Source organism: Aethalodelphis obliquidens, unplaced genomic scaffold (assembly GCF_003676395.1).
Source record: "Aethalodelphis obliquidens isolate GAN/ISIS:26980383/991018 unplaced genomic scaffold, ASM367639v1 scaffold57, whole genome shotgun sequence".
Taxonomy (NCBI): Eukaryota; Metazoa; Chordata; class Mammalia; order Artiodactyla; family Delphinidae; genus Aethalodelphis; species Aethalodelphis obliquidens.
Genome location: NW_020838001.1, coordinates 12809593 through 12881681, shown reverse-complemented (window position 1 = coordinate 12881681; position 72089 = coordinate 12809593). Strand labels below are relative to the sequence as shown.

The 72089-nt window shown below is 46.5% G+C and overlaps 1 long non-coding RNA gene across 1 annotated transcript; it reads left to right on the top strand.

Moving 5' to 3' along the window:
* The first annotated feature begins 21180 nt into the window (after positions 1–21180).
* Positions 21181–64687, top strand: LOC113609630 (uncharacterized). Its single transcript, XR_003428741.1, has 3 exons — positions 21181–21326; positions 52542–52655; positions 63201–64687. It is a non-coding gene; the product is annotated as an uncharacterized LOC113609630 (long non-coding RNA).
* The last annotated feature ends 7402 nt before the right edge of the window (positions 64688–72089 follow it).

Below are 72089 nucleotides of genomic sequence, written 5' to 3'. Positions count from 1 at the left end.
TTTCTTTAGCAGTTCATTTTCACTACTTAAAAAAAAATGATTTTGTGGGAGGCATCCTTTGTTCAAAAATCTAAATTTGAGGAACACCGACATCAAAGAGATGCTTACGAAAAGCATAGGGAGACGTATCAGTTTCCTATTACTGCTGTAACAAATTACCCCAAACTTAGTGTCTTAAAATACAAATTGATTCAGTTACAGTTGTGGAGGTCCGAAGTCTAAAATGGGTTGGATTGATGGGAGAATCTATTTTCTTGCCTTTTCTGGCTTCCAGAAGCCACCTGCCTTGCTTGGCTCATGGCCCATCCACCATCTTCACACCCAGCAGTGTAGCATCTTCCAATTTCTATCTCCACCTCTGTGGTCACGTCGCCTGTTTTCTGACTCTGACCCTCCTTCCTCCCACTTGCAAGGACCCTTGAAATTACTTTGGGCCCATCTGAATAATCCAGGTTAATCTTCCTGTCTCAAGACCCTTGACATAATCACATCTGCAAAGACCCTTTTCTCGCGTAAGGCAGCACATTCCTAGGTTCCGGGGATTGGGAAGTGAAGAGCTCTGGGGTCCTTATTCAGTTGACCACAGAGGAATTTGTGTCTGTCAGGACAGAGAAGATGCTGTTGCAGTAATGGACAAATCTGCTTGTCACCAGAGCACAAGAAGGGGCCACCCTCACTTGGGTCCCTGAGTGGGGATAATGTAGAGAGAGCCCTCCTGCTACCTGTGACGGATGTGCAGCATGAGAGAGTCAACCTTCACCACTTAAGCCCCTGGGATTTAGATGGACTTGGAGGATATTATGCTAAATGAAATAAGTCAGACAGAGAAAGACAAATGTTGTATGATACCAGTTATATGTGGAATCTAAAAAATAAAACCAGTTAAGTGGTTATAACAAAAAAGAAACAGACTCACAGATATAGAGAACAAACTAGTGGTTACAAGTGGGGTGAGGAAAGGGGGAGGGACAAGATAGGGGTAGGTACACATTACTATGTATAAAATAAATGAGTTACAAGGATATATTGTACAGCACAGAATGCAGCCAATATTTTATAATAACTATAGATGGGATATAACCTTTAAAAATTGTGAATCACTATGTTGTATGCCTGAAACTTATATAATATTGTACATCAACTATACCTCAATTAAAAAAAACCCCACAGCATAACAGCAGACAATATTCAGAGGAATAATGCCTAAGCCATAATCCTTTAAAATCTGTTTTAATTTTGCAATATTTTGAACATTTGAATTTTGAATATTTGAATGTGTTACAGCATTAAACAGACAAAAAGAGGCTGATGTAGAAATGCTGAAAGATTCAAACTCTTGACACTTCTTTTAAGCTCTGGGATCCTTTTAAGAAAAGCTTACTGGAAAGAGTTTCTATAATTTCATGAACTTTGGCAAGACAACTAATGTAAATGGTGTCTGCCTCTTTTAAAAGAAATAAGTGCTTTGTCCCCTGGTCCCACTCCCTTTCTCGTTAGCATTTGGGTTCTTGGAAAAAGCCCACATCTCAGGACCTGCAGAGAATTCCTTTTCCACCATGACACATGATCTGTGTCATGTGACATGGTCCCTGGCTCAGGCCGGGACAATGACCCCTTGCTGTGGCCACCCTTCAGCGATGGAGGCTGTGCTTTGGTTGAGCTGGGTCCTTAGTAGGTGTTTCCATCCCGCCTGGCTCTGGGTGGGCCTCTCAGGGGAACCAGGTCTTCGCAGCCCTGCCACGCCGCTGTGGCATCCACCCCCAGATTCAGGGCTCAGGGAACGGCCGCTGCTCACATCCCAGACCTCAGCCACAAATGGTACAATAAGAGAGAAAAGAGTAATTTTGCATAGAAGCAATCAGGCCGATGGGACATGGCTCGTGGTGGAGCTCACAGCTCTCGTCAATGCTGTTCTGCTTCTACAACATGGGGAGACGTCAGAGGCCACGAAGCTGGAGAGTGGGCAGCTGGACTTCAACTGAGTCCTCGACTGACTCCACAGCCGTTGCTTTTCCCAAACCCACGTCCTTCCCACTCCCTTCCATGCTGTTCCTTCGCTCTGAAATTAATAAGTAAATAACAGAGTCAGGCTGAGCTGGTTGGACGCCCTCTGCTCTATTTTCCGGCATCTGCTTCATGAACCGCTGGAGGTCCACGTTAGTTTTCCTTATTGCCGTTAACGTCACCTTCCAATTATGCAAAATGTTCCAGCAGAGCAGCCTTTATTACAGAGCCCGTCTTTGGCTGACATTTGGTGCTGTGGGTCTTGGCCTTGACTGACAAATGCAGTGACTTCTCACGTTGGCCTCGTTTTCTCCAAGGTGCAAATGACCCCACAACCAGACGGGCATCTGGGGGACCCAGGAGCTCCAGTGGCTGCTGGGGAGGCAAGAAAACATCTACTAAAAAAACCCCCAGGGCTTCCCTGGTGGCGCAGTGGTTGAGAGTCCGCCTGCCGATGCAGGGGACACGGGTTCGTGCCCCGGTCTGGGAAGATCCCACATGCCGCGGAGTGGCTGGGCCCGTGAGCCATGGCCGCTGAGCCTGTGCGTCCGGAGCCTGTGTTCCGCAATGCGAGAGGCCACAACAGTGAGAGGCCCGCGTACCGCAAATAACAAAACAAAACAAAACCCCAGACAAACAGTCAAGGCTGTTGAAAGTGTACTTGGTTTCTTCCAAAAAACGTAAAGACTGGGAGGTACTTAAAAAGAAAAAAAGGTTTCATAGAATTCTGTGGTTTTGGCTTTTCTTTTTATGGACACTTTAAAGTTCATGTGGCTCATTTCACTTGGCATTTGGGGATCCCATGACTGCTCTGTTTTGCCTGTGTTTCCCAACAAAACCCTGGATCCCTCATTTATTCATTCAAAAAGTTTTTGAGTGTCAGTTATGTGTCAGGCACTGTCCTGGGCTCCAGGTGTAAAGCAGGGAATCAGTGAAGCTCCTGACACTATGGGGCTCACCTCTGGTCAGGGACAATCAATAACAAGATAAAATGTATCTGGAGTGAACCAGGAGGTGGCAGGTGCTAAGAAGGAAAGTGAGGCAGGGGATGGTGAGGTTGGGATGCAAGTGGGCTCCTCAGAGGACATTGACATGGAGCAGAGACCTGAAAGCAGTGATGGAGGGACACAGGCTAATATGTGGGGAGAGAGTATATTCCAGGCAGAGGGAACAGCAAGTGCAAAGGTCCTGAGGCAGGAGCATGCCCGGCATGTTTGAGTAGCAAAGCGTGAACAGTGTGGCCACAGCAGAGTGAAGGAAGGAGACAGGTGGACAGAAAAGGCCAGAGAGGTGGGGAGACCAGACCACATGGGACCCTGTAGGCCATTGGGAAGATCTAGGTTATATCTGAGTGAGTTGGGAGTATTTTGGAGGCTTTTGAGGAGAGGGTTTTCATTTTCTATGACTCTGTAACAAATGACCACAAACTTACTGGCTTAAACCAACACAAATCCATTATCTCATGGTTTCTGGGGGCCAGGAGTCATGTATGTTTTAGCTGGGCCCTCTGCTCAGGGACTCACAGGCTGAAATCATGATATTAGCTGGATGAGTTCCCATCCAGAGGCTGCATTAGGAAAAGATCCACTTCCAAACCCCCTCAGATTGTTGACAGAATTAATTTCCTTGTGGCTGAAGGACTGAGGTCCCTGTTGTCTTGTGAGCTGCCAGCTAGACACTATTCTCAGCTCCTAGAGGTCCCTCTCAGGTGTGTGCCATGTGGCTGCCTCCATGGCTCCTTCAGGAAGATCTAGTTCCCTTCAAGGACTCACCTGATTAGGTCAGGCCCACCCATATACCCTGCATTCTGATTCGTTTAAAGTTGACTGATTAGTCACCTAATCAAGGGGGGGAGGTGGTGAAATTGCAGTTTCTGCCCATGCTCTAGGGGAAGGGATTATACACCAGGGAGCAGGAAGCTTGGGGCCATCCTAGAAGCCTGCCTGTGACAGAGTGAGTGATTTGACTTGTAGTTAAAGGATCACTGTGCTCAGTGTGTTAAGAGTAGCCTGGGGGAAGGGATGGGGCAGGGGGCAAGGACAGACCCTGGGAGATTCGGGAGGAGACAGTTTTTAATAGTGGCTTTGACCAAGGTAGGAGCAGAAGTGTGGGGTGGGAGGTGACAGAAGTGGTTGCAGTATGGTTAAAGTGGTTGTAAAACAGAAATGTTTTTGTAAAATGGATTGAATGAGAAAAATAAAACCCTGACACAGGTCTCCAGGATGGCTATGAACGTGTTGGTCTGAGCAACTTGAATTTTGAGCTGGGACAGCTTATCAAGTTTATCAAGAAGTATACAGATTTCCAAAGAAGTAATTTTGTGTTTGTGGAATTAAAAGTAGACATATCGTCCTGCTTCGTGGTTTCTTTATAAAAATAACAATTATCTATGCAGATGAAACTTGTCTCATCACGGGTCTCATGTTGCCATTTTCATATTTTATCTTTTTTTTTTAATTGAAGTATAGTTGATTTACAATGTTGTGTTAGTTCCTGGTGTACAGCAAAGTGATTCACTTGTATATTCTTTCTCAGATTCCTTTCCATTGTAATTTATTACATGATATTGAATATAGTTCCCTGCGCTATATAGTAGGACCCTGTTGTTTATCTATTTTGTACATAGTAGTGTGTATCTGCTAATCCCAAACTCCTAATTTATCCCTCCCCTACCTCCTTTCCCATTTGGTAACCATAAATTTGTTTTCTATGTCTGTGAATCTGTTTCTGTTTGGTAAATAAGTTCATTTGTATCATTTTGTTAGATCCCACGTTTTCGTTTTTTAATAAAACAATATAGAAAAGAAAATGAGATCTCCTTCAACTTTATCAGTTTTTTTTTTCAGCTATTGGTTCCTGAAAAACATTGTAGCACAGGGGAATCAGCGACAATAATTTGTGGAATTGTTACAAATAGGCCAGGAATTGGCTCTCTTTCCTGGTTTTGACTTGAATTAGATGGAAGACAGATGAGGGGAATCAGGCTGTTATGTAGCAGAAAGTATTACAGTGTCACATGGAGCAATAAAGGTGCAAAACTTGAGCAGAAACATATGTTCTTCAGAAATTAGCTGTTAGCTCTGTGCCTTTCTCTTGTTGATGTTATCAGTTTGAAATCCAATATTATCCCAGGGAAAGGAAACAAGGCCACTTAACTGTTGGCTGACAAGCTGTCTTACACTTCATCAGATCCACTCATTAACTTGACACATGGCTTGTACGGCTCAGGAAGAAGAGAAATCATATCTCTGCTTTCCCTCATGGCGTGTTACGGAAGAGATGCCAGTTTGGTGTGCTGACCACGGCACGTGTGGCCATTCAACGCAATGGTCTGTATTCTTCCAAATACAGAAGACAAAGGAATATTGCCAACACCACCCCACTGGACTCCAGTGCCCAGGGCCCTCCCCCTCCCAAGACTGGCAGGTGTTCCCGGGCAGAGAAATGGTGTTTTTCTCCTTTTTGCCAAACGATGCTTATGTTTTAATTTTGAAATGCAAATGGTTGAGAATGCACCCTGGTGATACACTGCACATCAAGAACAGGTCTTATCAAGAGTGGGTATTGCCCGAACCCCCTCCCCCTGACCTCTGCTCCATCCCCTCGACCCCCCCCCACCTCCCCCACCCTCGGGAGCCTTCAGTGGAAGGGGTGGAGAGGGAGGCTGAGCCTTCTCTTGGTTCCATCCCCGCCGTCTTCTTGACCCTAAGATGAGGGTTTCCATCTCTAAGCCTTCTGGGCTGAAATTCTCATCGTAGAGGGACAGAAAGCAGCTCAGATATTAAACCACAGATGGCCCTCCATTTTTATTTGAAGTGCTGGAATTTTTCAGGAAATGCCAGAGGAAGGGAGGAGGTCCAGTCAGCTGTGCTCAGCAATCCGTCATCGCCAGGTTTTACTGAACAAAAGCAAACACGGAAAACGTGATCACAATTCAAAGGGGCAGCTGAGCAGATAGGTTTCACCTGTGGTCCCTCCTGCAGCATCTGCTACTGCCATCGTGGTTTTAGGTGTTTATGTCTCTTACTAACACAGTGAGCGCCTCTAGGAAGGCACCTGTGCCTTCCTGTCTTTTTCATCCTGGAATCCTTCGTGCCGAGCTCGGGGCCCGGCACTCAGGATGCTCGGTACTGAGGGTGAGCATATGTCCTGGTCTGAGTGGGGAAGTCCCCATGCGGGCCTGTTTGCCTCCTTAATAATTAATAGCAGCCTCTTCCAATCTTACCTTTCACTAAGCCTCAGAACTGCCCTCTAGCTAACTTAAGCCGAGGAAATTCATTGCAAGAGATGGAGTGCCTTTATGAAGAGGTAACTTCTTGCCTCGTGTGACGAAAGAATATTAGTCATGAGTAGGGGGTGGTGGCGTCTAAGCCCAGTTTGTTCAGTTGGTCCTCGTTTATGCCTGCTGTTACGGCATAATAGTGAAGAGGGCTTTCACTCTCGCACGAGTCCTAGGTTGGACAGTAAATTGCGTGGTCAGCTTAGGTCCAAATCAGGCCCAGCAAAATTCAGGCATCAAATGCAGTGGTCATCAGGACGCATAGGTGCTGGCTTAACTCTTGGGGACCAGATAGGTGTAAAATGGCCCCATTTTACTGAGGTTTTCAAACAATGGGCTAAGGTCACCGGTCTTCCTGTGGCTTTCACAAAAGCCCCGAGATGAGCTCTGATTGGATCAGCTTAGGTCACGTGTCCACTGGTAATGAAGTCCCGTTGCCAGGGCAACGTGGCTGTTAGGTATAGCCTGGATTGTAGGTATCATCACCTCCTGAGACTGCGGTGCCTTTCCCTGTGTAACCAAGCAGGACGCTATGAAGGCTTCCCGGGACAGACCCCTCCCCCATATCTTCTGTTTTAGCTCCTCTATGAAGCACGGGGATAATAGTATCTGGTGCACATTTCCTGAGTTGTTTTACAGATGCTAAAACCCCCACCAAAATGGAATTAACTACTTAATGACCGGGAGCACGTAGCCCCCAGACCTACTGGTGCCTAAGGTTAACCCCTGTGACACCGCCCTGTTACCTCACCATCAATCAATCAGAGAATTGTGCACGAGCTGATCGCCTACCCTGGGACTCCCCTCCCTCACCTTGTCTTTAAAAATGCTTTTTGGGAGTTTGGGTGTCTTGAGCACTAGCTGTCCCCAGACTCCTTGCTGGGTGCCCTGCAATAAACGCTGCACTTCCCTTCACCACAGCCCGGTGTCAGTAGATTGGCTTTACAGCGCACGGGCGAGCAGACCCAAGTTTGGTGTGGTAACACCTTCACATCATATCAATTGTGGCCGAGAAGGTAGGGTCTTCTAAATGAGAGTCAAACTGTTGCCATAAACTCCGCCCCCTCCACAAGCATTCTCCAGTCCTTCCGAGACGGAGATTTCTGTGCATTTTATCCAATGCTGTATTTTGAGCATCACGAACAATACCTGCTCATGACAGAAGCTCCTTAGATATCTGTTGAATGAAAAAACACTGAGAAGACAAATAGCAATTTTTCTTGACACAGTCTCTTGTGTGAAATATGATACACTTCATTGCTGCAAATGCTTCATGAAGCAGCCTCAAAATAAAGGTAAGCACAGTGACCTCCCCCAAGATAATCATCCTTTGGTGTTGGAAAAACACATTTGAAGTCACTGACCCGTGGCCTATGTCTTTCCTACACTGATGACACTAACCCTTCCGATACCTCAAGTGCTGGACTCAGTCCAGCCGTGTTTATAGGCATTCTGATGCCTGCCTTACAAGAAGGGACGTTCCTTTTCCCAGTGAAGTAAGGGTCCTGGGCATGAGAAAACCTAGAGGAAGCCGGGTCTCCCACAAACCTCCACAGGATAGAGTTACTTTCCAAATGGATCCTCCCTTCCTGTGAGAAATGCACACGATTGGAGGATTTTCTCATTTGAGCTAATGTTGATGGACTCTGGTCCCCTCTGGGAGTTTAGCTGAATCATTTACTAGAAGCTCTTCTGGGGCGGGGATTACATCATTCTCTTCCTAGCATAGTTCCTGGTCCCCAGAAGGGGCTGAAAAATGTGGCTTTGTGTCTGATAAGGTGAATTCTCCTGGCTGCGATTTGTCCATCTCTCGAAAGAGCCATGCCATGGTTCCATCCCCAGGGTAAGGACTGTGAACACACTGGGAAGGAGAGTGCTGAGGGGGCTGCCAGGCTTGTATCTGCTGCAGACCCAGCTACATGTCATCCTTGGGTGGCACATTCCATGGGTGGCAATAACCATCAGCCAGGATCCTTTGGTTGCAAGCAACAGAAACTGGCTTTGGAACAGGAATCTATGGGAAGGTGTAGTGTGACTTTGAGAATAAAAGGAAAGGCTGGGGGACTAGGCTCTGGAAGGATAAGACTAGTGTCAGCTATGGGGTCCAGGGACCAGGAACTCCTGGGAAATCTCTTTAGGGCTTATGTTTTGGGGTGATAAGCCATCATTCTTGTTTCTTGTGTTACTATCTCAAGATAAAATTTCCCAGAAGTCTGAGCCTGAGCCTCATGTCTACCCTCTGGCCAGAGCACCTTGATCGTTTGTTCCATCAAGATGGTAACAAAGTGGGCATGGAATCCTCAAGGGAAAACTGAGGTTCCAGGGGCAGAAGAGTAGGAAACAGGGGTGCTGGCCAGCCTGTAGCACCAGAAACCCATGCCAGCCAATTTCCACTTGACCCATCTTGGGATTTTTGCAGCCTGGGATGTGCCTGGCACTTAGTAGGTCTTCAAGAAATGTTGAACTCGCCCAACTTACCTCTGCCCCCCAAACTTGAGACACAATTGCTCCCTCCCCGTCCACCCCACAGCACTTGTTACTTCTAGCAACCCAATTAACATACTTTGTTAGAGTCATGTTCTTGCTTCTTTTAGTTCAATTTGTGTCTCATTTGTTTCCTCAATGGTCAACTGAGTTCTTGACACAGCATGGAAGCCCAGTACATGTTCGTGGAATAGATGTATGTGTTCAAAGGGAGAAACCCTAGTCAAACCAATATCTTTGAGATATAGGAGAAAACTTCATAAGCGCTAAGAAAAAATATCCAAAACTTGGAAGTAAAGTATAAAGATGATTGTGAGACCTTTCAGTGTCAGGGTAGACGACAGTGTATCAAGGCCATGGAAGGGACGTCTGACTCTCTAAGGAAATGAGAGTCTGACTTCCTATTAATATCGGTTGGGGCCCAGACAGCCCTGGAAAGTTAGAGGTTAACCCATAGAAAAATTGTAAAGTAAAATGGTTTTCTTTTCCGATAGTACTAAAGATAACCCCAAAGTTATAGGTTTATTGTTAGTGAAACAGTGACGTAGTCATCTCTGACTTAGCAAATGTACTGTGGCATTCCTGCTTTTCCCTTGGCTGTGTAGGATCCTGTGCTCACATCCTATTTTGAATCAGCTTGGCCGTCCTGTTATTTCCATCATTAATTAGTTAAATAGATTTGACCAATGCTCGTCATCTAGTTCCTGAGAATTATGTTTTTATCGTCTTGAGAATTATGTTTTGATACACATAGACACACACACACACACCCGCCCCTGGGAAACTAGAATCTTTCTCTTCTAAAATGGAATGGTTTTCATTACATTAAAATAGCAAGTCCATGCCAAAAACACCTTTTCCTGGAAAAACATCTGGAATTTATATTGTGACTTTTCTCAAGTGTTGGCTTCCCCCTCTCAATTTCTGCATCAGGGAGTTGGGAATTTAACACTGCATTTTTCGTCCCTCCTTTGCCGGTCTTTAAAAGTGACGTAACTGTGGTCAAGAGGAAGGATAGGATACCTAGGCTGAGATAATAACTGGGGAGTGGAGATTTGTCATAATTTGTGGTCTTCCAGAACCTTCTGAAAACTCTCTATGTTCAGGGGCATGTCTCCACTTATGTGTCTGCCCATCTTCAAAGGAAAAGCCAGAAACCCACCTTCCCAGTCTCCCGGGAAGAGAGCAGACACTTGGCGTGGATTCCACTGACCGGATGGAGACAAAGAAGATTCAGTGCAGAAGAGAGAGAGGCATGAATCTGGCAGCCTGTGGTTCATTCTGAGCAGGGGACTGGAGATCCGTGGGGCTTTCAGAAGCTGCCGGGGAGGCAGAGGGCTGTCCCCTTGTGCCCTGCACTCAGTGTCAGCGGTGGGAGTCGCAGGGTCTGTGTCCAGGACCAGTGATGAGCCTGCCTTGTTCCTGGTTATAACCTCCAAGTCTGATTCTCTGGCCTACTGGTTCTGGGAGCCACTGAATAAATCCCTATTTGGCCTAAACAAGTAAAGGGGGTTCAGAACATGCCACCCTCAAAATATGCCGCTTTGGCTTCTGATTCTTTTGAGATGAAGACACGTAAGAAACTGCAGATGCAGGAAAGGCTGTCTGATGTCCCATTTCTACCTAAAAAGGGGTCATAAAATTTCTCATGAGAAAGGTGCCCTCCCTGTACCAGGAAGGGAAGAGCAATCTTATCACCAGAGACTGGGAGTTGACACCAAAATGGATCTGTACAAACAAACCTACTAAAATAACCAGTATCCTCCACTACTTTCTTCCATATATTTTCTTTCTTGAAGTATAGCTGATTTACAATGTTGTGTTAGTTTCTGGTGTACAGCAGAGTGATTCAGTTTTATATATTTCTGTTTCATATTCTTCTTTTCCATTATGGTTTATTACAGGATATTGAGTAGGGTTCGCCGTGCTATACAACAGGACCTTGTTGTTTATCCATTCTCTGTATAATAGTTTGCATCTGCTAATCCCAAACTCCCACTCCATCCCACCCACACTCCCCTCCCTCTTGGCAACCACAAGTCTGTTCTCTATGTCTGTGAGTCTGTTTCTGTTTTGCAGATAAGTTCATTTGTGTCATATTTTAGATTCCACCTGTAAGTGATATCATATGATATTTATTTTTTTCTGTCTGACTCACTTAGTATGATAATCTCTACGTCCATCCATGTAGCTGCAAATGGCATTATTTCATTCTTTTTTATGGCTGAGTAATATTCCATTGTATATATGTACCACATCTTCTTTATCCATTCATCTGTCAATGGACATTTAGGTTGCTTCCATGTCTTGGCTATTGTAAATAGTGCTGCTGTGAACATTGGGGTACATGTATCTTTTTGCATTATAGTTTTGTCTGGATATGTGTCCAGAAAAGGGATTGCAGGAACATCCCATATATTTTCTAGTCACTGTCCCACAACATATTGCCCCAGCCCAAGCCACTTTGTCTTCTCACATCCCCACAATACATCATTCTTTGTTTCAAAAGGTCTATGAGCTATTTGGCCTAACAGCTTCTTCAGGTCTTTATTTTCCTTTGGAAGACTCCCATGTGCACATAAAAATATTAAATAAAATTTGTATGCTTTTCTCTTGTTAATCTGTCTTATGTCAGTTTAATTCTCAGGCTCAGCCATCGGATGTAAGGGGGTAGAAGGAAGTGTGGCCTCCCCTACACTAGATAGAGTAGATTCTGTTGTTTGCAATTCAGACCCATGCCTGACCCAAACTGTGAATAATTGGGATATGGGGACCTCAGAGATGTTTGGATCAGAGATAGACGTGTAGAGGGACAGGAAACTCATTCTTCTGGATGTGCTCTAGAATACCTGTCATTTTTCACAGGACTGAGCAAAGCTTTGCAGTGCCCAGATTCCTTTGCTGACAACGTCTGTTTTGTCCTATTACATAAGCAATATCTCAACTCTAATTATTCTTGAACTTCCATCCAGCTCTTTGATTTCCTGATTCTGTGATACTTCTTAACAAAGGCATACCACTGAAGGTTATCTGGAGTCTGACTTGTATCCATCTTAGAAAAATGGCAGCAAAATCCCCAAGGGTTAGCATACTTACCAGCTGGCAGGCCAGCAGGGGTAGCAAATTAAAAATATATATATTCAAAAATTGGATGATCAGGAAATTACTCCTGAGATGAGCTTTCTTGTTATTGACTTCAAAGGAGGTTTTGTTAGGATGGGGAAATGAAAATGATACATTATAATTTGACATTTTCTATGCAAATGGAAAAGTAGCAGAAATATCTGTGTTTTCAGTTCAAGGAAGGGCCTACCTGCAAAGAGAAATATATACACTGTCACATCAGGGAGTGTTTTATTATGGTAGTTGAAAAATAGGCATAACGTTTCTTTTTTTTTCTTTTCTTTTCTTTTTTTTTTTGCGGTACGCGGGCCTCTCACTGTTGTGGCCTCTCCGGTTGCGGAGCACAGGCTCCGGACGTGCAGGCTCAGCGGCCATGGCTCACGGACCCAGCCGCTCTGCGGCATGTGGGATCTTCCCGGACCGGGGCACGAACCCGCATCCCCTGCATTGGCAGGCGGACTCTCAACCACTGCGCCACCAGGGAAGCCCAGGATAATGTTTCTTGAGGCTTCCTTTGGCTACAAGTTACAGAGACCACCCCCCCCTCCCGCCTGAAACCCCTCCTCGGATAACTTAGAGGCTTATTTCCGCTCATGTTAAATAAGTCTAGCAGAAGTCTGGGACTAGAATATTGGCTCCATGGCAACACCAGGGACCCAAGCATTTTCTGGCTTCCCACTCCTTTATCTGTATATTGGCTCCATTCTTCTGCTTTCAAGATGGCTGCCAGAGCTCCAGCTAACATGACAGGCAATGGGAAAGGGCACCACCTGCCTGCTGAATCAGCTCTTTTAAAGGAGTTTCCTGGAAGCTTATGTTGAGTAACCATTGGCTAGATCTATGTCACATGAACATTGGATGCGAAAGAGCCTGGGAAATTTTTTTTTTATCTGGGAATACAACTTCTTCAAATAACATCAGAGTTCAGTTAATAAGGAAGAAAGATATCTCTTTACATAGAGTTTTCTTGAAGAACCGGCAGAGTTTTTGATTCTTCCCTTTCCTCCTTGCCAGTGCCCCCTTTATCATCTTCATTTAAAAAAATTTTATCTTTCAAACTCCATTTAAAAAAAAAGGCAGCAGAACCTACTCCTGTCCTACTGCATTCCTTCCTTCCTCCCTTGAATGTTTATATTGAATAGGATCTGGGTTACAAAGACACCATGGTCTCTTATCTAAGAGACACAGCAGAACAATCATAAATACTGCAGAAGGTTTGGAAATTTTAGAGTGATATGACGAAAGACCACCCATAGAAATCAGGCACCTCCATTTTAAAAAAATTGCATTTCCATATTTTCTGAAATGACATATACATTTAGTTATATAAGTAAATATTTTTAGCCACCCAAATTGAACTAAACACTCAAGTGAACCGTGCTAATTGGCTGGAATGCCATCAAAATCAACACTATATTTGTTACATTTTATTCCCTGATTCCCTCCAAAAAATAATCAATTCGCTCAAGAATTGAATATGTGTATTTGCTTTAATGATCCAACTTTTAAAAAATGATACCATCGAATTATCTTCCAAAGAGCTTCTGATCCAGCAGATCCATTTCAGAGTCCCAAAACCCAATTTAAACAAAGTGAGTTTAAAAAAAAATTTTTTTTATTTAAAAAATGATCCTGCAGTACAGTAATCCTTTCACGGGTGCGCAGGTCTATGCACTGTAAGACCTGTATAGATCTGTGTGTCCACCATGACAATCAGGATACAAAACAGCTTCATAATCCTCAAAATTTCTTTGTGTGGCCGCTTTGCAGCCAACCTCTCTTCTGTCCCCAGCTGTCAGCCGCCACTGATCTGACCCCCAATCCCTCTAGTTTCTGTTTCAAGAATGTCATATGAATGGCATCATTCACTATGTGACTTTTTAAGCCTGGATTCTTTTGCTTAGCGTAATATTTGTGAGATTCATCTAGGGGACGGTTTGTACCAATAGTTTGGAATACTATTTAGCAACAAAAAGGGACGTGGTACGGATACAGCACAGTTTTTTGTTTCTTAAATCCATCCACCCGTTGGGTGGGTATTTGGATTGTTTCCACTTCTTGGCTGTCATGAATAATGCCGCTGTAAACATTCATATGCACATCTTTGTGTGGACATATGTTTCCATTTTTCTTGGCTTGCAACTGCAGGGTAGGCAGGGGTCTCCTGGAAAATATATGGGGAATGTTTTGTTACTAAAAATAGTGTAAGTGTGTGTGCTGGGGCCAAAATCGACACTTGTCTACTACACTGAGCCAAGCTTTTTGGTTTGGCTTTTTTCATAAAATAAAGTCAGTTTTGGTGTTTTACACTTGCAGTTCACCAACCTTCTTACATCTCTTTATATCTCACTCTTCGGAACAAAAACAATTGAGTCTCTTTTGATTTATGCAGTTGTGGCTAAGACATGTTGACCAGCCTCTTGAGAAGAATATATTTCCTCTGTTTTCTCCTCCTACTTCTTAATAGATTTAAGATGTAATATACTCATATTACCCCCCAGGGTTCTTGGCCTTCCCCAATCAATAGAAATTGACCAGAGGCCAGACAAGAAATTCAGGCAAGGCTTTATTGGGGCCGCTGCTGCTGCAGCAGCAGCGTGGGGAGCAAAAACTAGTAACGGGTTCCTTTGCTCGCTCCCCGAGGGGGGCGAGCTAGTTCCTTATATGGGGTGAGGGCAGAGGTGTGTCCAGAGGTCGGGTAGGGTGGCTAGGTGGTGTTGTGTGCGGGGGCATGCGCAGTACCCCGCTTTTGCTCCCAACACTCTGTTTTTGCTCCTGGCTCTTCAGAAGTGGCAGTTGGGTATTGTTTTGGTCTTTTTGTATCTTGTTGCCCATAATTTGCCCCAACTGCACATGCACACAGTTATTTTTAGTCCCTTATAGTTTCTTTGTATTTTGTTGCTTAAGAAGACGTTTGTCTAGGTGCAAGCATGGCAGCAAAGGGTCCTAGGTCCCAGGCTGTCTCACTCATAACGTGGATGACAGTTATGTAGCTCAAATAATCCCCAAATGGGACCAAGCACCCAAGTCCCAATGGTTCATTCCTACCTGTCACTAGACTCTATTTCTAAATTTAGGTCTCCTTTGACATAGCCATTAAAGTGTCCATCCCCGATGTCAGCACTTTTAAATGCTTCTTTCCCTTTCATCAGATTCAATATTGGGGCAATAGTTCTGACTTGCTGAAGACAGCCACTGTTTCATCTGTAACACTTCTGATTTTTTTTTTTTTCGCCTGGAGGAACTTGAACACCAATAAGCTTTTGCATGTATGTTTAGAGGAAGTCATGGGCTTTTCATGTGTCCATCTGTAGGATATCGTGGTGGAAGATGCTGGGGATATTAATCAGGATTGCAGTAACAAACAAGACAGAAATCTCCATGGCTTATCACAACAGAAGTTTTCTCACACTTTACGTCCATATGTGGGTTGTTTGGGGGGGCTCTGTTCATTGCAGTCATTCAGTGATCCAGTGTGATGGAGGCTGCACTATCTCAGTACAGGCCCACCCTGACCACCATGGCATGGGAAGGGAGCACAGCACATCATATTCCAGCCCCTATAAGCATCTGCCTGGACTTAGCACCTGTCACTTTCTCTTGGATTTCATTGGCTGGGAGTGGTCACATGTCCTTTTCAGACTATAACGGGGTGGGGAAGTCTGATCCTCCTGTGGGCCTGGAAGTGGGGAGCTAGGGATATTGGTGAGCTCCGGCAGAGTCTATCCAGAGGAGCAGGGGTGTGGGGAGGACAAAATTGACTTAATACATAACTTCACTCATGTGAAGATTTTCTCTTTGACTCTCAGCAAATTATTGGTTCTCCCTGTTAATGGACTGAAGATAAGTGTCATTTGAGGTTGGGCTTTTTCTGCACTCAATCTCTTATAATCTTATTTTTGTCTGCATGAAGGCATTAGCATACATTTTCTGGGCTCTGAGCCAGGATGAGTCATGTTGTCTGTTTCCTTGTCTCCACCGGTGCCCTGGTCTTTGACAGAACCAAACAGCGGCCCCAGTCAGGAACTGCTGCAGGGATCCTGAGTCCCCCAAGCCTGGTGCCCGGTCACCCCTCCTGCTCATTGGGTGAAGCCCACCCTTAACAAGCACCTCGGCCCCCCTCTCCCAAAAGGGTGAGGCGCCAGGGACAATGCCACTTGGAATCTGAGAAGTAACACTTGGGGCCATGCCCAGATCAACTTTTCATCACCTTAGAAAAGGGATGGGCTTGGGACATTTCAATCTCCACCGGAACCCTCAGGCATGTCTTTGTTATTACTGGGTGGGATTATTGTAACTCTGCTGGAGGGACGAACCGCTCCCCCACCTTGGGCTGTGTGAGGATTAGAGAGGGTGAAAAAGCGAAATGAAAATGTCAGATTTCTATTGGGGATTAAGAGGCACTCAACTCTAGCCAAGTTTTATTTTTTCCATTCTAAAGGAGGGAAAAAAAAAGTGCACGCTGAATTCTCCCATTCTTGCAACATGCTGTAAATGCATGAGTTAGAAGGGGGAAAAAAAACCCCTGAAAACAAAAGAAACAATTTGACAGGATTTCTTTACCTGAAATGTTTCAGTTTTCTATGACTTTGAGGTCAGCACACTCAAGAGTTTCTAAGACCCATCTCTGATGTGAATGAGGCGTGAATCCTGGAGATAGAGGCCCCCTAAGAGTGAGGAAGAGAAGAAAACACCATTTATTCTATCAACTATAAAAATTTGGTCAGAATATTTGCTGAGTAAAATTACCATGTTGACCGCTTCTTCTCACATTGAAAAAGGTAGTTTTGAATCCCCATAACTCCAGTGTAGAATCGAATAGTCATTCTCAACTATTTCTAGGGATAAACATTATTATCAAAGAAAACACCTGATAAAAATTCAACTTGTAAAATAGACCAGAAACTGAGCTTGTCTGGGGGTGGGCCCTGCCCTCAACCCACGCCAATCATTATCTCTGAATCTTGTAGACATTTCACACGTTTTAAGAATCCTTGGTACAGACTGGGGACAGTCCCAGTCATTGGAGAGCATCTGGAAACATCTAGGGGAGGCTTGGGGTGTCCTAATAACTGAATGGCTGATGTCCTTTCTAGCATTTAGTGGGGTCAGGGATGCTACTGTATGACCTGCAATGATGAGACAGCCATCACAACAAATAATTATCCTGCTTAAATGTCCATACAGCCCCCATGAAGACACATTCCTCCAGGGGTAGGAGCTAAGGTTCACCAACCCAACCTCAGTCCCCATTTCCCTCCCAGGAGGAGTATGGCACTCCTCCTACCATAGAGCATAAATATGCCAGAAACATCTTACTCAGCCTCCCCTGCAACCAGGAGTGGCTGTGGAATCCAAGTCTGACCAATGCAATGGGAGAGTACATTTATTCTGGGGTCTGGAGAATCTTCTAGGAAAAGCGTTCATCTTTCATAAAATGGATGCACAAGAAGAAACTCTATTTCCTGGCTTTGAAAACAGTTGGTCAAGGACAAGATGCTGGAAGCAAAGCAGCCATTATGTGAGCACGAGGAGACACGCTTACAAGCCAAGCCGACGTAGTGAGCAAAGGCAGAGCAGAAAGATGGGTGTGGTTAAGCTGAGTTAATCATCGTTTCTGTTAGAGGCGACAATGAATATGACTCTCTAAGTCTGTGTTAACGGGGTCTTTGGTTGTTGACATCCAAACACATTTTAGTAGATACACTTTCCTATGTCAGATTCACTTAGAAGTAGGGAGCAGAGCTCCGAGGAAATATTCTGCAGATACACTGACACTCTGATTTCCGCTGGGGTTTTTCTTGTTGACTCAGAGTCGGAGTAAACCTCTCCTTCCCTTGTAATTGATCTTCCGCTTCTGCCTGAGGGCGATTGTGTGTGTTCTGTATAGCAGGAGCTTCTGGTTACTAACGGCTATTCTATACTTTTCTTTAGAATCATTTATCTGTTAGGTCCATCCCAACACAAGCAAGAATACTCGGCCATAGGAGGTGACATTAACTACTGACTCTGAGGTGAAGTAATTCTCCTTCTGCCTCATACCCACCCCTCTCCTCCCCAGCATAGACTTGTGTTAGCCCCCAGGAAAACTGGGAGGATGGAAGCTTGTACAGCATCTAGTACAGGGCTTTCTCCTTCCTCCCAACTCCCCCTACTCTGCCCTCTGTTTCACCCCCAGAGATAGACCCACATTGCCTTCCAGAAGCCCCTGCTACAGTGTAGGCAGACATCGCTCCACCCGCCATCCCACCAAGAAGGGACTGGTAGAAAGCCAAACAGGAAGAAATCTCTGATGATGGAATTCCAGGCTCACAGCAGGCTAGGGGGAAGGAGGGCGGAGATGGGCACCCCCACCTGCCCCCATCAGTCTCAGTGAGGAGGAATTAGGATTCTACCAGTCCAGGCCAGGAGACAGAGAGAGGGTGGGGCACCAAGTCCCCCGCTGCATCTCTCCCTGTGAGTGTCAGACCTCTCCGCTCTCCGCTCTCCGCCTGCCTACTCCTGCCCAGACCTGCAGGCTCACGCGGATCCCAGCACCGATCAGACCTGACCATCAATCTCCTGATTCTGTGCAGCTGGACGATGTCCAGGTTCCCTTGGGGAGATGGTTGTGCCTGCAGCTCCTTTCTGAATCCTGACTGATGATCAATAGAGAAATTACAATGAGACAAGCGCTGTGGGCAGGAGGGCATCTTCACTCCCCAGCAACACCGCAGAAACTGCAAAAGGATCCTGAAAGTGGAGCAGGGATGAGCTGCCGCTAAGTGGGATCAGCGAGACTGCCCACGCCTCTGAGGTCATCTAAGAAGATGTGCAGACTCATGGGGACAGAGATCATTTCAGGGCAGAGCAGACGAGAACTCGGGCAATGGTTGTACGCTTGCCGCTTGATTTTTTTTTTTAAGGAAGCATTTTAAACATGCAGAAAAGTGTTAGGTCACAAGCATCTGGGTACTCACCACTCTATCATAAGAGATCCGACTTCAGATGTGCATTTGAAGCTCCTGCACTCTCCTCTCCCATGTATTTCCCTCCTTCTCCCCAAGAAATAACTATCCCCATAACTGTTTTCTTACCATGCTCATGCATATTACACTTTTAATGAACTTATTTATACTCCCAAATAAATATATTACTTGGTATATTTTAAATGTTTATATTAATGGTATTTTACTGTATGCATCCTTCTCTAACTTGCTTGGTTTTATTTAACATCGTCTTTGAATTTGATTCTTACTGATATCTACTTTTCTAGTTTATTTTAACATCTGTAACCACGCCGTTGTCTCGGCCAACAGATATTCTAGAGGCCGCCATGTTTTTCCCTATCACAGACAAAGCTGCTTTGTTTTGTTTTTGTTTTTGTTTGCAATACACGGGCCTCTCACTGCTGTGGCTTCTCCCGTTGCGGAGCACAGGCTCCGGACGCACAGGCTCAGCGGCCATGGCTCACGGCCCCAGCCGCTCCGCGGCATGTGGGATCTTCCCGGACCGGGGCACGAACCCGCGTCCCCTGCATCGGCAGGCGGACTCTCAACCACCGCGCCACCAGGGAAGCCCTGGTTCTTCCTTTTTTGAACGTAACCATGTCCTTCCAGGAACTTCTTTTTTCCCCTTAAGTTGGCTGGACTCAGCGTCTATGGGATGCAAACAAAGATCCCTGAGTGACGCAGCCTCCGAGGGTGGCAGGCGGGCAGGTTTTCAGGGCACCCGAGACAAGAAAAGCCCTTCTTGTTCTTTCTCCCAATGTATTCACACCACGGCCTTGGACCATCCAACCCTGAAGGTCGGGGGCTTGGCTGTTTCGAGCAGTAGCCAGCCCCTCCGTTTAAATATGCACTTTCAGCCATCAGTTCACATTTATCTAGCGCCAATGTGGAGCTAGGCACTGTATTAACAAGGAAGACACATCCTTCATCCTTGAAGAGGCCCGGGTAGAATCTTGTGTTCTCAGTAAGGGACCACAGTTCATCCAAATGGATGTGGCGAGAAAGCTCCCTTACCTGTGCATTTGCAGGAAAGAAATATCCATCTAGGTCATTGTCTCAATTCCTTCCCCTGCTGAGGTCTTGTAGAAGATGTGGTTTCCATTGAAGGATCGTTCTGCACTCTGGCCTGCCCCCAAGGATGGGGAGAAGGAATAGTCCCTTTTTTTTTTTTAACAGCTTTATTGGAGTATAATTGCTTTACAATGGTGTGTTTAGCTTCTGCTTTATAACAAAGTGAATCAGCTATACATATACATATATCGCCATATCTGTTCCCTCTTGCGTCTCCCTTTCTCCCACCCTCCCTATCCCACCCCTCCAGGCGGTCACAAAGCACCGAGCTGATCTCCCTGTGCTATGCGGCTGCTTCCCACTAGCTATCTACTTTACATTTGGTAGTATATATATGTCCATGCCACTCTCTCACTTTGTCACAGCTTACCCTTCCCCCTCCCCATGTCCTCACGTCCATTCTCTAGTAGGTCTGCGTCTTTATTCCCGTCTTGCCCCTAGGTTCTTCATGACCCTTTCTTTTTTGTTTTGTAGATTCCATATATAGGTGATAGCATACGGTATTTGTTTTTCTCTTTCTGACTTACTTCACTCTGTATGACAGACTCTAGGTCCATCCACCTCACTACAAATGAATGGTCCCTTCTTTTAAGGCAGACAAGACATTTCATAAACGTGCGGCTTCACCTCACCAACACATGAACTCACCAGCGGTGACTGGTGAGCTCATACACCCAGTGAATCAAGAGACCCCATAAACAATAGGTCAGTGATTTCAAATCCATTTTCCAAAGACAAACAGATGAATCTGAAGGACACAGATGACACTCTGGCAGAGGTCACTGTGGGTTACATGCATTTTGATTGCTTCCAAGTTATATAAGAAAAAAAAATGAACTTTTCTCACATAGTAGCCTGGGTATTGTGAATAGTTGTCTTTAATACCCCCCACCTCTATCACTTTATTTTGGAAATAGAGCACTCTCAACCCCCTCCCCCATTTTCCTTCCTTCCCCACTTGCAATCCATAGCATCTGGGCGTCAGAAGGCAAGCCCAAGACCCAGAGCTGACCCAATCAGCATGTAGCATTTCTAGAGCTGACCCAATCAGCATGTAGCATTTCTAGAGCTGACCCAATCAGCATGTAGCATTTCTAGAGCTGACCCAATCAGCATGTAGCATTTCTAGAGCTAAGCCAATCAGTATATGGTGCTCCCAGCAACAGTGATTCATCGGGGTGAGCACATGACAGCATGAGTCTCAGGACTTGCCCGGAAGCTCCCGGCTCTTTCCTGCTGGGTTGAACATGGAGGATGAAGCTGGAGGTGCCGCAGCCACCTTGCCACCTGGAACCTGGGAATGGAGTGAACACAGTTAGAGATAGCTCCAAGGCACCAGCGAAAAGTGAATCTCTTTGAATTGACTTCAGAATCTAGTAAGTTTCAGCATTCCCTTCCAGCAGCACCATCTTGGTTCTCTGGTTCTGGGTGATTTCCTCACTCTCTTTTCTGGGCGAGTGAACTTTGGGACAGACTGCCTGGGTTCAAATCTCAGTATCCCCACCACTAGCTGTGACTTTGAGCAATTTACTCTGTGTCCCCATTGTCTTAACTGTAAAATGGAAATAAAGATAATATGACCCTCGTAAAATTGTTGTGAGACGTGAATGTGTTAATGCATGCAGAGTGATTGGGGTAGCGGCATGCAGTAAGGCCTGTATCAGTGGTAGCTTTCATCACTGTTATGTTGTTATTTATATTGATGATCCCGTCTAGATATCTCCCTCCACCCTGCTGGTTGCCACCATTCCCTAGCACCTTGCTGTCTTGGTTCCTACTCCACCTAGGACTTTTTCATTCCTTTCTATGGGCCAAATTTCCTTCTCTGTGTCTCAATACTAAGGAGATTTCTCTTTCCAAGGTCACAGGTACCTATTATGAGACGTCAACCCAGGTAAACAGGTTCATGGGTTTCCCTTCAGATAGAAGGACAGGGAAACTTTGTTTCTGTGCGTCCCACTTCAGTTTATAAATCTCTTCAATGAATATGATTTTTGTAATGTACAGTATTTCTTTGGCTGCCCAGAATCCACTGTATCACCTTTTGCTATCCAAATCCCAATTTCCCTGGGAAACCATTCCCTGACTCTCATCCAAATGGTTTGACCAGCCCTTCATGTCAGGTGGGCTAAGGCCATCAGGGCTTTCCTTTCCTGATGACTCTGATTGGTCCAGGGATGGGCATGTGACAACAGGACTGTTGGGGAAGGAGAAATGTACCCCCACCCTCATGAGTTCTTGTTGCTGGTCTAATTAAATTGTCACAAGACAAATAAACAGAAGAAAACCAATGTAATTCCTACACACGGAGGTCTCAGGCAAGTGGGACCCCTGAACGGACCAAAGCAGGCTGTTTGTAAATCATTTTTAGACAAAGAAACAATTATTTGTGAAGATTTAGCAAAGGGGCTGGCGCTTGGGGCAGCAGACTAATGAAGGAGTAACAAAGTTAGTTTATACGGCTTTCTTAGCCTGGAGTTCCCTGACTCTGGTGATAAGGATGCTGTCTCTCCTCCTGGTGTAGGGAGGATACCTTCACATGTGAGATTTATTTACCACTTTTAGAGAGAAAGGTGGGGAGGTCTGTGTTTTTTTATATTATTTTTTTTCCACCAGCTGTTTCTCAAGTAACTTCAATTCAAAACAATCAATATGCCATTGAAGCATATTTTGGGGCAGCCTGCCCTGGGCCCCAACAGGACCAATGAGACGCAATGTGTCTGTTGTTGTGGCTTGTGGGAGTGAGGCAGGGATTCATTTCCACTGGACTTAGTCTTTCCTGCAGCCTTGACAGAAGATTCTCTAAGAATGAACCTGAGAGGGAAAGGAGGACGTGAGAGACCAGGAGACGTTAGTCAGGACCTGAGGACATCATTTGAGCATCTGGATCCAGCTGTGCCTGAAACTAAGAAACTACTCTTTGCGCTTCTTAGTTATTTGATGTTGTAAATTCCTTTAATTTGAAGTTATTTAATTTGGCTTTTCTGTTGCATGCAACCAAGTGTCCTGACTGATACAATCATCCAGTTATATGATGTTTGCATCTAAAAAGGGTTGTCCAGTGTCTCAGTCCAGAAGGAGTAGTGACCGTAGGATTGCAGACACATGGCAATAGGTTCTAGAGGGTCTCTGATGTCATCCCGGAGAGCTGGTTACTACTCAGCCTCAGATTCAGCTGGTTCTGCAAGAAGAGTCCTCAAGTTATCAATTCTCTCCCTTCATTCCTCCAGAAGGTATCCTTCTGTCCCTTTAAGGCAGCATACAAGTAACTTAGGATGGCTTTAATTAGTCCAACAGTGGAGAGACTGAGGAAAAAACTCAAGCCAGAGCCGTTGGAATGTGGTGAAGTGCGGGTTACCCAGGTGGGGCTGACGTCATTCAGGACTTCGATGCTGGATTGGGTGCTCTGGCTTCCATCAACTTTTTTTTTTTTTGCGGTACGCGGGCCTCTCACTGTTGTGGCCTCTCCAGTTGCGGAGCACAGGCTCCGGATGCGCAGGCTCAGCGGCCATGGCTCACAGGCCCAGCTGCTCCGCAGCATGTGGGATCTTCCCGGACCGGGGCACGAACCCGTGTCCCCGGCATCGGCAGGCGGACTCTCAACCACTGCGCCACCAGGGAAGCCCCCTTCCCTCAGCGTTTAAGAATGCTGGATCCCTGATCTGCCAAGACCTCAGATAGGTGGGGAAACATTTATGTGCATGGAGGGAAAAAGCTCTTTCAGTTGCAAAGTGAGAATTTCAGTTGCTTTACCACCATTAATCCAGAAAATCACTGTCTAAGATGGAGGTTTAAAAAATTGTGTAAATGAGCTGCTTGGTTGACTTAAAGGAGCAAAGCTTCCCACCAGCGTTCAGGGCTGGCCATTCATCAAGTGACCTGGCACATGTAGGACGGTGTCTTCGTCTGCACGTGCTTTGGTGGAGCAGCAAAAGTGTGCCCTTTTGACTCGCTAATCAGTTTCCCTGAGTTTTCTGGGCTAATAAATCACTTTCTCTGGTCTCCATTAGCTACACATGGTGTTTCTGTCAGAAAGACCTTCATGTTTACATTCTTATTTGATAGCAAATGTTGAGGGACACCAGGCCTCCTTATTGACGAGAGCCTCTGACCCTGGGTCAGAGCAGGAAATGGGCTTTTCCAGAAATGTCACAAAGGTCATAGAAGGCAGGAGTAAAGAAGTAATCACAGTGCTCAAGAATCTATGGGAAGTAGCAAAATCCGACAGGGCGGTTTTATTAGTCGGGGGTCTGCAGAGAAACAACCAACAGGAGATGTGTATGCGTGTTTGTGTGTTTATACAATTTATTGTAAGGAATTGGCTCACATGATTATGGAGGCTGAGAAGTCCCATGATCTTCCATCTGTAAGCTGGAGACCCAGGAGAGCCAGTGACATAGTCCCAGTCTGAGTCCAAAAGCCTGAGAACCAGGGGAGCCAATGGTTAAGTCCTAGTCCAAGGGCAGGAGAAGACCCATGTCCCCATTCAAGCAATCAGGTGTGAAGAGCATATTCTCCCTTCCTCTATTGTTCTATTCGGGCCCTCTGCAGATTGGAAGATGCCCACGCACATTAGGGAAGCAATCTGCCTTACCCAGTCCACCCATTTCAGTGAGAATCTCATCTGGAAACTTCCTCAAAGACACACCCAGAAACAATATTTAACCAAATATCTGGGCACCCCATGACCCAGTGGGGTTGACACATAAGATTAACCATCACAGTGGTGAATCCCTGGGTCCTTTATGAAGGCAAATCAGAGGAGAGAATGCAAATTTGTCCATTTATGGAATTTATTCCAAAACAGCAGATGCGAAAATTCCACTTGATGAAGGGCTGCAAGTTTTGTAGAAGGAAAAGAAATGGTTACAACAATGAGCTGAATATAAATAATTCTGCATTTTTACAGATTCAATATTTGAAGTTTCGGCTATTTGCAAATGACTCGTTCTACAGGGTGGGTGAGGTTGTGCTTCGGTAACAAACGAGATCAAAATCTCAGTGGCTGAAAATACGAACCAGTTCCTTCTCATGAAGGCTGCATTGTCGCTTCAGGGTCAGCTGGGACCTCTTCCTATTGGGACCTAGGCTCACAGAGGCTCTATCTTGGCGCTTCCTCCTACAGTCACTGTGGCAAGAGGAAGATGACATGGCTTAAAATATTTGCCCAAGAGGGACACCACAACGTCCTTCCCCATCTCATGTGCAATGTCAATTATATGGCCTCCACCGGGATGGGGAAGAGCCTGGGAGGAGACAGGAAATGTTCCGTGAGTGGGACACCCACACAGCCCATGACAGGCGGCAACGGCTAGCTTTACAAGGCATGAGTTCCACTCTCTTACAGTAGAGCTGGTGGATGGGCCCAGGCCCTGTGGCTGTTGAGCGAGTTCGGTCCACTCACTGCTCAGGCTCAGGGTGCCAGAAAGATCTGGGCTGCACTCTCATCCACTTTGTATCATTCTCATGAATTGATACAAATGCAGATTTGGGGGGTGAAAAATTAGCCCCAAAGAGGAAGTCAGGTCTAGTCATGGAAGCAAAGAACAAGAGAAGAGGCTCAAAGGAGTTGGGTTCTTAGTTAGCAAACAGCTCTTCCGGAAAAACCTAGAGTCAAATGCAAAGAACAAAATGACAAAGTTGTGTAAATGACAGAGTAGCGTAAGTGTTGATATTTTGCATAAAACTGCTGTATCATCCTTTCAAATGTATCTAATTAAAACTAAATAGCATAGTCGTTTAACAGCCACTATCCTTCCAAAAAATATATTACATTTTTCTTAACCATTAGGAATATGGATCATTTCCCTTTCTCCTCGAAAGATCCCCTCCTCTATCTCCCTGGTGATTTTGTCTTATTTCAATACATTTTTACCCTGTAAATTATTTTACTTATGAACTAACTATGTTTAGAATTGGATTTATCTTTGGAATTTGTAACATCCAAGTGATCAAAATGACGTATTTGGATAAATAATTATTAAACATCAAAGCAACATTTTATTGGAGATGCACATCTTTATGAAGCGGATGGAGGGCATCGGGAAGTCTTAGTGAAAGGACACCGCCTCAGCCCCCAATGTAACAACCTGCCCCCTTGTTGAACCTGTGGGAGGCCCACCAACCCTGAAGCAAAGCACCGTGAGGAGACTCTGGGGGGGTGAAGATCTCACCTCTCCTTCTAAAATGGGAAAGGCCGGTTGTGAAGGGGAGATGGGAAAGGTGGGCAGCGAGAGCGCTTTCAGGTGGGTCAGTAGGGAATGTTATCACATGGAGTTTGAGGATCGGTGCCCACGTGCTCTTGGGAAGTGCTTGTGTGCCCCCACGGGAAAGTCGGCCTCGCTTTGAAAATCCTTCCTCCACTCCCTGACTTGCTGGAATGGCTTCCCTCCCCTGGCTTGCGCCGGAGCAACTAATATTGTGTAAGGAACACTGGACCCTTTCCACAGCATTAGTCACACCGTGTCTCATTTGTTCCCGTCGGTTCCCGTCACAACAATGCTGAGAGTTGCTCCGAGCAGGAACTGGTCTTCGCCGCCATCCCGCCGTGTTGTGTAGGACTGGGTGTCTATATATATCTATCTATCTATATATATATATATATAAAGTATATATATATATATATTTTTTGTTGTTGTTGCTGTACGCGGGCCTCTCACTGCTGCAGCCTCTCCTGTTGTGGAGCACAGGCTCTGGACGCGCAGGCTCAGCGGCCATGGCTCACGGGCCCAGCCGCTCCGCGGCACGTGGGATCTTCCCGGACCGGGGCACAAACCCGTGTCCCCTGCATCGGCAGGCGGACTCTCAACCACTGCACCACCAGGGAAGCCCTGACTGGGTATATTTTTGTTTGGACATCCACACACTGGTCTTTCCCCACACCTCCCTTCTATCCTCTCTCCTTTCTCTCCAAGATCCCATCTCCTCATCACTTCCCTCTTCCTTCCTCTCTCCCTTCCCTTTCTCTCTCTCTCTGCCTCTTCGTCTCTCTCCCTCCCTCTCTCTCTCCTCTCCTCTTTCTCTTTCTTCTGTTTCCTTCTCTCCTCCAGTCATCTTTCTCCTTGAAATTGTTATCACAAAACTAAGCCTTGGATGTTATTTGCATAAAACCATTACAAAGGGGGAAAGAGTGACATTTCTTTAGGGCCTGGGTCCAAGCCTTTGACAGATGCAGCTGGTATCAGAGAAAACAAATTGTTAATGTTCTACTGAAATTTCACTGAGGGCACTAGATAGTTGCATGGGGGAACCAAAATATACTAGGGTCGAGGCAGATAAACTCCATTCCCAAACCACTAAGATGAAAAGGCAGCAGCAAATTAGGTTTGAAACGGACATCCCTGTCCTTAGAGATTTCACAGTGACAAATGGATTAGTCCCCAGGTGGAACACAAACCTACTTTGCTTTCATAGAAGCAGAGAAGACTAATAAAGGCTATGTCTCTATGCAGCCCTGAATCAACCCGGGCTCCATCAACCTTTTTAATCGCTTCTCAGCTGAGCTTCCTAATTAAGTTGCAGTAAGAGTTGGCCCTTAAGAAACCTGTAAACACTTGAGTTTATTAATTAATGTTTAATTTTCTTTCATTTAAAATGAAATGTGTTTAATTATTATATTATTTATTATTTTTAAATTAATAGTGCTTCCAAGGAATAGCATGGAGAAGGATCCTTTGATGCCCTTATAACATCTATCAGTGTTCTCAATGCCATCAATATAATGCTAAGAAATATTTGCAAGGTCAAGTAAAATTATCTTTAGGAAACTGTTTACTGTGATTTATCTGGGACACAAACTCCAGGTAGCAAGGGTGAGGCTTTGCAAACTCAGCCTCAAGCCAGTATCCTAACCTTGCTTCTCACCCCCAGCCTCCTATCAGTCAGGAAAGGCTGGGCTGGGCTACAATAACAAATAACCCTCAAATCACAGTCACTTCACACATCAAGATCTATTTTTCTTTCTCACGCAAAATGGACTGCTGGTCCAGAGGACCCTGGAGGGCAGTGTCCCTGCATGGACTCAGCCGTCAGGGGCTTCCATCTGGCAGTGTCAACCTCGCCACACCTGTTTCTACCACATAGGTCAGGGCTGTGAGCCCCGGAGCTCCTGTACCTGTCTGAACCCTTCAGTCTTCAGTGACATGTGATGCCTTTTCCATCCACACCAATTGTCTAGGGTGTGTCCCACAGCTCACCTAGCTTCCAGGGAACCGGAAGTGGCATCCCTTTTTGTTTCCAGAAGGAGGAAGAACCAGATATGCAGGAACACTCAAAGTTTCTACTATTCCCCTTTCCATGAAATCGCTGCTTCTAAGACTCTCCTGTAAGCAAATTCTGGAGCCACTGATGCTTTTCACAACATGGAACAAAGATATTTTCCAAAGAAATAATCAATTCTCCTTTTTTCCTTTTTCCTTTACACAAGGTGGGGCCCATGCCTTCTTACCTGGAAGAGTGCCTGGCATATAACAGGCATCATAACTATTTGTTGAATGAATTCATAAGTTCATGAGTGGCTGAATGACTGAATGAATGAATGAGGGTCATGCAATGCCTCTCCCGTTGTATCAGTACTTCTCTTGGGATGCTGACAGTGTTTTGCAGAGGGCGGCCCTGGGAAGATGGGAGATCCAGGTTCTAGCCCTGTCTCTGCTGACAGCTCTGTGAGCTGGAGCAAGACGCTAAGCCCCACGGACATTGTGCGTGAAGGAACAGGTGTGTTGTGCAGACATGTGCCTGGAGCTGCTCTAGCCACTCGTTTCTTGCATGGGGGAACTGGACAGGGGTAGTGGCCATCTGGAGGTGGAGACTGGAGCAGAGCAGAGAGAAGCACCAGGAAATTATCTGGAGTCAGGAAGCCAGGAAAAGACTAAACTTTTTATTAGACAAGTAGAACGAAGAAAGGATCTGGCTTGATATCTACCGGGGATGTCTGGATTACACAAATAAAATTATGTCCAAATGGGAGAGACCAGGAAACTAGCTGGGAAAGCGTGACTTGGCTTTGCTAATAATAATCATCCCATCTGCCTAAGCTCACATGGATGGAAAAAGAATAATACCAACAACACACCCGTGCACAGGACTCTACAGTTTGGAAAGCATTTTAAGATATGGAATCAACTCTGACTATTAACATTACATTGGACAGACATTCCAGGTCTAAATATCTTACCGATATTTGCTTAATCTTCACAGCAAGATTATCCTCATTAGACAATGAGGAAACTGAGGCATGGAGATTAAGTGTTTCGCCCAAGGTTATATAGTTGCTGGCACAACCAGTATCTACCTTTCAAACCCAGGCAGAGGGTTCTAGAAGCCACACACTGAACTCTACATGCTGCAGCCTGTGGAAAAAAATAGAATAAGACTCTTCTGATGATGCCAGTGGCTAGAATTCCATCCCTTACATGGAATGATGGAGATGGAGTTTCTCAGAGGAAATGCTCTCTATTCAGAGACTGTTGAGGGGGAAATACCTGAATTTTATCCCATAGTATAAAGACATTTTGTACTGTATTTTTATTCTTTTATTTATTTATTCTCCCCTGAACAAAATTTACTGAGCACTTACTATGTGCCAGGTACCGTTTAAAGTTCTCTATGTGTTACCTCAGGTAATTTGTCTTATTCTGCTCAGGCTGCTATAACAAAATACCATAAACTGGTCCCTTATAAAGAAGCAGAAATTTGTTTTTCGCAGCTCGGGAGGCTGAGAAGTCCAAGGTTACGGCACCGGCAGATTCGGTGTCTGATGAAACTTGCTTCCTAGATAGTTGTCTTTTCTCTGTGTCCTCATGTGATGGAAGGATCAGGGAGCTCTCTGAGGTCTCTTTTACACGGGCACTCATCTCATTCATGAGGGCATTTATTATTATTTTATTCATTAGCCCAATTCTTCATGGCTTAAAGCAACAAAGTTTATTTCTTGCTCAAATCCATGTCTATCTCAGGGAAGTGGACATCTCTACTCCACAGTACCTTCCCTTATATACCTGTGATGACAGTTCCTCTACCATCTGGAATTTGGAAAAGGAAAGAAAGCCTGGGAAAGAAACACTGGATCTTAAAGGATCAACCCCAAAGTAACACACACACTTAATTTCACATGTCACTGGCCAGAGCCAGCCACATGGCCACCCCTGACTTCACCAGAAGGAGGAAGTTCAATGCTATCACATGCCTGACCTCCTTACTTCCTATATGTGTGACTGTGGCCAAGTCACTTAACTTCACTCATTTCCCTGTGTCTCAGTTTCTTTGTTCGATGAAAACAGAAACATTGTTTGTGGCATTGTCATGAGAATTAAATGTGATGATAAACCAAAAATGTTCGCTATCAACATAGTGATAATGATGTCATCTACCCATAGAACAAAAAAGTATTATTTGTGTGTGTTGTGTCTGTTTAATATAAGTAGTATTATGCTATGATACTTCAGTGCTAGTAGAAATGCATGATCTGGCTGAAACAATAACCTTCCATTTTATTCCATAATTATGCACACACACATGCACACACCATACGTCAGTATACGCAGCTCACTGCTTTGCACGATTCCCATAAAAACTCGGTGTCAGAGTTTTACTGCTTTGGGCCTGAGGCCACTTAATGATGGAAAGAGAAAATGTTGGGCGCATGTTTGGCATTTCCTCATGCTAGCAAGAGAGGATGGCTGTTCTCAATGACAGTTCTGGCCAGTGTGCCCACTGGCCCGTGGGGATCTGATGTCAGAGAGGACACATGAGTCAGGGAGCTAGGATGCTTGAACCCTGAGGTAGCTGGAAATTCGGAGTCAGGATATGCATGAAGAAAGGAGAGCGAGGTTGGGGTCAAAAGAGGGCACATGAGACATCCCCGGGGGAGTGAGAGCTGAGGAAGAGCAGAAAAGGGAGGCATCTGGACAAAAGCCATGAACAAAAGTTCTGGAAGCAGCAGCTCAAGGAGGAGGCAGGTGGCCATGGTGGAGGGCAGGGGTCCTGGGAAATGAGGTCCAGATGCCAAAGGTCAAGAGAGGCCAAGGAGTGCAAGGAGTCTAGGTTGACTCTGGAGGACAACATGTCTGGGTGGATGCAAGGAAGATGGTTGTCTTTGTGCCCGCCCAGCAGTCACCCCCCACACTTCCAGGGACGGGACTCAGATAACTCTGGGAACCAGGCTTTGCTACTCCCAGGCCAGCTCCAGTGGTGGCCATGTGACCCAGGCTCGGCCAATCAGATATCACATGCCTCTGGCCACAATGATTGGCTCAGGAATGGCATGTGACTGCAGTCAGAGCCAATGAGAACTAACCCTGAGCCTTCCTGGACTTAGATACACCCAAAACCAGCTCATCCCTGGCTTTACGTTGGCATGAGCCAATAAATTCCCTTTGTGTAACCCAGATAGACGTGGGTTTTCTGTCACTTACAACCAAATGTCTTCTAAAACATAGAATGTGCCTCTTTGATGATTGGTGTTTCTTTTCTCAGTGAACACTTTCACTCTGCAAAGACACTTGATAGACGTTTTTGACCTAATGAGAATAAATTCTGTTGAATTCTCAAAAATCACATTCTGATTCAGTGCCCACCACACCCAAGAAATCCAATGTTAATTTGCTCTCGAAAAGCACACATTTCCAAAGAGCCTTCACAGCCTCCGATACAAATTTTAGTCTTGGCAATTGGTCTTTGAATCCTTAACGTCACGTACAACTTCATGTCCATCTGGTCTACCTAGAAAACTCCACAGGGCCAGTCACCATGTGGTTGATTTTGATGACAACAAAACGAAACCCTAAAATTTGTTTGCTTTGAAAGCATTAAGATGGTAGTTATCCAATCCGAACTGTACTACTTCTTAAATCACCGTGAAAACAAAATTAGTAGTTTATTTAAACACAGTCAAGAAAAGAAAAAGTGGGGAAAAATGCCCCAAGGAATGTGTGAGCAATTTTCCTTGGAAGGAAACACATGCGTAAGCTAAGGGTAAATGAGGTTTGTGGTAACTTGGAGGAATAAACCGACCCCCAGTTTATGATTGTCCATTTCTTGGCTCTTCCTTACAAATAGCTCAGGAAGTCCCTGCCATGTCTGAATCTCTTCCTAACCAAGTGATTAGAATAAAAGTGCCTTTGGTTTGGGCAGTGTGGACATGGGACTATTTCTTTAACCAAACATTTGAGATCATAACTACATTGAGCTCCTCAGTGACTCCGCTTGGACTCAGGAGCAAGGTTTGAGCTAATTCAGATACCAACAACTAAGCTGCTTGTACTTATTTTTTAAAAATCTTCTCTTTAAATTTGAAATTTCTGAGGTTTTCTGCCCTAATCGTAGTTCCCCTGCCTTTTGTGAAATTGTCAGTTTGCCATGGGAAACACACAGCATTATTACCAGTTGTGTGGACTCTAAGAAGCCTGATCTGCTGTTCCTTCCGGAGAGTCTGGGAGTTCCCCGACACTCTTTATGAAATTCCTTTTCTGCTTAAATAGCTACGGTGGATTCCATTGTTGGCAAGCGAGCACGCTGACAGATGTCCTGGGGAAGACCACCCGCTTTACATGCTCGTCCTTCCCAAGCCTCCACAGCTGCTGGCCATGCTGCAGCCGTCACCCGAGTGTCTGATGGGCAGCGGCCATGCCTGCTCACTTCCCCGTGACAGATGACAGACTAGCTGAGCAGAAACATTTCCTTATTTATTTTTAAACCGCTTTGTTGAGGTGTAATGGATACATGACAAAGTGCACAATTTCACGTATACAATGTGATGAGCTTGAACGTATGCAAACACCCATGAAACATCACCACCATCAAGGTAATAGATGTATCGATCAACCCCAAGTTTCCTTGCACCCTACCTTTTGTGGTAAGAACACTTAACGTGAGATCTACCCTCCTAACAAATTTTTAAGTATTGTTGACTCTAGGCAGAAAACATTTAGTTTTTGGTTCAAAGTGTGAGGGTTGGATTGTACATCAATGGAAAGCCCATCTGCAAACATGTATTCATGAATCCTAGATGTTGTAAGTCAGAGGACAAGTCCTTGGGGAACTGTATCGTATTAGTAACTACTAAGGATTTTCCGGCGGGGTGGGGGAGGAGGGCTGGTCACAGCCAAAGAGACTCTGCTTGGTGCTTAAGATCCATGGAAAAGTGGGACCAGAAGGTGGTGGTTGGGCTGGAGAAATGGGCCCAGTCCGGGGGAAAGGGAGTGTGAGATGCTCTGGCAGACTTTGGGGGCTCTTCCGTAATGTCTGTGCTTCCCTTCTTTTGTATTAGAAGCCCAGGTATTTTGCTTGGCACACGACTGTGTGAAAGAAAAACTCCATTTCCCATTCGGGCTTGCCGGTAGACGCGGCCAGATCACTAAGTTCTAGTTAGTGGGATATACGCCCAAGTACTGTATTCAAATTCTGAAAAGCGTCTTAAGGAGAGAGGGCAGGTCCCCCCTCCACAGCTTTTTTCCTGCTTCCTGTGGCTGGAATGCAGACTCGGGTGTCTGATGTAGAGCAGGCGCCCAGAGCTATGGGTGAGAAGCCTTATGCTGAGCATGGCAGAGCAACATGATAGAAGGGGCCTGGGCCCTTGATGTCTTGGGAGCCACTGTCGTAGCCCTGGACTGTCCACATTTATATGAGACAGAAATACACCTTTATCTTGTTCAAGGGTCCTGTCCACTGTGGTGGCGGGGGGAACTCACAGCTGAATGAAATCTCAAATCTCATCTCAGTGGGTGCCACTGAGCTAGAAATCTTGGGGCGATTCCGAATGTAATAGGCAGTACCAGTGGTCACTCTATTGGAAGCATATAGTGCAAAACTCTATGGACTGAGGACTGGATGGTTGACAGACTGTAAGAGATGTCTGGGTTCTGAGAAAGGTGGACACTCAGTGGACTGGCCAAGAAAAGCTGAGCACGGGAGCTCGGTCCTGAGACTGGAAAGTGAGGGAGAGGAGTGTAGAGAGAGGATGGTTGTCTTCCACAGCTTGGAGGGGGAAGTCAGCATCCTTTCCAGGGAGAAGGGGAGAATCAAACCACACCAGAGTAAGGTTCTACGAGGAAACCAGTGCAGATGAGAACTTGCTGATAGTTAAGATACCTTGAACGCTGTATCTACAGGACCCAGCGCATAGTCAGCGGGCAACAGTTATTTGCTGAATGAAATAAAGAAGGAACGATGGCATGAATAGCACCCAGACAAATAAGAGAAGCAGTGTGGAATAGTGGCTAAGATGGGGGCTAGACTCCTAGAATCCATATCAATGTATCTCAGACCAATGCCTAAAAATAGTGTTCAACAAATATAGACTAGTACTATTATTACTGCTACTACTAGTGTTGTTGTTGTTGTTATGGTTGAGAGTAACTGAGTGTCCACAGGTGGATCTGATTGCAAATGAAAATATGCCAGAGTCCATAAGCCACTGCCTCTTTCGAAACTTCCCTGGCAATTTTTCCTCCACATTCTCAGATGCAGCTCAATGCTCCTTCAGGTCCTGGGTTAATTTCTGTTCCTCTAGGACATCAGTTGTGATCACCTTGCTCCACAGCCATCTTCCCCTGCTCTGACAGCACGTTATTACCTTGTCATCGGGCACTGGATGCAGCTGTCCTGTGCCATCCTGGATAGATTTTACCTTATTTCATTCCTTGCTTTCCCAGCATTCGGTGGGCCAACGAGACCCCTCGAAATATCAGAGCTCTGCTTGATTCTGCAGACTTATCTTGTAGCATCTCCTCCAACTTTGAAAATCACATCCATACTCTCACATTTTACCTTTAGTTATTGCATGTTTTAAAATGGATGTGTAATAATCATTCTTCTATTGCTGGACATTCACTTTCCCCCCTAGTTTTTCACTGTTAATATCTTTGAGACTATATTTTTAAAATATTCGTAATTATTAATATTCTTAGTGTGATAATCAGAGAAAAGGTGTGAACAATTCCATGCTTCTGATAATACTTCCCACATACTCTCACATTTTTAAGTTATCATCTAAATTTTGTATAATAGGCTTAAATATACATTTGGATATAATTAAATTATATAGAATGTTAATATAAGTAAATATTATCAAAATAGAATACATATTTATTTTATATATAAATATAGTAAATAAAATTTGTATAAATGGATATAATTTTTGACATGTAAATATTGGTATTTTAAAAGAGGACTGTAATGTAATTTTCAAAGTATGTCCATTGAAGCTCATTTGCGGTTTGATACCCACCATCATGGATAAAATTAATACATATACAAGCTTTGTTTTAATTGTTAGGAATTCTGCATCATTCTTTTTTATCAACTTGTACTACCCTGGCAGAAATTTGGTCTTAATATAGATTTTTATTCTTGGAAGTCTTTTATTAATCACTTTATCATCCATCACTGACTGCACAAAAAAATGTGCCTAAAATTGAAATTAAAAATTTTTCATTGACTACAAGTCTTTAAATTTTAAAATAAGTTATTTTAAATTCAATGATCGTTATGGTGGTTAGTAGAATACACTTGATCAAAACAGCTTAAGCATGTCACAGCCGGTGATAAAGAATGATCAATCCATAAAGTACAATACTTTGGGATATATTTCTCTTAATATGAGAGGTGGGACTGTTTTTTCAATGAATGTATTCATGAATGAATATTGTTAATTTAGAAAGATAGGCGTCAGTGTCAATTCTATTCATACCATTTGTTTTTCTTGGTGAGGGAAAGCCTGTTCATGAGAACAAACAGATGGGCTCGGAAGGGCTTCTGTTGTCTGCTGTGCAATTGTTTGGGCTCCTTTCAAGTTATATGCCAAAAATTACTTAGTGCTTTTTGATAATCTATAAGCTGACATAGGTACTAGTTTCTCCAATTTCAGTGACAGTGAAGAATTGAAAACAGTCTAACTCCTAAAAGGAGGTGGTTCCCAGTTAGACACCAAACGTGGTACCCAGTTATCAGACATTTGTGTTCTCCACGCAAGGTGATATTTCAAAATGTGCCTTTGTTTGGTGCCCTGAAGGACTTTTTTTTTTTTTTTTTTTCCGCAGCAGGGGACGGCACCTTTGTTAGATTCAGGATGGGTGATGCCTTTTCAGGGGGGAGTCTCCCATCCCCCACCCCTCTCCACCTTCCTTACTCCCCAGGAGGCTGACTGCACAGACCAATGGGCTCCGTTCTCCTAAGGCCAATGAGGGATGCGGCGTTGGTGGAAGCCAGGAGAGAGTAAAGTCGACTGGGCATTTATTCCCTGGCCTTATCTGCGAGGTGACCCAGGGTGGCTGCCTCTTCTCCAGAAGGCCACACCTCCTTCACATTTTATGCAGCCTCCCCGTCTCCAGGTTCTAGAAACTTCTCTCTCCCCTCGCCCTACTCAGGGCCACACCAGCCCAAAGGCGGCACTATCCTTTGCAGTTTTCTTTACCCCACCTACCCCTTTGTAAATTATTTCCTCTGTTAAATTCTCCTCGAATTACCCAATTTGAGTGCACTTTCTGTTTCGTGTTGGCACCCTGACTGATAAACCTACTTTTTATATAGTGGAAGAAGGACATGTGTGAAAGAGGAAGTGGCAGATAGGACACATGTCAGTGGAAGGTCTCTTGGAAATTGTCGTGGAAATTGACTCTCTTAGAACCCTCTGTGCCTATAAACCCTTGGAAAATCTTCATGCCCCGGCCCCACTGGGGGTCTGGGTGCTCCAATTTGATGATGGGCCATCTGGTACCCGACCATCCATCTCTGTCCCCTCCACTGTATAACGGTAAGGACACAGTTGGGAACCAAAGAGGCACTACACAAAGCCGGCAAGTGCTTTTTCACGAACGCCAGTGGATACAGGTGAATCCCATCCAGCTGTGATGTGTGTCCAGCATCTTCCAAACTCTCCTGCTGCCCAGCCATGGCCACCACTGGCCTCACCTGCAAGGGCAGCCGAAGTCCTCCTTTGAGCTCTGGTATGTGGCCGGGGCTGGTTTCACAAAAGCCAGGGCCCCATAACTGCCTTCCGGAGTCTGGCGTCAATCACCCGTGACGGGAGCCTGCCTGGTTCTCTGCTAGCCTCTCTGCAGCGCCGATTTAGGAATTCCAGACAACCCAGCAGCGGCGGGCAACTGATCTACAATAACATGCAAAAAGATAGGGGTCCCCAGGCAACGACCGCAGCTGCCGTTTGAGTTAAATTGGAGTTAAAATGTGAGCTGGACCCACCTGCTGAGGTTGGAGCGATGATCTTGCACCTCCCATCCTGGAATGGTCTAGAAGCCCCTGGGGGCTATTGCCTGGTGCCACTGAGACTTGAGGCTGCTGGTAGATGGCTGTAGGTGTGGCATTAACTGCCACTGTGATTATTTTCCTTTATGAGGGTGTTTCAGGTTCTACCATCTACCTGTCTACCTACCTGTCTACCTATCTATCTACCTGTCTACCTACCTGTCTACCTGTCTACCTATCTACCTACCTATCTACCTATCTACCTACCTACCTATCTATCTACCTGTCTACCTATCTACCTGTCTACCTATCTATCTATCATCTATCATCTATCTATCTACCTATCTATCTATCTATCATCTATCTATCTATCATCTATCTATCTAGGGTTATGGTTCACATGATAGTTTGAATTATTGTTCAGCAAATATTCACGTGAATTATTTTTCAGCAACTATTCACACTCTTCTCTTCATCTTGTGAGTGAGTAGTGCTTCACACCCCCTTCCATGTGGGTTTGGCCCCGTGACTTGCTTTGACCAGCTGAATATCGGTGAAAGTGACACAGAGCAAAGGCATTCAATGTGCTCCTGCAGTTTGTTTTGCTCTTGCTTTTGGGGATCTGCCACGAGAAGAGCGTGCCCCGGTAGCTGCTCCCCCTGAGCTTGTGGAGCAAAAGCCCCGCAGAGGCCCGCCAAGATCATCCGAGCTGTGGTGACCCCATGGACCTGTGAGTGTGGGGATAGGTGCTCCTTGTCAACCACTGAGCTGGGCTGGCAACACACGAGAAAGGACTGCGTTTGCAAATTCTGCTCTGCTGAACCCAAGGGAAGCAGTGTTCATGACTCCACTCAAAACCAGGTTTCATTCATCCTGGCATTTATTTGTGAATGTGCTTGTTTATTCTGCAAATGCTTTTTGATCACCCTAGGTATCAAGCACTGCTCTAGAGAGACTCATATATCTCTGTGTGTCTGTGTTGTCCCTTGATCTTGAGGAGAGAAATGAGGTTATGCAGGTGCACATCCTTAAAGTGCTTTGAAAGGCAGGGTATAAATCCAGCCTGTTTCCCAGCCCGTTTTTCCTGCTCTGCTCGGCTGCGTGACCCTCTGAGGCCAGGCTGGGGTGGGGTGAGTGGAAAGGAATCCTGCTCCTGCTTGGACAGGCTCAGATGATCCCCCTGCATTAAATCAGGGGCTGTGGGGGAGGGAGAGGGAAGGGAGGTGATGCTCACCGTCTCCCCTGTGGGGAACAGGTGTTCGCACCTCTTGCCTGGGTTGACTCAGCCACTTTGTGGTTAACCTCGTTTCTGTTTTCAGATGAAGAAACTGAGGCTCAGAGAGAGAATAACTCACCCAATTATTGGCACAGGGCAGGAGCGGTAACTGTTAATTATTATTATGCCAGGTCCCCGTGATTAGGGAAGTGAAAAGATTGAACTCTTGAACATCTGTGCAGAAGAGAGCTGCTCTAGCAGGTCTGACTGCTGTCCTTTGAAGGGTCTGCTTGCAGGGTTGGCCCTTGGCTGGTATATGGGAACTTGGATTTCAGGAGGGTTCTCAACACCCTGACTGATAAGAGTGGCTCCCTCTGCCTAAACTGTTTATACAAAACAATGTGTTTTATGTTGAGCACCTGTTCTCCTTCCGGGAGTCTGGGGTTTTGGTACGTACGAGGCAGAGGCTGCCATGTGCCCAGCCTCCAATAAAAATCCTGGGCAGAGTCTCTAATGAGCTTGCCTGGTGGGCAACATTGCACGCATGTTGTCACATCTTGTTGCTGGAGGAATAAAGGCAGGCTTGTGTGACTCTACTGGGAGAGACCCTTGGAAGCTGGCTCCTGGCTTCCTCTGGACTTCACTCCATATGCCTTTTCCCTTTGCTGATTTACTTTGTACCGATTCCCTGTAATAAATCACAGCCCCGAGTATGGTTGTAAGCTGAGTCCTACTGAGTCCTCCCAGTGAATCAGCACGCCTGACAGTGGTCTTGGGGACCCTCAACACAACATCCCTTCCCTTTTCTTGACTCTAAGGCTTGGCTTTGGACCCTTCACCCCACCTCTAACACCATCCTTGACTTTTAGGGTCATCTTACTCACCCATAGGACTCTGTTGAAATCGTGCCTTGATCAAGAGTTGTGAAGGGTTTTCACCCTTCTTGAGATTCTGCAGCATTAACTTCCACAACCATCCATCAGGTGCTGTGTCTTAAATGATCATCTGTTTTCTTCCTAAGAACTGTCTGAGTTTTGAGTTTTGTGACATGTGTCAGTTTATCACAACCCTTAGCCTAGAAGCTGAGATAAAATGATATAAAGTGAATGTTTTGCCATTGGTTTGCCTTGTCCTCCATGCTGTGTGCACTGAAAAATGACTTTTGAAGATAGAATCTTAACAGATACCAAATTATTACCTAACTTCAAGATATTTTGACACTTCTTCATAGACACAGCTATAGCAACTATGTCTCTCAGTTATAGTGTCACAACTGGAATTAGCCCTAGGACTGTGAATCTTATTTTTAAATGTGATTAGAATTTTATTCCCTATAGCCTGATTGTTTTAACTTGTTAATCCGGTCATCAAAAATTGATTGAGTGCCAAGTGCCATTAACTGCGAATATTGTGGAAATTTGAAATGAAGAAGACCCATTCTCTGCTTTGGAAAGACCTGGGTTCTATGTTCGGTGGTTTTTGTAGATAGTTTTCATGCCCACCCAGTATCTGGCCACCCATATCCCTGCCATGCAATAACCTCAGTGTTGGTCATGCTCACCCTTCTCCCAAGTCACCCATGTCTCTCGGGGAAACTGACCCCATGCCCAACTACAGTGGGACCTGAACGTTCCAAGCTAACTAGCGTAATGCCACCCTCTTTGCCACATGATTGGTTCAGCAAAGCTAGGCGTGAGCCAATCAGCATGTAATATTTTCCTAGGCTCAGGGTGGTCCAATCAGGGCAGAGTTAATATCTTCCTTGGAAACCACCCTCTGGATATGGGAGAATTGGTGATTTGAGTCCAGGCACTGCTAGGCCATTTTGAGAAGCCAGGCTGAGGAGGAAAAGGGTACAACATGGAAAATGAAAGATAAAATGGAGAGAGATCTTATTCAAGTCACTCCTGATGTCTGAACCTCTGAATATATTGCTTACATGAACAACAAATCTTTTTTTTTTTTTTTTTTTTGTGGTACGCGGGCCTCTCACTGTTGCGGCCTCTCCCGTTGCGGAGCACAGGCTCCGGACGCGCAGGCTCAGCGGCCATGGCTCACGGGCCCAGCCGCCCGCGGCACGTGGGATCTTCCCGGACCGGGGCACGAACCCGCGTCCCCTGCATCGGCAGGCGGACTCTCAACCACTGCGCCACCAGCGAAGCCCAACAAATCATTTTGAATAATTAAGTTAGGATAAGTTAGTACTTTTGATGTTGCCTTCATAATCAATCTAAATGATTTGGCCCCAGAGCATCTATCTGTCTATTCTTTCTCCCATTGTTTATACTCTGATTTTCCTTTGGGAAAATTATCCCTCCTATATTCCCAGACACATGTTTTGGGTGGAACTGATACCAGGCTCAGATACACAGGGGAGCTCATGTGAGCTTACGCCAAACGGCATACTCTGGCATTTTGGTTTGGATGATTGGTTTAGGAATAGACACATAACCCAATTTGGGCTAGCAAAAGGATACAAAATTTATGACTTACACACTAGATACTATGAGGCCTCCTTTCTTCCTCTTGTTTGTGTGGTGGAAAGATCTGTGTTCTAGACACCCAGGAGCGATTCTGCTGCCACCCGTTGAGAACCCAGAACCACCAGAAGATAGAGTCCAAAGATGAAGCCAACATGACAGAAAGCAGAGGCGAACAAGAGAAATCAAATCACTTAAGATCCTGGATTCTACCTGCCACGAGGCATGCTACCTCTGGACTTTGTTATGGGCGCCAAACCCAACCCAGCCAACACCACCAAAACCGTTTATTAAGGAAAATAGTTTGAGCTGGATTTTCTGACATTTGCTACGCATGATAAACGTTTCTATATCATTAGCTATTAGGGAAATGCAAATTAAAGCCACAATGAAATACCACTACACATCTGTTAGAATGGCTATTATAAAAAGCTGACAATACAAGCACAAGCGCCATATATCAATATATGTAAGAGCTTGTGGAGCAACTGGAATTCACGGATTGCATTTAGGCATACAAGATGGTACAGTCGCTCTAGAAAGCAGTTTTCCAATTTCTTATCAAATTAAACATACACTTACCAGATGACCCAGCAATGCCATTCCTGGGTATTTACCCAAGGGGAAAGGAGACTTATGTTCACACAAAAACCTGTGCCCAAAAGTTTACAGCGGCTCTCTTCATAATTGCAAAAACATGGAAACCACCCAAATGCCCGTCAGCAGGTGAATGGTTAAACAGTCTTTTCATCCACATGATGGAACACTACTCAGGAATGAAAGGAATGAACTATTGATATACACGGCAACTTCTTTGAATCTGGAAGGCATTGAGAGAAAACAGTCTCAAAGATTACTGTACATTTCCATTTATATGACTTCCTGGAAAAGGGAAAAAAACAGTGTTAGAGAACAGTACAGGGGCTGCCAGGGGTTATATGTGGGGAAGAAGTTGTGACTATAAGGAAATAGCAGGAGGTTGGATTTTTTTGGGGGGAGTGATAGCACTCTTCTATATCCTGATTATGATGGGGATTACACAACACATACATACATTAAAATTCATAGACTGTACACTACAAAAGGTCAATTACACTATATAATATTTTTTAATGACATTTTAAGTCACACAGGCAAAACTGATGTCTCTGAAGGCATTAGTTGGATTTAAAAAAAAAAGAAAGATTCTCCCACAGGCCCCGCCCTCATCTAGGTATGGCCTGACTTTTCAAAATGAAATCCCAAATCCCTGCAGGAGGACAGTGCTGGAATCCCTTCCCTCAAAGGTGGCATCAAATACTGCCTGCCCATAAAAATACAGGACAGGCAAAGTCTTGGTCTGAAGGCTCAGTTTTTTTCTCTTCCTTCTCCCAGCTCTGACGGGCACATAGAAATAATGTTAGAAATGTAAACTTTGAGTGTGAATGGAAATTTTATTTCCAGGGATGTTTAACATTTTTTTCCTCTTGGGCTGAAACCCTCATTCATATCCAGATAAATTATCTGGGGGTGTTGATAAGAGAATATGTCTTAGAGGGTTTTCACAAAGGTCTATATTCAGAAAACCAGCCAGTCTCAGGGCTGAACTTTTTTTTTTTTTTTTTTTTTGCGGTACGTGGGCCTCTCACTGTCGTGGCCTCTCCCGTTGTGGAGCACAGGCTCCGGACGCGCAGGCCCAGCGGCCATGGCTCACTGGCCCAGCCGCTCCGCGGCATGTGGGATCCTCCCGGACCGGGACACGAACCCGCGTCCCCTGCATCGGCAGGCGGACTCTCAACCACTGCGCCACCAGGGAAGCCCAGGGCTGAACTTTTTATGGGGAGTCTGGGGGGCTGCTGATGGGTGGGAGGGCATATGGCAATCCAAACATACTGTGTTTTCTTTGCCGTTTTATCTGTTCACAAAGCACTCTGGATATCACGCAACCACAAGTTCAAGGTGGGAAGGAAGGTAGGCTTCTCCAGAGACAATCGCCTTTCAAATCACCCACACGGATTCACCTTATTCCTGGAGCTCTGCCAGAGATGACAGCAGCAGTCCAGAGCCTTAGTTTGCATTTCCTAAGCCAGCATTTGGGAAATATCAGTACAAAAATAGGGGACACCTGTTGTCTACCTTTGGCTTCGGATTTAGGTATCCGGGAACTCTGTTTAAATGGCTGATGAGTGAAAATGGACATATTACATGGTGGAGAGGGGAGTGTTTTAAGGTTTTGTACAAAAACTATGGTTTTAAATTTTCTACATTTCCCTCCAAATTTTGATAGCAGGTATGTGTATCAGTGATAGTCATTGGCTATAAATGGTAGGGATCCAAATTAAACTGAATTAGAAGACAAGGGGAGATGGGTCAGGATGACTGGCTTGTTTAACTGAAAAAGTCTGGGGGAGGATTGCAGGCATGGTTGGATCTAGGGGGTTTTATCAGTTATATATTAGCTACAAACAGGAGACCTCAATCTAGTTTGTTTAAGTGTAAAAAGGCTTATTGAAGGCTATCACGTGGCTTACAGGATCTCTGGGAAGAGCAAAGAAACAGGTCTGGTGGCTCTGAAACCAGGAGCGACATCCAGATTGTAGTGCACAGCTGCCCCAGAGCAAACATCACTGTCCCCTCTCCTGAGGACACTGCAGCTGAGCCCAGGAACCAGCACTGGAGCCCCCGCATTGATGCCACAGGGGTGTGTGTCCCAGGGGCCCCTTACCAACAAGAATCTGCGTGGTGCCTTCTCCAGGTGACCGGCTTCTGGATTGCAAGGTGCGTCTAACTCACGGAACTGGGTCACCTTCCTGCACCCTAGGGGGTGCAGGAAAATATGTTTCTGACTTCTCATTTGGGGAAACATGAACCCATAAGATGGGAACTTCTCTAAATATGGGAGGAAACTTAAGGATGCTCCAGGACAAACAATGATGAAAACAACAATGTCATCAACAACAACAGTAGCTAACACACGTCAGTAGTTTATGATGTGCCTGGCAGTCTTTGAAGTACTTTACATCAATTAATTTACTCATCATAATATCCCTTTGGAGATAGGTATTCCTCAGATGAAGAATCTGAGATAAAGAGACCTAAATAACTTGCCCAGGTCCATCTAGGTGACCATCCATCCTGGCTTGCCTGGGACAGGCCCCATATAATGCTATGAGCACCCCGTTTTTGCTCAGAAGTGGTCTGATTTGGCCAATGAATTCCATGGTTAGTCTACCCACTCACACAGCTGGGCAGAGAAGCTTGGATGACAAATGGACACTAAAAGGGACAGCTGCCACTACCAGACTCAGGTTCCCTCCTTCTCCATCTCTCAGCTCTGCCCTCCTCTGTTGGGGCTCCCCACTGCCAGGGGTCCAGGCTGAGATCCTCCCATTTCCCAGGCCAATGGAAAGAGACCCCCACTCCAGCCCCTACCAAGTTTTTTTTTTTTGCCAGAAATCACAGAATTTCAATTCATTGTCTCAGTAGGGGTTTAGAACTCCTTTCTGGAACCTGGGGTGATGCCCTAGGAAACTCAAGTGCTAAGAATGGAGACAAGACTGCACAGTGGGTGCTATGCAGGGACAAACAGCTGACATCCCGGTCACCGTCAGAATCCACCGTTTACTATGACTATTGTAGGAAAACCTGGCTCGCAAAACTGGACCCTCCACGTGCTCTGTGCATTCAGTGATCAAAGAGGACTGATTCTAGCCTGATGCAATCAGATGTTGCCATTGGAACACATCCCATTAGAGATGCAGAGATGGAACAAAAAACCTCCCTAAATGGCTTAAGTTCAGCAAACTTATTCTGTAAAAGGGCCAGATCGTGAATATTTTAGGCTTTGCAGGCCAAGTGTGGTCTTTGTCACATATTTGTGTGTGTGTGTGTGTGTGTGTGTAGTGTAAAAACCGTTTTAGTTCAGGGGCTGGACAAAAACAGCCTGTGTGGGCTGGATGTGGCCCAGGGCACTTGTTTGCAAACCCCCGATCCATCAGAGAAGGCAAGACACAGATGGGTGAGCAGAGGGCAGGGACAGCCTCCTGTTGCCTGCGCTGGCCACACGTGTGTGTCTGCAGAGACCACGTGGAGGGAGGGGTGGGCATGGGGCGGGTTCCTGGAGGTGACACTTGAGAGCAGGCTCAGGAGCTGCCAGAGCGGACCCCGTTATTTCAGCCGCCTGGAATCTGTTCATCTTCCTGCTGGCAGTACCGCGTGTTTCTCTGGAGAACCACTGCTGCCCCCGCCTCAGCTCAGACCTCAGCCCACCAGGGTCGCACATCCCCCGTCTCAGTAAAGATCTAGGAATGAGCATGTGGCCCCAAAGTCCCCGTGAGACTTGCTGCTGACAGGGGGTCCTTTGTGTGCTGATCAGAGCTCCTCACGCCTGCCCTCCACCCTCCACTGTCTGCTCTTTCGCGTGTACGATAAAACTCAGGCCCCTCCCACGACCTGATGGGGCTCCCGCTCACCTCTCCAGCCTCTCTCCCCCTTCACCCTTTATCCCCAGCCACTCTCATCTCCTGTTCTTGCACTGACATACCCCCCTTGGTCCCTCTGCTGTGCCTTGGCCCTTGCTGGTCCCTCTGCCTGAAACATTCCTCTCTCCAGTATTCACAGAGCTCGCCTCATGTAGATTTTTTCTAAAAATTGACCTCCTTTCCCAACTGCTCTAAAATAGTCCCTTTTTATTATCTCCTTGCCTTGCACTGTTTTTCTTCATCATGTTTGTCACAGCTGACATCTTTCATGTTTATTTGTTAATGCCTGTGTTGTCAGTTACCCACCTGGACTGGAAGCTCCAGGAAGGCAGGAGCCTGTTTTGTCTCAGGAATCCTCAGCAACTAGAAAAAGTTCTGGAACAAAGCGATACTCCCTGAATATTGGCTGAATGCATAAGTTAATGTTGGCACAAAGATGTTCCCTCTTTCCCAGAAGCCTTGAGTCTGAGAAGAGGTGAAATATGTTGCAGCCACAAAGGGAAAATTTATGTGAGAACAGAGCCAAGAGATACAGAAACCAGATCCTGATGGTATCCTTTGGACAACTTGATCAACCCGTACCTGAAACTTCATCAACCTGTACCTGAAGCTAGCACACTGCTGCTGTTTTCAGTTACAAAAGTCAATGCATTCTCTTAGTGCATAAGCCATTTTTTTTCTTTCTAAAAAATTTTTATATGCATAAACCATTTTGAATTGGAGGTTTTGTTGCTTGTAATAAAGGAGTCTTCTGAGTATGATTTGGCTAGTCAGAGAGGAGGGAATAGGGAGAAAAGGAGAGGAGAGACGAGAGCACATGCTGTGTGGTTAAATGATACATCAGGAGATGGAGCAATTCCAGCCTCTAATGCAGTGATGTTCTCTGTGAGCCTTAGAGAAGTCCAGCAAAGTAGGAATATAGAAATGTGGTGAAATTTAGGATAATTGAGTTGGGCCTGTTTGGAACACATTCTCACTACAAAGCAGGGAGAGCGTGGGTCCTACAGAGAACATGGATGCTGGGGTCAAGTGAGCTGTGAGGCGCACTCACCTGCTCAAGCCTCTTTCCCACAGTGAGGCCTCGGGCAAGCACTTGGACTTCAGCTTTCTTGTCTGAGAAAATGGGATGACAAGACCCAATCTCAACAGAGCTGTAAGGAGGATTAAATAAGGACATACACGTTAAAATGCCCAGAATAGGTGACCCATGGCAGGCGTTCAATAAAATAGCAGCTGTGATTATCATGATGGGGTCTGGATTGCTCGACTTCAAATTGGCACTTGAATTTGGAGAGCTGCTAAAGCTCTGCTGCCCCCAGAACGGAGGGTCAGACACAGGACTGCTCCACAGAGAAAGCAAAGCTTGCGGCTTCCCCGAAGTCTGTGCCCTGGTCAGATCTAACAGGCAACAAGCATCATGAAAAACACTCCGTTCTTTTTTTTTTTTTTTTAAGCCAAAAGACCAGCTGAATTTATTCATCAGGCACAGCAACTTTCCACTTCCTAAAGGACAGCGAGCTAATGTACAGACATGAAAATAAAAACTACCATGGTGCCCAGAGATTAACAGTAGCCTTGACAGCAGTTTAAAAAGTAGAATACTTCTTCTCACTTGTCAGTGGCCTTTCACTCATTTCCTGAAACTTTACCCTGAGGAGAATCCTGTTCCCTCAACTCAAAAAGATCAGTTGGAGAACGGGTAATGACAAGGGGTGGAAGGTCAGTGAACGCTCAGATTTTTACATGACGTCATCTTGTGCAACTTGTTGCAAAAGCCTGATGATGCCCACACCACCGTCCTCCCCGCCCCCTGCAGGTGATGTAATGCTTTCCCGTCTGTGTCCACTCTGTCACAGAGCATCCGAGGAAGGAACTTAAATGCCGGTGGGTGGATTACACAGTGACAGAGCTACTGTCTTTCCTCTTTCTCTTCCACCCTTCTGGTTAAGCCCAGGAGCGAGTCTCAGCTGGGTACTCAGAACGCCTTATCATCTCTCCAGGGCTTTCTAATCCCCCAAGCTCATTAGGGGTGACTCTGGGACAGGAAACCAAATCACTGCCTACGTGGCCAAAGAATCTTTGAACCCCTTTGTGCACATTCATTCATCAGATTAGTTAAGCTCTAAGAACAGTGTCTTCATTGATAAAATAAAATGCAGAAGTTTTGATGGGGAGGAGTGCAGGAAACTTCCATACCTGGGACGGGAAGCCCAGATGAAAAGCCAAAGGCTGGGCCCCCAGGAACTTGGGGGACAGGGAGGGCACAGCTGTTGGACGGTCAAAGGAATCCTGGGAAGTCGCCATCGTAGAAGAGTGATGGGGACATACTGAACCCAGAGTCACTGCCCCCCCCCCATTTTTGCAGAGGGAATTGCAGAGGGATGTCTAGGCTCTTCTAGATGCTCTGTTCCAATAGAAAGGTACACCACGGGCCCTCATGCCTGCCCCGTCTGCCATCTGAACACCTCCAAGTCTTCTGCGGCTGGCGAAGTCTTTGCTCTGATTACCATTCATCACAAGTTGATGATGGATCCAATACCTGGGGCCTGTGTGCCCGGAGCTAACAGAGCCCATCTGTACGGACTGCTTGGCGCCAGGACACAGGCCTGAGCAGCGGGGCGATGGGGCTGGCAGCCTCGTATGTTTTCCCTCCTGTCTCACATTTCTCCATCCAGGAGCAGCAGACAGAGCGGTATGCGCACCTCCAGAGAACTCGGAAATCTGGCAGCCTCTGAGGCCTGACCCCTCACTGGGCACATGGAAACGAGCCCTGAGAAGAAGCCTGGAGAAGAAGGTGGGCATTTATCAGGATCCCATTCACCTCTTCCTAAGGACATGAGATGACTTGTTTAGCCACTGCTGAGAGACCTGCTCATTCCACTGGGAGAAGCTTCCAGGAGCTTTGCCTTAGCCAGCTGTCCACGACTCCGGATCAATGCCCGGTTGCTCACATTCCCTCTTCCTGCCACCTTCCAAGGCATCAGCAAAGCCATGGCTCTATCTCTCCATTGTAGACCCTGCATTGTCCACTTCTCTCCACCTCCATCAAGTCCACTCTGATCCAAACCACCACCATCTTTAACCTGGACCACCTCAAACTTGTCTCTTCCATCTTGCACTCGGCAATCCATCCTCCACAGAATGGTCAGAAGGATCATTTGAAATGATATATCAGACCAAGTCACTTGCCTGTTAATATTTTCCAGGGGCGGGTAGTTGCATCCAGAATAAAATCCCACCTCCTTCCCTGGCTTCAACTCTCTGTTTTCCTGGCCCCTCTGTAACACGCTTGCAACACTCCAGCTGGACCGGGGTGCTTTCTGTTCCTTGAACACCAAGCTCACTCCTACCTCAGGACCTTTGCATATGCAACCCTCATTGCCCAGATAGATCCCTTCCTAGATCCTTAAAGGAACCACCTCATTGTCATTTTCCTTTGTAAGCACCCTCTCTACGTTAATTTCTTCCCTGGAGGCTAGAATTTCATAAACATCTGTTCCAACATCAAAGCTCCTCTCCGGCTGCCACCTTATCATGTTCTTGCCCCAGGGCCCTTCCTGCTCTGGGCTTGATGGTTCCTAATGGTCTGGCCTGGTGGAGACAACACAGGAGCAGAGGTCAGAGAATACTGGCTTGAGCCCCGACTCTACTACTTGGTTGCTTTGTGCTCATGCCTCATTTTCCTAATCTATAAATCTATAGAATATTGATTTTCCTTCTCAGGGTTCCTGGGAGGACACGGGAGCTAAGAGAGGTGAAGTGTTTTATAAACTGGGATGTTCTTCTCAGATATTCATTAACACTCAACACATACTTATTGAACACCTACTGCAAGTCAGACAGGCCTAGACTTAGATTCCAAGGAACAGTTTCTGCCCTTGAGCACAGGGGGAAGGGGACAGTGGTCCGGCCCCCAGAGGCAGCCAGAGACAGCGTGCATTCCAATCCTGTATCTGTCACTCAACAGTATTATGACTTTGGAAAAATGCCTTCGTTTCTCCCATGTCGGTTTCATACTCTAGAAATCGGTTTAATTGCACTTTCCAGAGTGGTTGTGAGGATTATGCAAGTTAATCTAAATAAAGCTCTTTAAAAATGCCTGACATAGTAGGGATTAAATAGTCATTAGTTATCAGAAGGGGAGGCCAATTGGTAAGCCCAATTCTCCACTTTATTTCCTGTCTACTCACTGCAGTTCAAATGCTACCCATCGCTCTAGGCTCTGATCAACCCCCCAACTCATTAGTCAGACACCTCCTGCCTACAAGCCACCTCTTCCCGGCTCTACAGGCCGGCTCTTCGTAAATATTTGAGTTGTCTCTCCCAGCTTCACCGTGTCTTCCGAGTCACAGAAGATTCTCAAGAAATGTTATCAGAAAAAAGGACTTTATAGTGAAATGGTAGCTTTCTTCACGGAGGTTCCATGTAGCCTGAGTACAACTGCTCCGTGGCAGAGTTAAAAAGTAAGGTTGGGTGAGTGTTCTCAAAATGTTTTCTCATGTTTCGGAACAAAGCTGAAGGAGGGATGGAAATCTCCCAGCCGCAGCCCTGGTGGCTCCAGCTCTGGGAAAATGCACACAAAGCTCCTGAAATCTACCAGCTACTGAAATGCACACAGAGATCTTGAAATTCACCAGCTCTTGAAATGCACACAAAGAAGGGAAAAGGCAGGATAATGTGATGAGGAGAAGAGGGAAGAGGGGATGGAGGAAGCACAGGAAGGGGAAAGGTGGAAGTACAGGGAGTCGGGGGAGGGGATAAGGGACGGGCTGACTGATGCCTTGCCTCTGCTGGGGTCTTAGATATTACTTTATTTCATTCTCACAACAAGCCCTCGGAAGCAAGAAAAATGTTATAAATAAAGATCGGCAACTCCACGGAGAAAAGAGCTTATGTTTTATGTTGTTCAGTTTGTTTGCTTTGTCTTGGTCATTGTTGTACCTATAGTGCATAGAACAATACCTGGCATATAGTACATGCTCAAGAAATATTTGCTGAATGGATGACTAAAGATCGAATGAAATGAACAAAGAAGGCTCTAAAACTTGAATAGACATGTCTCCAAAGGAGATGTACAGATGGCCAACAAGCGCATGAAAAGATGCTCTGTATCACTAATTGTTAGGGAAATGCAAATCGAAACCACAGTGAGATACCACTTCACATTCATTAGGATGGTGGCTATAAAAACAAACAAACAGAAAAAAGTGTTGGTAAGGATGTGGAGAAATTTGGTGGGAAAGTAAAATTGTCAAGCTGCTGTGGAAAACAGTATGTCAGGCTCTCAACAAATTACAGATAGAATTACCATAAGATACAACAATTCCGTTTCTGAGTATACATCCCCAAAGATTTGGAAGCAGGAACAAGAACAGACATTCATACGCCCATGCCCATAGCAGCATTATTCACAATTGCCAAAAGGTGGAAGCTACCCAGGTGAGCATCAACAGATGAAAGAATAAACAAAATGTAGTTTATACATGCAGTGGAAAATTATTCAGCCTTAAAAAGGTAGGAAATTCTGACACACGCTACAACACGATGAACCTTGAAGATATTATGTTAAGTGAAATAAGCCAGACACAAAAAGACAAATATGATTCCACTTACATGAGGTACCTAGAGGAGTCAAGCTCATAGAGACAGAAATTAGAAAGGTGGTTGCTAGGGGCTCTGAAGAGGGAGAATGGGGAGTTAGTGTTAATGGGAACAGAGCTTCCATCTTGTAAGACGAAAAAATTTCTGTAGATGGTTGGTGGTGATAGTGGCACAACAATGTGGATGTACTTAATGCCACTGAACTGTACCCTTAATGTTTAAAATAGTAACTGTTGTTATATGTATAATTAAACAATTACAATTTAAAATGTATTAGCTTTAAAAAGAGAGAGAGAAAGAGATAGGGCTTTAAGAAAGGCAATGCCCTACTGCACATCACAATACTAGTCTTTGGCAGCTGTGGAATTGTTTCGGGGGTTGGCTGAAGGGGTCTCAGCCTCAGACTGACAACGGGGAGGAAAGGGAGAGAGAAGCCGGAGAAAGCCAGAAGAAGCAGACCGGGGGCTGAGGCTGGGCCACCGTTGGGGTGATGGACTGTTGAAACGGCAGACCCAGCAAGGTGGAACCCAGGGTCAGTAGGGGACGCCCACAGAGATGGGAACTGTGGCCGCTCCCTATGCCCTAGTCCCCTGTGGGCTTCTCTATGGATCCAGAAGCAGAGCCATAAGCAGAAAGCTTTCAGTTTCAAGTGACAGGAACCTAACTGGTGCAAGTCAAGAGAGAATCCATTGGATCATGGGAGGAGTACACCAAGGGACAACGTGGGCTTCAGGCACGGCTGAAATCAGGAGCCCGCCTTTCACATTCCACCTCTCTGCTTCTCTTCCATCTCTTTGGCTCATTTGTAGGCCGACTTTTCCCTCATGATGGCAGAGGTGACCACCAGAAGCTGCAGGCTACATCTCACAAGTCAGCATCTACAGGCTGATCCCTCTGCAACCTGGCATCGCCCTGAGAAGCTGACCTCGGGCGCCCTGTGGTAAGTCCTCCGAAGAAATTAAACAGGCAGTCGGGACGGAGGGGCTTTCAAGTTGAGTCCTCAGAGGGGGTGACGTTGGAGCTGAAACTACGTGCTGGGAAGGAGCTGCATGGAAAGGTCAGAAGGAAAGTCTTTCCGGGTGACAGGATAGCAGAGGCAAGATCCCAGAGGCAAGGGAGAGCTTGGCTGACTTAATACGGAAAAGCTCACAATCATCAGGGTGAACGTAGTGTGTTTACTGTGTGTGAGGCTCCCTTCTAAGTGCGCATGAGTATCCCTCACCCCGGAGTTAGGTATGGTGACAGCAGAACCTGTTTTAAGGCATCAGACAGAGACACGGGATGCTAAATACACCTGCCCAGGGTCTCTACCGCTGGTAAACAATGGAGTCGGACTTTGAACTCTTTTCTCTTTCCCTCCCCTCCTCCACTCCCAAAGTGGAGGTATAGCACTTTGGCAGGTTTACTGCCAAACCTTAAATCTTGCCCTGGGTTGAGAGTGTGGTCAGAGCTAATGAGGGCAGGACCTTCCTATGGCTCGGCCTCACCCCTAATCCCTAGGCTGCCTCCCCGGTGTAATAAAACATCATTCAGTGAAGACTGAGTGCTTCTCATCCTATCCAGAACACCCTTGCTTCAACGAGGGCAAGGGACACAGAATGACTTTCCCCTTTTTTCTTATTTCTCTTATGGAAGCAACCTTCTTAAAGATCTAGTCTAGCAGAACTTCAAGAACGGTCGTTCCATGATCGGCAGTCACCGTGTGCCCAAGGTGGGTCAGCCTCTATGCCAAGACCTTGGGATCGAACGGTGAGCAAACCACAGGCCTCAGCTCCCTTAGAGATCTCGTTGCCTATCCGTGCCAAGCCTCTGTGGTAACTATTTCCTTGAAAAAACAATATCTGAGCAGAGAATAGAGGAAGGCTGGCTCAGGAGAACATCCCCACGGTAAAGGGTTCAAAGAAAACCAATATACCATGAGTATAGCCCTTAGAGCCCATCCCACCCATCCCTTCACCCTCGCTTCCCTCCCTGAAATCAGCCACCCGCATCATTTGCTAACTTCCGACAGTGTCGCTTTTGCCTGGGTAGGATTATGATACTCTCAAACGTTGACCACGTCTTTGGTCCCATGTGTGTGCCCCTGTTGTAAAACCATTCTTGTTTTCAAGTCCTGCTGATGCTCCCTCCTGAATCTTTCCCAGGTCCAGCCCCTTTTCTGCATCTTGGCCACCACTGCCCGCATTCAGGTCCCTATCATTTCTTGCCGTTGTTTCTGTTACCGAAGCAGGTTGAGTTCGCCCGAGGCACAGCAAGCCACAATGCTGAGCTGCTGAGGTCTGCAGCAGAGAGTGTTTCTTTGCAAGGCAGCCCAGCGAATAGATGGGGAAACGCATCCTAAACTCACCTCCCTGAAGGCGAGGGGCTGGGGTATTTATGGGATAACGAATAAAGCAGCAGGGCGGTCCGAGGCGTGGGGAGTGTGGGTTTCTTGGGGAAACGTGATTGGAAAAAAGTGTGGTCATTGTCATTCTGTGCAGGTGTAACCAAGCTACAGGCCTCTGCACATTCAAAAGGTCACCAAGCGGACACTGGCGCATGCCCAGTTGGGGGGTCAGTGGTTCCACCCAGTCTTAACCAGCTCAGCTCAAAAACTAGACACAGCTGACTCCAAGTTCCTAGAAAACAGCTGATTCAGGCTTCTAAGGCCACTTGTCGCTTGAAGGACATACAAGTCTTTTGCAGATAACCTTGATTAGCGAAGGTGGGTAAAGTGGATTTGACTAATTTCCCACGGTTTCACCTCCTGGTCTCCCTGTCTTCAGTCTTAACCTCCTAAAATCCCAACTCCAGGCTCCCAGTGGAGAAATCAGACTACAGTGCAAATTGGACTATGGAAGGGGCTTTGGGGAAGGTTTGAGGCTGCCCAGCACCCTCTGAATGCTCACCCTGTGTTGGGGAGTTTCCCATAGTGCAGTTGCCACGTCCCCGGATGGCAGTCATGACATTCTCCCAGCCTCCTCTGCTGCGAGGGGCAGCCAGGTGACTCTGGCTTCTCCAATCAGATGCTCTCATTTGAGACTATGCTTTCGAAGGGAATATGCAGGGACAAACAGAATTGAGTTTTGTTAAGCAAAGCCGTGGAGGCATCTGGTCCTTCTGGAGGGAGTGGGGTACGCCTGCTGGTGCCCAGTGCCCTGTGGTCAGGTGCAGCTTCTGGCTGTGTCTCCTGATTTCTGGACCTTCGGAGGATTCTCCATGTTGCCTGCCCTCCTTTAACGAATTTGAGTTTTGCTTAAACCAGTCAGAGTGGTGTTTGCTGTTTGCAGTTAAGAAGCCTGATGGATACAAACCACATCACTTTCCTACCTAAATAGTTTTCACTGGTTTCCCTGCCCACCGGGCCCTGCTCGCTCCTCCAGCCTCATGCTTGGTGACCCCATCTCACACTTTGTACTCTAACTACCAAGTATGGACCCCTTGCTTCCCTCTCCTTACACTACTCTGTTCAGGGAATTTTTATCTTCCTATAGGCTGGGATGTGCCCACTTTACAGAAGAGAAAGCTGAGTCTCAGCAACGTGGTCACATATTGACCCCAGAGTCAGAACCAGAACTCGGATCTCCATGTTCCGCCTGAGATCCCGTCTCCTTTTAGCTGGAGTTCAAGGCCTTCCTAAAGCCCCTTTCCCCCTTGTGCCCCTACACCCGCAGCCCAACCCCTTACCACCCCACGCACTCTGGCTTATTCTCTACCCAGGCCCAGGCAGCTTCCTCACCCGGGACCATCTCCCCGTCCCATTGGCCTGGTGGTGAGGGCACAGGCTCTGAAGCCACACTTCTGGATTCAAGTCTTGGCTCTGCCTCTTCCCAGCCTCGTGAGATTAGGCAGGTCACCAAACCTCTCTGTGCCCCAGTTGTCTCATCTATAAAATCGGGTCATGACGGTAAGCCTCTTAAGCGTGTTGGGTGGAAACTCAGATGAGTCGCTTAGTGAGCGCACAGCGACTGTTAGCTGCTATCATTCTTATCATCATTGTCATTGTCATCTGGCAATGTCCGTGTCTGCCCACCTCTCTTTTTTTTTTTTTTTTTTTTTGCGGTACGCGGGCCTCTCATTGCCGTGGCCTCCCCCGTTGCAGAGCACAGGCTCCGGACGCACAGGCTCAGCGGCCATGGCTCATGGGCCCAGCCGCTCTGCGGCATGTGGGATCTTCCCGGACCAGGGCACGAACCCGTGTCCCCTGCATCGGCAGGCGGACTCTCAACCACTGCGCCACCAGGGAAGCCCTGAGCACCTCTCTTGACTTCTCTTCCCTTTGGGTGGCCCCTCCCCAGTGAGGAGGATTCACTGCTTCCTGCTCAGGGCATAGGCAGCAGCGGGGGTGGTGAAGAGGCTGCAGCATGGAACCAGAAGCCTTGGGTTCATACCTTGGCTCTAGCCACCTATTATTTGCTGTGTGATCTTGGGCAAGTGACTTAACCTCTCTGTGTGTGCCTCAGTTTCCTGGGAGAAATGGTGATGATAACGGGAGCCAATTCATGGAGTAGTGGTGGAGACCAAATGTGTCAGTACTTAAAGCGGCGTCTGGCACACGGGGAGCAACTCCATAATGTTGGCGCTTATTAGTTGTTTATGTCTGTCTTGCTCTCTAAACCTGAAGGGCACGAACCAGGCTTTATTTATCTCTGTGTTCTTGGCACCTCGTACAGTGCCTGGACCCGGTCGGTGCCACGTGAGTGCCCCATGCTTGCAGTCTGATCTCATATCAGCTAGTTTTTTCATTCTCCCTGCCCGGAGGACACTGTTCCAGCCTGAAAAGATAAAAGAGTACCTCCATCCAAGCTTGGTGCCTTTGGGAGCTGCTGGCCCCGGAAATCCAAGAAGACCCAGGGCCTGGGGAGCCCGTCAGCTGTGGGGACTGGCGCTCCTCGGCAGGGGACTTGCGGACCAGCCGCCCTCAGCAGGGGAGCATTTAGGGTCTCATTTGGAGGCATCTCGGGGAAGGCATCACGCAGGGGGCCACAACATATGCTGTCTCTCAGGCGATGCCAGATGGTGGGGATTTGGCCGGGCTCCCTCTAGATCTGTGCGCCCGCTGACCCATTCAGGGGCTCCAAGATGCAAAGGAGAAATGATAATGTGCTTTGAAATGACTGGAGCTGGGAGCCGCATGGAGCCTGGCAACGAAGGGGCACCCCCTTGCTGCTGGTACTTGACGCACTCACGCACCAGCGAAGCAGGATGGATTCCAGCCGGCTAATGACCACCCTGGTTAGCTGTCTGCTTCATTCCATCTGACCACTGTGTAGAGGATCTGGAATAGAGGGTGATTAAGAGATCACTGCCTGAGCACAAACCTCAGCTCCTCCACTTACCAGTTGTACGGACCTTGGGCAAAGAACTTAATGCTCTGTGCCTCAGTATCCCTGTCTGCAAAATGGGAATACTATCGCTGTCACAGCAGTAAAACATTCTGTTCACCTGTGTTGTCACTATGACAACGGCTAACTCACACAGCGCTCTCCACGTGCCGGGAGCTGTTCTTTACGTGGATTCTCTTGTTTAATCCTACGACCAAGAGGGAGGTGCTATTATTATCTCTATTTTTTAAATCAGCAAAGTAAGGAGAGTTCAAACAACTCACTCAGAGTCATAAAGCTAGAAGTTGGCAGAATCAGGATTCAAACTTAGCCAATCTGGTCCACAGTCCGTGTTCTTACCATTGAGCCGTGCTGCCTGACAATAAGACAGAGACCTCATCAAGGACAGTCTTGCCCTGCAGCACGCACTTATGATCCGCTCTGGAAGGTTAAAGAAAGCCATGTATGCAACGACTCAGAGCAACCGCACACCCTCAGCTTAGCTAACTGATGATGACCCATCTTTTTTCCCCTCAGATACAAGGCATTAGTTTGGATGATTTGGGCTGCAAGTAACAGTTAACCCTACTCCCAAGTGTTTTCAACATTGGTGACGTCAGTGGTTATTATTATTCACATAGGAGTTTAGGTTGCTGCAGCTTGGTTAATCCAGTGACTCAGGGATGTCATTAAGCAACCTGGGTCTTTCCCGTTTTGTGTTCTGTGATCTTTGGGATGCCAGCTTTGTCCATAGACCAGCTCCCCTCTTGACAACCAGGTGGCTGCCAACACTTCCAGGTAGTTCTGCATGTGAAAAATGTCTGAAAGAGAGGGGAATGATTGTCCATTCTTGGGTATTTTCTTAGGAGTCTGAGAACATTCTGTAGAGTCTTCCAGAAGACTTCCCATCACGTCTGATTGGCCAGTAGTGGGTCACATGCTCCTTCCTAGACCAGTCCCTGCAGGGGGCTGTGACCTCCCTGACTGGTCATCTGGAGTTGACTGGCTGGGGGTGAAGCAGCAGCCCTGGTCCCTGCACAGACCTGGTGCTTCTCTACTTCCCTTGACTCACTTCTGCCATTTGTCCTGCAGGAATGCCTGTCCTGTTCCTTGGTGTCATCATGACATTGTATTATTTAGGAACCATTTCAGTTGCAAGTAACAGGAAACCCAGCTAAGAGTGACTTAAATGAAGATGGGTTTGTTTTTCTTACATCACAGGAAGAAGCCCAGAGGCAGGCAGTACGGAGCCAGAGCTGTATCTCTCACTGATGTTCCAAGGACCGACTCTTTTTGCCTCCCCACTTTGCATCCTCCGCATAGTGGTTTTTATCCACAGGCTTATCAAACACCTTCTGGTTCTAAAGTGGCAGCTCCACTTCCAGGCGGGAATGAGAGAGAAGGAAGGAGGGGAGGTTGCTGTGTCGCAGAAGCAGCAGTGCATTCTCAGAAACACCATGTGGATATCCATGTATGTTCCATTGGCTGGAATGGGGTCATGTGGCTACCATTAGCTGCAAGGGAGTCTGGGAAAGTGAGCATCTTAGCTGGGCACAATGACATCTTGATCAAAGCTGGGGTCCTGATGGTGAGGAGGGAGAAGCGGATACTTAGGGGGCAACTAGCTGTGTCCGCCACACCCTTCTTTACAGCTCGGATCACACCACACTCCCATGTAAATCCTTCCACACTCACCCCAAGGGAATGGGCTCCCCTTCCCTTCTAAGAAACTAACATGAAAAAGGAAGCGGGAAGAAGAATCTGATGAAATACCCACCCGAGTCATCCCTCCAAACCCTTTCAGGTGGTGGTGATGGTACATCCTTGCTGGGTGGGGAAACTGAGGCTCAGAGGGTAGTAATGATTTGCCCAAGGTCACAGCTAGGTACAGGGCTTAGCAGGAATATGGACCTGGGCCTTTCTCATTGGCAAGTGCACGCTCTCTCCCATCCACCAGTTCCCATAGAACTCCAGTTAGCCTGGGTAAATTGTCACTGTCGGCTCACGGCCAGTTCTCCTGTCTGTTGCTTCATCTCTCCCAATGATACTGCACATTCCTTAAGGTCTGTGGGGTTCCTGTGTTCCCATACAAGGGGGAGAGTACCCCCCTCAACCCTGGCCTCCTGGCTGAAGATGGAGGGACTACCGCGGGCTGGAGGTGGCGTGTGAGCACGACTGTGAGCCTCTGACTCTAGAAACCCCAGCACGTCGCTTCTAACTGTGGGGAGAACGTTAAGTTTTCAAGTGGGCGCCTCGCTTGGACAGATGCGAACACAAACACGGAACATTTTTCTCCCTCCTCTCCCTCCCCTGAGTTCTGCTGGGGGCCGGTTCATGGGAAGTTGGTTAATTGGAACTGTCCCTGCTGCCCCAGTGAGAAATGGGACGTTGTACACCACGTCTCCTGGAGAAAGACTCCCATCTGTTCACTCCAGGAGGATAATTATGTGTATAAATTACCCGCCTTCTCATCCCTCCCCCGCCCAGCTGCACGAGGGGGCTGTGCTCTTGAAGATTCCCGAGTGACCTTTGAGATGCAGGAATATGACTGAATCAGCTCTTGGACCAGTCACGTGCCCTGAGCACGACTGCCGTATCCATTTTCTATTCTAGGTGTGGGAAATGGACATTTATTTTGAAACATTTTTTTGTAATGAATCTGTGACTGGGGAAGGGTGTTTCCACAATGATTATCGTTGAACTTGGTGTGACTTCCAGCAACAGAGAAAGTCCCCAACTGTCACTTACCTCTTACTAGAGGAAAGACCCCAGGCTGAGCAGCTTAGGAAAATGAGCAAGTGCTTCCCACGGCCGTAATGCAGTAAATCTCTCTCTGAATACCCCAGCTGTGAAATCGATTGCGTGGAACTTTCTCTACCTGGGAGAGCCCTGGTCTGGGAGCGAGGGTTTGTGGGTGGAGTCTGGTCACTGCACTGACCATTGATGGTACCTTGGGCAGCTCACTTCCTTTTCAGGGGCCTCAGTGCTCCCACCTGGGGAATGGGAGGAGGTTAGGTTTCAATTACCCCTGTGGTGAGCAGAATAATGGTCCCCTAAGATGTCCATGTCCTAGTTCTTGGAAACTAAACATGCTCGTTAAATGGCAAAGGGGAATTAGGTTGCAGATGGAATTAAGTTGCTTAGTCAGCTGACCTTAAAATAGGGAATGATCCTGGGTTACCTGGGTGGGACCAGTGTTAGCAGCAGCGTCCCTGCAAGTGGACAAGGGAGGCAGAAGAGAGAGAGAAGCAGCGTGAGAAGGACTTAGCCTTACATCGCCGACTTTGAAGATGGCGGGATGAGGCCATGAGCTAAGGAATGTGGGTGGCACAGGAGGTGGAAAAGGCCAGAAAACAGATTCTCCCTTAGAGCAGCCCTGCTGATACTTTCATTTCAGACCTTTGAGACCCATGTCAGACCCGTGACAATGAAAGTCAGTCCTTGTAGAGCGCACACCACGAGCCGGGCATGGTTTGACGAGCTTCACACGTGTCACCTCATTGCATCTTAGAGAAACCATGAAAGGTGGGGGTTATTATTGCCTCAGCCATTTGACAATTGAGGAAACTGAGGCCTAGGGAAAGCACAGAGCTTGCCCAGGGTCACAGAGCTGGGAAGGGTGGAGCCTGGGTTTCCACCCATTTGGACCATCAGCCTGTCCCCATTCTCTGTACAGACAATGGGCATTTCCTCAATTTTATGGAAAGTGCTGTGCAAACATGGTGCCGGTGAGGTGACCACAAGTCATGCTCAGTTTGCCTGGGACAGGCGCCATGTCCTGGAATAATTGCTAATGGTGCCTCCAGCCGTGCTCAACAAGGATCCAGTTTGGGGGATGAATCACATAGTCAGCCCATGGACCCTCCCTCCCAGTGGGGGCCGAAGCCTCAAGGAGGTGGATGAACAGAGTGGGACCAGCCGGGCTCAAGGAACACGTAAGAAAGGCCTGGAATTGGGTAACTTCCATCTGAGTCTTGGTTCTAAGACCATTTTATTCTGTGACCCTGGGAAATAAGAGCCCATGTGGTCAGCCCTCAGCCCAGGGCTGACTTTTCCTGTCTTCATCTTTGCTACTCTTTTCCCTCACGTACCATCTTCCCTGGGGATCCCCACACACTGTCAGGCACACGTCTGGCCCAGGGCCTTTGCTCTTATTTACAGAAATTACCCCCTTTCCTCCTCTGATTTTTTGCTCAAATGTCAGCTTCTCCGAGATGCCTTCCTGACCACTGTTTAAAATTGCAAACGACTCCCTCCCTGCCAGAAACGTATCTCCTTCCCTTCCTGTATCGTTCTTCAAAAATCCAAACACAGTCTGACTTATTATATATGTTACTTATTTATCCTGTTTATACTCTGTCTGCTCCAACAGTATTAGACCTCCAGAGGGTCAGGATTTTTGCCCCTTTGTTTTTAAACTACGATATCCCTGGTACCACCAACAGCATCTGTCATAGAGTGGGCACTCAATGAGTGAATGAATGAATTCAGGGAAGAAATGATATCTTGGCATAAGTTTGTGGAATTGAGAAATGAATGAATTTGAGAGAGATGAAAGAAAATTTCTCATCTGCTTTTCACATGCAGCCAACTTTTCCTTTGCGCTGTCTGCATTTATTGTCATATTTACACATTCCCTGATGTTATATAAACGTTCATTTATTTTCTACCAGGACTTCGTTGTTTTCTATTTACATTAACAGTGCGTCTAGAATTTATTTCAACGGACGTAATGACATATGGATCGAATTTAATATTTTTGTCTAGATCACTAGGTCCTTTCCAAATTGTCTGAATGTCATTTACTGAATAATCTACTTTCCGCCAAATAATGGAAATGCAAGCTTTATCACATTGTGAAATCTTATATCTTTTCCTGAACTTTCTATTGAGTTCTGTTCTCAATCAGCCCCACACTTCAGTTATTATGATTCTATGTGTGAGAATATCTGATAGAACTAACTCCATAATTTCTTTTTTATTCAAAAAATTTTTTTTATGACTTTCTTTTCCAAATTCACTTTAGACCATTTTCCTCATGATAACTGCATGGAACTTCACATTCTATAGCTTGAAAGGAAGGAAATAGCTATCTAGTCAATATTAACTTTTATCCAGTAATATGCTATGAAACTTAGCATTTGATTCTTCCCTTGCATAGCTCTATTCACATGGCTCCCACGGACTTGTTATAACAATAATACCTAAGTCCTGTATATCATTGCTGTTGAAAATTGGATTTGTTTCTGTTTGGGATTTAACTTGCTTATTCTTGATACATAGGATGATTAATTAGCACCTGGATTCTGTTCCATCGATCTTTTCCTTTATTCCTGTATCAACACCAAATTTGGTAAAGCAAGTTCCTCTTAAATTTCCTTCCTTTTCAACAAACTTTTAGGTTCTCCTTACTTGTTTCTCTCTTTATGGAAATGTCATAATTGACTTGCTTGGCTCCCTAACTATAGGCTGACTTTGTAGCTCATGGCATTTCTGGCACAATTATAAGCTCTGAAAGTTCTGGTTGGTTCTCTTGGGTTTTCCGAGTGGATGACCCACTGATTCTCTTTGTTCAAATTCCTCTACTTCTCCCAGTCTGTCCCAGTGTCTGGCCATTGATCACTTGCTGCCCTTTGACACTTTCCCTGTCACCATCTGCGCGTCACTTGCACCTCTCTTTCTGTTCAGCAAGTCACACTCTTGTGTCTCGGCTCCATGTCTTGATCAGAAGGTTCTGTGTTTCCGGCCAGAGTCCCTCACACTGCAGACACCAAGTCAAAAACTATTGGCTTGGGATTCCCTGGTGGCGCAGTGGTTGAGAGTCCGCCTGCCGATGCAGGGGACACGGGTTCGTGCCCCGGTCCGGGAAGGTCCCACATGCCGCGGAGCGGCTGGGTCCGTGAGCCATGGCTGCTGAGCCTGCGCGTCCGGAGCCTGTGCTCCGCAACGGGAGAGGCCACAACAGTGAGAGGCCCGCGTACCGCAAAAAAAACAAAAAACAAAAAACATTGGCTTAAATCTGATTCAAGAGCAAGAAGAGAAGTAAGACGTGTGTGAGCTGAGTTCTTCTTCTCATCTACTAGGAGTTCTGAGTCCCGATGTGTCCCTGGTGATTTTTCAAATAGTGGGATGGAGTTTGGTTAAGGAATCCATCCTTACGAACAGCGAGCTTCTTACAGGACTCCCAGTGCCCCGGGCATCGTTCTAAGGACTGGACACGTGTGAACTCGTGTCATCCCAAGAACAATCCTATGAAGTGGGGACCATTATGCATCCACTTTTCATGTGGAACTTCTAAACACACAGAGGTTTATGTCACTGGTCCAAGGTGACACAGTTAGAAAAACGACAGAGCCAGCATTTGAAGCCAGGGAGTGTCTGCCAGAGGTCGTGCTCTGAGACCATGGCACCCACCGCCTATGGGAGGGCCACCCACGTGGATTTTCCTGTTGGTCTCATCAGCTCATCATTGCTGACTTTGACCTTTTGGGTGCCAGGAAGTTTTCAGTTCAACCCAATAAGCCCTTCCAGTCTATTCTGGTCTCCATTTCATTCTGCTCTCTATGAAAATAGCCTGCATGACCTAGAAACAAAGGATTCCCCCTTTGTCCGGGGCCCCATCTCTGAGGCACCCGCTGAAGACACTGCGTCATTAGGACAGATGTTGACTCCGCCCCTTCAGGGCCCGGTCACCCTAGAGTGTAATGTAAATGGTTACATATACAGGGCTCTGGAGGTAAGAATGGCGGTGCTCTGCTGATGGGAAAGAGGATGCCCAGCAGAAGGGCCCGGGCTGCAGCCACAGCCCTCCATCTCCCAGCTGGTGGATAAGCAGGTTGCAAACCATCTCCTGGTGACATGATCGCAGGGCTGGCTGACCCTGCTGGCCACTCCAGTCCTCCCGAGATTCCCAGGTGGACGGATTTCTCTAATGGTTCTGACTTCTTGTTGTAGAAAACTGGAGACATTGAAGGGCTTGCTTGTTTCACAGCTTGAAGAACGGAGGACATCTGAGGTCTCACTCCAGCGGCACGAAGGTTTCGCTGAGCGTGGTGGTAGCCCATCCACATCTGAATCTTTGTCCTCGTTGGGATCAACACTGATGGAGGACAGCAGCCGTTCCATTGCCTGCACATCCCAGGCGGTGATGCACCTCGAAGAGCCTCTATCATAGCATCGTAGAGCAGGGCAGGGTCTTGGAGACCAAGTGCTCCAGTCCGTACTTCTGCAGACAAGCCAAAGGCCCAGGAGGTGAAGGGACTTGGTCAAGGTCACTCAGGAAACCCATGTCTGAGAAGGATAGGGAGGGACTCTTCTCAAAACTACCCATACAGCACTCTCTCCTTGGGAGAGCTTCTCCAGCCTGAAGGCTTTAAACATCTCCTACCTACTGACAGCTCCTGCATGTATGTTTCTGGCCTGAAACTCCCCTGAATTCTCAACTCCCAACTCATGCACTCAGCTGCCCAGGCATATCAGCCTCAGCCTGTCCAAAATGAAACTTCTTACGCCTCCCTCTAAACCCGCTTCTTCTCTGGTCTTCCGCATCTCAGAGAAAGGCAAGGCTGTCGAGTTGCTCAGGACCCGAACCCGGAAGTCATCTTTTATTCATTTTTTGTTTTCTAATTGAAGTAGAGTTGCTGTACAATATTATAGAAGTTACAGGTGTACAATACAGTGACTCACCATTTTTAAAAGTTATACTCCATTTATAGTTGTTGTATCAATAGATTATTTGCTATATTCCCTCTGTTGTATAATATATCCTTGTAGCTTATTTTATACATAATAATTTGTATGGAAGTCATCTTTATCTCCTTCCTTTCTCTCAGATGCCACGTCCAGTCCATCAGAATCCAAGCCGCCATCCTCTCTCACATGGGTTTTGCGTTGGCTTCTCACTGGTCTCCCACCTCCTGCCCTGCCCGTCTATGCTCATCTCTTCTCCTTATTGGAGTGCTTTGGGTGGTACATTTACATGCAGATCAGACCTTAACGATTCCTCTGCTCAAAGCCCTCCGTGGATGTCTCATCTCATTCGGAATGAGAAGGCGGGGAGAAAACAATGGACCAAGAGTTAGGAGAACTGGGTCTGGAGCCAGCGTTGTCCCCGACTCTGGAAAAATGGGCAGCTCTCTCCTGTTTCAAATGGTTAGATGTGGATATTTTAAGAGGTAAAGGGGTCAGCCATCCAGGGGTCCCCAAACTCTTCTGCACTCCCTCCCTGACTCCCTTCCTGGGGCCCGGGCCAGAGGGTCCTCTGCCCTTTACCCTCATGCCTCCTCCTCCTGGCTCAACAGGCCCCACCGTTCCCTGTAGGCTGTTCCACTGATGTACAGGTTCCCAGAAACTGTGGCCACAGCTGCATTTGAAGGTTGAAAAATGAAAAAAAAATTTTTTTTCGAAAAGGAAACAAATGCAGTGGGAAAATTCTCCATTGGGAATTGGTTGGTGACGGTATTGACAAGGGATGCAAATTTATTTTCCAGCAAGGCTTCGGAAATGCAGAAACCGAGCCAAGCTATGAGCTCACAACATCCTAAAAGTCATATCTGACTATCTGGAAAAGAATTAAAGTATATATTTACCAAGGAGCCCCCCCCCAAACAGACATGAGGCAGATCTTCAAACGCTTGCGGGATTCCTCACCCGTGGCATCATTTTTCAACCTCCAGCCAATCAGTGGCTCCCAGCGCCTCCTTCTCAAGTTCTAGCCTCTGTCCCAAGCCCCAGACTTTGGTATTTGCTCTCAACTTAAGCCCAGAAGATTCAACAAAATCACCATCTTCCTTACCCACCCCCAATACACTTCTCCTCCAGAGGTCCATGCTTCTACTCAGACCCCCGCATCAGTCAGTCACCCAGGTTCAGAGACATTCCAGTCATCTTTGGCTCCCCCTGGGCGTTGGTTAGGATGCTTTAGGCCACAAGTCACAGCAACTCCAATAAACAGCAGTTCACAAAAACAAGTGTTTTAGCAAAACACTTGGGAGGGCAGCTGAAGGTATCACATATTCCTCTTTTGCCAAAAACGAGGGAAAGGGGGCAATTCAAGGGAGCACTCTCCTTACACCTGTCCTTTTTTTTCTTTCTTTCCTTTTTTTTTTTTTTTTGGCTGCACTGTGCGGCTTCCGGGATCTTAGTTCCCTGACCAAGGATTGAACCCGGGCCCCAGCAGTGAAAGTGTCAAGCGCCGACTCCTAACCACTCGACTGCCAGGGAATTCCCACATCTGTCCTTTTTATAAGGAATGAAAACCTTTCCCAGGAGCCCCACCACACATCCCCTTTGGTCCCCTTGTCCTGAGTGAGGTCACAGGGCAGCCTTCACTGCAGGGGGTGCAGGGCAAGCATCTGGTATGGTGCCTGGGAGAGTCAAGATGGGTTTTGACCAATCGTGATTCATTGCCATTGGCTTAGGAAAAACCATCGGGGTTTTGTTGGCAAGAAGGGTGGGGGATGGGTGTTGGGTCAGCAAACATCAGTGCCTGCCACGCTGTCTTCACCCCACAGCCCGTCCAGGGTGCAGCCTTGTTATTTCCTCCCCTCTAATGGCTCCATCATCTTTGTTTTATTCCCATTGCCAGCACCTTTATTCATACGGCACTGCCTCTCACTTTGCTCTTGATAATTGCCTCTAACTTTTCTCTCCCAATAGACTGACACCCAATTCCTTAAGTACAATGCTAACTTCCTCACTCCAGAGCCCAAGGACCCTTAGCTCCCCTCTTATGTACCAAATGAAATACAAACTTCCTCAAACGGATAGGTAAGGCCTTCCATAATAGGACCACTGATAAAGTAAAATCAGTCTTGTTTGCCCCTAAACCAGGAGGGGAACGGAGAAAGGGAAAAATAACCCACCTGGCACCTGGCGGCTAGGCCGTGATGCTCCCAATCAACAGGAACAAAGCTTGTGGAACACAAACATGTTCAGACAAGGCCACGACATGACCCTGTGTGAAACTAGGCAGAGACAAGACCACGCACGTACAGAAATAACTGAACATGCTCCTCTGCTAGTGCGAGTGGTGGCTGCCTCTTTACCAATGACATCCTAGCCCTGCATTCATCTTCCTCCCTGCAAGGTAAAAATATTTAAGATACCCCATCACATCATAATGTTATACGTCAATTATATTTATTAAAAAAAGCTACCCGGGCTTCCCTGGCGGCGCAGTGGTTGACAGTCCGCCTGCCGATGCAGGGGACACGGGTTCGTGCCCCGGTCCGGGAAGATCCCACATGCCGCGGAGCGGATGGGCCCGTGAGCCATGGCCGCTGAGCCTGTGCATCCGGAGCCTGTGCTCCACAACAGGAGAGGCCACAACAGTGAGAGGCCCGCGTACCGCAAAAAAAAAAGATACCCAATCACCAAACTGCCCCCACTTTTTGACCCTGCCTCCTTAATTCCTTAGAATCATTCAATGGAGGCCCAAATCCTATAGGAAGCTCTTCCCTGTACCTCTTACGGAGATTGTCCTGCGTTGCTATGGGTGTGATCTCCTTTGTTGTAGCAGGTTACCTAAATGTAACTGTGGCTGCAGGGAGGTTCCCGGTGGTCTCTGATTGGTGGACTTTAATATCATCATCCAACTTTCTAATTTCATCCCCTTCAGTTCCCCAATAGCTCCTTTCTAATTTAGAACCTTTTCAGTATCACACATAATTCTCTGGGTCCGGCTGCCATTTTCCAAGAAAGATGGAGGACAGAGAGAAGGAGGTGTTGACTGCACCATGAATATGAAATTACCAAGGTCCAGGCTGTGAGAAACTCTATAGGTCACGCAGCCCAGGCACTGCAACAGAGAGATTCTAAGGAAAAGAGGCATGGACAGGAAACCCGTAGACTAAGAAGACATGCCACGATTTACCAACTGGGTTATGTTAACTGTAGGATCTAAGGAGGCACATTGGGGTGATGACGCCATAAAGATTGTGGGGAGGTATTAACTGAAAGAGTCAGAGGGTGGTTACTTTTGGAGGGAGGGTCAGGCTGTGATTGGGATGCAGCCACGGCGCCATGGAGGGACTTCCAGCAAAGTGCTATTCCTTGACTTGGTTCTGATTAAAAGAAGGTCTGTTGATATATTTCACCAAGCTATACATTTTTTGTTGGATTTTGGGTACCTGTGTCTAATTTTTAAATGAAAAGGTTAAAAAGTATAGTCTTGAACAGGACAGTTTCTCTAGACAAGGATGGAAACGAAGAGCCCATTTAGGGGGCTAATACTGCAAACCAGGAGAGAGGGGACAGATGGGACTTGAATGAAAGTGGGGAACTGTGGTCGGATGATGTATATTTTTCAGTAAAGGACCAACAGGACTCACAGCCATGTTGGACTGAGTGTGAGAGAAAGAGGAGAAGCAAAGTGATACCGTTGCTTCTCTTTCCACCATGGTTGCACATCCTGGGGAACATGGTGGCCAGACAAAGGCATTTGTATGCATGGGATGGAGGCTTCACAAAAGTATTAGAGAAGCAGTTATGGCCTGTCGGAGGGTGACACCCATCAAGGAAGGAACAAATGATCGTGGGGGGATGTCCTTTACTCTGGAAGGCTCTCATGCCTGTCACTGAAGTTCTTGGTGGGAAGTGATCACCAGATGTGGACAGTTGCTGGAAGCAGCATAGCCCAGGGGCATTTCATGACCCTGGGGAATTTGAAGACAGCAGAGATTGTCATCCTAACATATCAGATCTGTATTGCCCTGGAAACTATGACGTGAAGAACCCACTCCACTACCCCCATCCCCACCTACGACATAAACATCTTTCTCTCTCATTTTGGAGATTCAGGTTAAATAAGATGTCCCTTTTGTGGAAGCCTATCCATTTGTTGACTTGAGTAATCTATCTTGTCTCCTTAAAAATGTCAAGGTTATAAAATAAGGGAGCCAGACACAAAGAATTTAAGAGAAAAGATTGTCAACAGCCAACTCTTTTACATTGATTTTAGTATACGTCACACCTAGATCTGCAAAATAGTAACGTGTAGGTATGTGTCTTATGAAAATCTGCTTTTTGGCAATTCGAATCCCATTTTCCCTTTAACTCCTGTTATGATTTTTGACCTGTGGAACTTACCTTCTTCTCCCCTGTTAGCTCTAGGGTTTCCCAGGCTTGCCCCCTGATGTGTGAATCCATCTTTAAGCCAACATTTAGATGGACCATGGAACCTGTTAAGAGTCTAGGCCCTAAGAAGGCATCCAGGGTCCTGCTTACAACCAGGCATCCGTTTTGAGCTGGGTCTCTTTGCAGGAAGGCTGCCTGCGGTTTTAAATGGGTTCCCCCACCTCGGGTTCTAGGAACTTTCAAGCTGGCAGCCCTAGGAGTGAGTTTACGTCAGAATTCCAGAATTCCTAATGAATTCTCCTGAGCAAAAAAACGCTGTTACGTCCCCCTCCCCCAGTCACATTTCTAGTGGATTCATGAGCAAAGGCACAGAAAACATCTATGGCTTTGAGGGAATCAGGAAGAGCGAAATTTCTGCTTTAAGAAATCACTGTGCTCCAATTATTTTATTTGTCAGGAAAAAAGGATTTTGTTTTCCATTTATTCCCTCCTCCAAATCTCGATTCAGAGGCCCCCACCCCAACCCCAGACCCTTTGGGACCTGTTTGAAATCCCATCTAGCTTACATAAAATCAATCTGCAAACCCCCTGATCAAAGTCATTGCCTCCTGCCTGCAAAGAGGCTGCCCCAAGCGAAACTGTGCTTTGCTGAGCCCAGCCTGACCCCTTCCCAGCACGGGCGCTAGGGCCTCCCCCAGCTGCGGCATTGTGTTGATCCTTGGGGGAGAGGCCCTGGGCACAATTATCCTGCTCCAATATTGATGCCTTTCTTGGGGTTGCTCAGGCTAATTAAAAGTCACGCTGTGCATGATTTTAATTAGGATTTGCATCAGGCTGGGGAAGGCTTTCAAAGGGAGAGGAAACCACAAGCTGAGCTGTCAGAGGGTGGAGGGCAGCAGGGAGGGAGGGAGGACAGTTTATTTATAACCCTTCCTGCCACGTGCACGTTGTGGAGGCCAACAGATGTGTGTTCCCATCCCGAAGGGCAGAGGAGCTGGAACTCAAGAGTCCAGTGCGGCATGGTGGGTTCCAGTCTTCCTAAGCTGGAGTTTCTGGAATGTTCTGGCATTTCCCCTCATTGCCGCTGAGGCTCGCACACTCCATTTCAGTAAAGATGAGAGAGTCAAGGATTCGGGCTCCTGCCCACCGTTAACCCTCAGAATCGTCACACCCTTGAAGTTCAGCTTCTAGACTCATGTTGGACCCGGGTTGGTTACAAACAGGAAGCAGAACCACTATTGTCCAGCAAGGCTGGTGCTGTTTCAACCAGCTTTGCCTGCCACCCCCTCCACCCACGGTCAAATGCGTTATCACATGTCCAGTGTTCAGGGAAGTGTTGATGCGTAAGGGTAGCAGCTATTGTAAATACAACCATTTTGCATGTTTCCTCTCTTATGTTTTTAGTTTTTGTGAAATCAGAGACAGAGTTCAATTTATCTTTGTATTCTGAGGGCCTAGGAAATCCCTGGCCCATCATTGTGGCTGGCTACAGTATTTGTTGATTTCCTCCCAAGGAAATGAGACACTCAATCAGAGCCCACTCTAAATGGGAAGATACTTATAGCAATGGGAATGCACTTGGCTGCAATTACAGAGCCCCTGACGAACTCTGTCTTAGGCTTTAAAAACACCTTCTTGTCTCATATTGAACAAGGTATCTGGAGCCCCGAGAGCTCAGGGCTGGCGTAGCAGCAGTATGACGTCACCACGGATGCAGGATCTTTCCACACTTCTGCTCTGCCTTTCTCAGTGTATTGGCTTTTCATCCTCACACCTGCATCCTCATGGTCACAAGGTGGCTGCCAACATTCTGCTCTCCCATCCCTAGAAGGGAGAAAGAGTCAGCGGTAAAAGGTTTTGTCATAAGACTTTGTCTCTTTCAGTCCCCAACATACTTCTCCTTACATCTCATTAACCAGAACAGATTCACATGCCAACTCCTGAGCCAATCACTGACAAAGGGGAAAAGGATGTACCCTGGTGGTTAGAGACTAAATTAATCCTCTGGGATTGAATATGGGCTAGCTTCCCAGAGATCTCGAGGTCACTAACTCCTATCTCAACACAAAATCAGGGATCTGTTTGTAGGAAGCGAGAGGTGATGGCTGTTGGGTAGACAAGCAAGAGCATCTGCTATTACTATTTCTACTGTAATGATTACTAGACACTTTTGCTAACCCTATGGAAACTTGACCCTCATCATCGGCTCTACTGCAATGAAGATGATCGCCACACTGGGAGTTACAGAAGACCTGGGTTATAGTCCTGGCCCTTCCGGTGAGTAGGTTCCGCATGGCCAGTGGGGACACAGGTGGCTCCTTTCTCTACGTTCAGCATCATTAGCTGCACGCTTCATGAGCACAAGGTTGCTGCTGCTATACATGCAGCTGAACGTGTCCTTCACTTAGTATATACCGATTATATCTCCTTGGTCACTGCTTAGCCTTCCAAGACAGGGAGACTTTTTATAAGCATGCTCTTTAGATTTAAGTACCAACACATTCAGCTAAAAGAGTTGAAAGCAGTCTCCTAAGAGTGCCAGAAAATTGGGGCAAAGGGAGTGAGAAAATGCCTTTTCTGTAACAAATCTTATAGAACCATTTGGTCATTTAATCTGTGTGTACATACCTCTGATTAAATAGAAAAATAAGATAGGGGTCATCTGTGAAGTGGGTCTGCGTCCCAAACTTACCTCCTGGGGGAATGGGCAGTAACTCTGACCCACGTTCCTCCCCCACCTGACTCCTGCCGCCGCCCCCCTCCTCCCAATCTGGTTGCAGATTCTGGGCAGGAGCATAAGGCAAGAGAAGGGATTTCACCTAATCACCTGGGTCATTTTCTCAAAAACTGGTTTCTTTTTAACCGTATTTCATGAGGAACAAAAATGAACATGAGAGGCAAATTGCTGTCCCTGCTGGCTCTCGCTCTCAGGAGGGGGCTGGCCTGAAAGGGCAAATGCCTTTGGATCAGACTTCAATTTTCAACCCACCTGGAGAGACAGCGGCTTCACTGCTGCTTCATGAAATGAAACGGCAGCTTAGGAAGAGGCGAATAAATCGGACTGAAATGCTTTTGACACACACCCGAGAGCACTGCTAACTGGGGTGAAAGGCCCAGAATCAGCTTCTATTAACTCCCATGGTTCAAATTCTTTGAAAGTGTCTTCAAGCTCCACTCTTGAAACCAGAAGTTGACTCAGAGGACCAGAGTTTGAGCCCAGCTTGGGTCCTAACTTGCTGTGCAGCCAACGAAAAGTCATTCAACCTCTCTGGGCTTCATGTCTGCCTCTGTCAAACGAGGCAGAATGATTTCTACTCTGAATGCTCAAAGGGGCAATGGGAAAAGCAAATAAAGTCATAGTAATCATTCCAAATTATAACTTATGCTATGGAATATTTAAGACACTTTCTTGGGCTTTCCGTTGCAAATGCCTTGTAACAGCCCTGTTAATGAGACCAATCTGCTATTATCATTCCCTTGTTATGGGGGGTGTGTACACATAAGACATGCATGAGCATGATAATCACACAGTTTAGGACAGCGGCTACCTCTGCCGGGAAGGAGGGGCATGCATGGAGAGCAGGAGCTTCAACTCTCTCCTGATGTCTGCCGGGTAGAGATGTATATATTGATATTGTATTTTTCATAGCATTTGTGTGTCTACACCGGAGTTTCTCAACGTCAGCGCCGTTGGTATTTGGGGCTGGATAACTCTGTGTTGTAGGGACCTGTCCTGTGCATTGTAGGGTGTTTAGCAGTATCCATCGCCTCCACCCACTAGACGCCAGTAGCACCCTCCCCTCCA